This window comes from Scleropages formosus, chromosome 5 (genome assembly GCF_900964775.1).
Source record: "Scleropages formosus chromosome 5, fSclFor1.1, whole genome shotgun sequence".
Taxonomy (NCBI): domain Eukaryota; kingdom Metazoa; phylum Chordata; class Actinopteri; order Osteoglossiformes; family Osteoglossidae; genus Scleropages; species Scleropages formosus.
The window spans coordinates 26,170,641-26,240,620 of NC_041810.1; the positions used below are offsets into that span (position 1 = coordinate 26,170,641).

At 46.9% G+C, this 69,980-nt stretch overlaps 4 protein-coding genes across 13 annotated transcripts; 3 read left to right on the plus strand and 1 right to left on the minus strand.

Annotated features, from left to right (window-relative positions):
- Positions 1–4,651: 4,651 nt before the first annotated feature.
- Positions 4,652–23,058, minus strand: cpt1ab (carnitine palmitoyltransferase 1Ab (liver)). 5 transcript variants are annotated; one of them, XM_018765562.1, is made up of 20 exons: positions 22,884–23,058; positions 22,371–22,645; positions 18,182–18,340; positions 17,355–17,497; positions 16,410–16,581; positions 15,147–15,248; positions 13,889–14,026; positions 13,238–13,315; positions 12,595–12,702; positions 11,943–12,030; positions 9,429–9,624; positions 8,320–8,508; positions 7,972–8,077; positions 7,531–7,647; positions 6,679–6,843; positions 6,228–6,359; positions 5,988–6,140; positions 5,416–5,529; positions 5,046–5,138; positions 4,652–4,773 (listed from the first exon to the last, which is right to left on the minus strand). In XM_018765562.1, the coding sequence occupies exons 2-20, from the start codon at positions 22,638–22,640 to the stop codon at positions 4,690–4,692; spliced, it is 2,607 nt and encodes an 868-aa protein (XP_018621078.1). In that variant the 5' UTR covers positions 22,641–22,645; positions 22,884–23,058; the 3' UTR covers positions 4,652–4,689. The 5 variants fall into 5 exon arrangements, with proteins under 5 accessions (XP_018621078.1, XP_018621080.1, XP_018621079.1 ...); XM_018765564.1 differs by lacking the exon at positions 22,884–23,058 and having other exon boundaries at positions 22,371–22,488; positions 22,560–22,586; XM_018765563.1 differs by lacking the exon at positions 11,943–12,030 and adding an exon at positions 11,292–11,376 and having other exon boundaries at positions 22,371–23,058.
- An 87-nt stretch (positions 23,059–23,145) lies between these two features.
- cars1 (cysteinyl-tRNA synthetase 1) lies at positions 23,146–34,088 on the plus strand. Of its 3 annotated transcripts, none has more exons than XM_018765557.2 (23): positions 23,146–23,217; positions 24,077–24,322; positions 25,075–25,166; positions 25,281–25,369; positions 25,884–25,980; positions 26,499–26,597; positions 26,724–26,873; positions 27,017–27,157; positions 27,261–27,349; positions 27,443–27,564; positions 27,656–27,768; positions 27,982–28,110; positions 28,224–28,353; positions 28,542–28,645; positions 28,733–28,830; positions 30,028–30,217; positions 30,331–30,399; positions 30,534–30,615; positions 31,427–31,507; positions 31,668–31,735; positions 32,935–32,994; positions 33,291–33,374; positions 33,512–34,088. In XM_018765557.2, the coding sequence occupies exons 1-23, from the start codon at positions 23,184–23,186 to the stop codon at positions 33,638–33,640; spliced, it is 2,496 nt and encodes an 831-aa protein (XP_018621073.1). In that variant the 5' UTR covers positions 23,146–23,183; the 3' UTR covers positions 33,641–34,088. The 3 variants fall into 3 exon arrangements, with proteins under 3 accessions (XP_018621073.1, XP_018621076.1, XP_018621075.1); XM_018765559.2 differs by lacking the exon at positions 23,146–23,217 and adding an exon at positions 23,254–23,640; XM_018765560.2 differs by lacking the exon at positions 24,077–24,322 and having other exon boundaries at positions 23,155–23,217; positions 33,512–34,087.
- A 1,857-nt stretch (positions 34,089–35,945) lies between these two features.
- LOC108942409 (nucleosome assembly protein 1-like 4) lies at positions 35,946–48,670 on the plus strand. Of its 4 annotated transcripts, XM_018765771.2 has the most exons (15): positions 35,952–35,998; positions 36,800–36,854; positions 38,038–38,137; positions 38,327–38,471; positions 39,221–39,307; positions 39,629–39,763; positions 41,413–41,484; positions 41,599–41,738; positions 42,358–42,503; positions 44,803–44,819; positions 45,115–45,234; positions 45,344–45,373; positions 45,452–45,499; positions 45,817–45,846; positions 46,477–46,605. In XM_018765771.2, the coding sequence occupies exons 2-14, from the start codon at positions 36,827–36,829 to the stop codon at positions 45,820–45,822; spliced, it is 1,074 nt and encodes a 357-aa protein (XP_018621287.1). In that variant the 5' UTR covers positions 35,952–35,998; positions 36,800–36,826; the 3' UTR covers positions 45,823–45,846; positions 46,477–46,605. The 4 variants fall into 4 exon arrangements, with proteins under 4 accessions (XP_018621286.1, XP_018621287.1, XP_018621285.1 ...); XM_018765770.2 differs by lacking the exon at positions 45,817–45,846 and having other exon boundaries at positions 35,946–35,998; positions 36,805–36,854; positions 46,477–48,670; XM_018765769.2 differs by lacking the exon at positions 45,817–45,846 and having other exon boundaries at positions 46,477–48,670.
- An 8,032-nt stretch (positions 48,671–56,702) lies between these two features.
- Positions 56,703–58,219, plus strand: phlda2 (pleckstrin homology-like domain, family A, member 2). Its single transcript, XM_018765376.2, has 2 exons — positions 56,703–57,449; positions 57,881–58,219. Exon 1 carries the CDS (start codon positions 56,997–56,999, stop codon positions 57,414–57,416), a length of 420 nt encoding a protein of 139 aa, XP_018620892.2. The 5' UTR covers positions 56,703–56,996; the 3' UTR covers positions 57,417–57,449; positions 57,881–58,219.
- The last annotated feature ends 11,761 nt before the right edge of the window (positions 58,220–69,980 follow it).

Below are 69,980 nucleotides of genomic sequence, written 5' to 3' on the forward strand. Positions count from 1 at the left end.
TCATCTCTTTCAGACTAACTTTTCCCCTGAACTCCTGTGTGCTTGATTAACATGTACTTGTTTAATAATGAAAAAAGCAGATATACAGCTGCCCGTGTAATGTACACTGGTTTATACTGCGGTATGATACAAGTGCACTGTACTCATGAATCACACGTCTGTAAATACACCCTCTACAGCCCCTGCCGTGCCATACACCTTTCTGGTCTACACTGAGGTTTGGAGATGTGCTTTTATTGAATTTAATTTACTCTTTTTTACTTTTCACCATACCAGTTATGGTTATGAGAGGTCTTTTCTGCAAAAATTAGTGACATTGCAGGAAACGATTAAAAAAAAAAAAAAAAAAAAAATTGTACCATGGTGAAAATGAAAACGAGACCAGTGGCCGGTCCAGCGTGTCCATAAACACCCTGATGCTGCCACACACCAGGAAGGGGAGCACATGAGCCGTTCTCACCGGCGCTACTTTTAGAAAGTGCAAGTCGAGGTGTTGGATTTCCACATCGCCGAAGCCCACAGCTTTGCCATCAGCAAATCGGGGACGAGGCGACCGTGTTCACCTGGTATCGACGGCAGCATCTCCACGCTGCTTATCTCTCACCGCCCGACTTCCTGCTCGGGCCCTCACCGATTGCCAGCTTTCCTGCACAGCCTTGCCGGTTTCGCCGAGGACGAGACGACGGGGTGGCTGCCGTGAACGTGTGCGAGAGCGCATCCTATCGGCGTTACCGTTTGTGAGAGCGACACGCAACAAGTCCACTTTTATTATTCCACCACTTTTACGGGACGAGTGTTTTGTCTGAGGAAACAGAGGGTTTCACTCGACACTGAGGGCAGCAGTGTGAAGAGTGTGATCCCGTTCCTCTGTTTCTTCGCATATTTCTTGGATCCAGTTCCTCAAATGCCACACGAGCTCTTTCCCGAACCGAATTTTGGATCATGATTCTTAACCTGGGGGGGTGCGGTGGCGCAGTGGGTTGGCCCACAGTCCTGCTCTCCGGTGGGTCTGGGGTTCGAGTCCCGCTTGGGGTGCCTTGTGACGGACTGGCGTCCCGTCCTGGGTGTGTCCCCTCCCCCTCTGGCCTTGCGCCGTGTTACCGGGTTGGCTCTGGTTCCCCGCAACGCTGTATGGGACAAGCGGTTCTGAAAATGTGTGTGTGTGTGATTCTTAACCTGCTCTAATTGTTTCCTTTTTCCCCCAGAAATGTTTACATTGTCAGACAGCAGGTGGCGTAGTGCTAAGCGTGGCTGCCTTTGAAAGTTGCAGTTGCATCAGAAGTTGTAGGTTTGAATCCCGCCTCCCGCGCTAGAACCCTTCATCAAGGTACTCACCCTGAATCGACACAATAACAATAATCAAGCTGTATAAATAGGTCAATCACTGCAAGTTCCTCACCATTGTAGATCGCTGGAGAGAAGCAGCCGATAAAGAAATACATGCAAATAAACACACACACACACACACACACATCTTCAGAACCGCTTGTCCCATACGGGGTCGCGGGGAGCCGGAGCCTACCCAGCAACACAGGGCGTAAGGCCAGAGAGGGAGGGGACACACCCAGGACAGGGCACCAGTCCATCGCAAGGCACCCCAAGCAGGACTTGAACCCCAGACCCACCGGAAAGCAGGACCGTGGTCCAACCCACTGAGCCACCACACACCCCCTTAAGAATAATAATAATAATAATAATAATAAACAAAGACCTCTAAAATGCACCCCTCACATGCTACTGTAAAGGACCTTGCTGTGCAAACGCATAAAAAGGTAAAACCGCTTTGGACAGAAGTGTTAGCTGATAAACAAATGAAAGGGGAGATGTCCAGAATGTCCACCACTGAAACTCGTGAGTGCTGGTCGTCTGGTCTGAAACAGGCAGTTCCGTCCACGAGTTTATAAATACACCTGGCATCGGTTGTGCATAAATACTAATCCGCAAGCAACCGCATCGAGCGCTCGATGCGCAGGGCCCCCGGGAGGTGAGAAACTATAAGGGGGAAAACAGGAAGCGAGCGACTGAAATATCCTCACTCTGCTCTACGATGGCATCCTCGGGTCCCACCGAGCTCTTGTGCTCCTTTTATTTTCAGTCATTTTTCAAAGAAATTATGAAACGCTTTCTGCTCACCCAAATTTACATTTATTTATTTAGCAGATGCTTTTCTCCAAAGCGACTTCCAATAAACTCTGTGGTGTTATCAGCCCACATACCTTATTCACCGTGGTGACTTACACTGCTAGATACCCACTCATCATGGGTCACTCACCCATATGTAAGTGGAACACACACACTCTCTCTGTCACTCACACACTATGGGTGAACCTGACCAGTATGTCTTCAGACTGTGGGAGGAAACCAGAGCACCCAGAGGAAACCCACACAGACATGGGGAGAACATGCAAACTCCACACGGACCGAGCAGGGATCGAACCCACGTCCTGTCGCACCACCCAGGTGCTGCGAGACAACAGCACTACTCACTGTGCCACCATGCTCCCTACATACAGTATCCTCAGCTTTTGAGCAAGATGATAACATTTACTTGACCTAACTTTCTAATATGTAGCCATCTAGTTTATTACACGCTCAGCAGTTCCATTTGTAATCACACAACTTTTAATTCACTCGTATTTTGAATGTGCACAAGGAGGGCGCCCCCTTGTGTCAGTAGCTTGTCAACACAAGGACCAAGGTCACTGTGACTCTTTCCCAGCTTCTACATCACTTTTTTCTTTTTTTTTTTTTTTTTTTTTTTACACACACATATTGGACTGGGTTCCTATACACAGATAGGGTCAAATCCATAAGAAAAAGTGATCTTCCATTGGGGAAATTACTACTGACAAAATTTATCTGTTAAACTAGCATATAATGTACAAAGAATCTCCGACACATAACACATGTAAGTGATCCTACAAACGTTAAATTTAGGACAACAAAATCAATATATTTAGATAAAATTGTTTAATAAACAGCATTACTTTAATTTAAGGAATTAATACTAAATTAGAATAAGAGTGCTGATGGTGGACATTCACTTTTATTGTGTTAAAATTCTCATTTTGGCATTTCAGCTGTTTTTTTTTTTTTAACATCTTTAAATTATAAGCCAGCATATACAGCTTGAGTATTAAAACAAACCATGCAAAAATAAGACATCTACAGGAGAGGAAAAATGCAATACAAATGCATGAGTGGGAAAAAGTGTAGAATATGATTTCCTTCGAAGTCCAAACACCCTCCTTCTTTTTAAATTACAAAACACAAACGTGTCAGCTTTACTGTTTAATTACAAGAATTTCATTAAGATCAATGTCAACTTTCAGGGGATACCGTCCAGATCACGCTGGGGCACAGTCTTCCAAATGCAGTAGCTGGATCATTTCAACATTATAACACGATAAATGATTAAAATGGGATAATAAATAGGAACAAATCAATGTAATGTTACGCTGCGCAAGACAAGGAAGAGCACAATTCCCTCATTGATGAAAAGGAAAAAGCAATTTAAAAATAGTTATGCTTACCAAAAAAGAATAGTTGGGCACTATGCATATACTGTTAGGCACTATGTTCATCTGCAATTACTCAGGGTTCCTAGGACACACCCCTGACCAATCCCTCTTAGTGGCAATCGGGGGGCTGAAGTAAGAGATCTAAACACACTGGTAACCTTACACTCGTGTCAAAAGGGCAGGAACTCATTTCAACAGCAGTGGGTCAAACCCACAGCACCAGGGACATGGGTCAGTCACGGGGTTATCGGTGTCCTCTGCTGATTTACATTCATTGTAGGCTGCAGGGAGCGGACAGACACAGACACATTTACGATGAGCTGTAACAGCCAAGCCTGTGAACCTGGAGCGCCTAAACAGAGGGATCAGCTGGACATCTGTTCCAAACTCATGCAGCCAAGGTGTTTTAAAAGCCTGAGCGACCCCCCCCCCAAAAAAAAAAAAACCCCCAACAACAACCAGAGCACTTTGAGTCCCAATATTTTGTGTGGGAATGATGCAGAACTCCTGTCGACACACTGCATCCAGGCATTCGGCTGTGAATCCGTCTCTGCCGTCCCGGAGACCACATGGGTCGACCTGAGTGTGGAAATGAACTCGAACCTCTAACCTAAACCTTCTTAATAACACAGCAGCCAAAGAAATAAAACATATAACACAATTTAAAAAAAACTGTACAGACATCAGAGTGGCAATCTGTTGACCACAGACTGAAAATCTGCTCTTCATTTGAACTGGCCTTGGCATCTGGTCCTCCCCATCCCAGCTCTTGCGCTCGTGTTTGTCTGTGCCGACGGTCATTAAGGCACCAGCGTGTTCGACATTGCAGAAAAGCTGTTTCAAGCAGTCAAAAAAACCACTACTCGTCACACCAGGCCTCATCCCGGGACTCCTCCTGCGGTACTCCCTAATCCCATGAAAAACCATTCCGACTACAAACATGTTTATTCATTGCTCTCACTCTCCTCTATTTATTATTTTTCAGACATTTATCCTTTTACCATATTAATTTAAAAAAAAAAAAAAAAAAAAAAAAAAAAAAAAAAAAAAAAAAAAAAACACAATATTGATATAACCCTATGGAAAACTGTGTTCGCTGGCTTTTAACAGCCTGTTTAAAAAAAAAAAAAAAAAAAAAATTAAAAGGTTCCTTTCATATGGAGAGAAATCACTTGTTGGCCTTGTCCAGCTGAAACAGATCCAACATGTCAAGCATGGCCTGTCTGATATTGTTTCCAAAGCGATGGGAGTCCTGAGTGAAAGAAGACACAGAATGTTCACTAAAAAGCACGTTAAGCATAAATATTACAATTTAAAACACAGCCATGCGTACTGTACAAAACCCCAGTATACTTGAGCACCTTACACCTGAGTATTTGTCTGTTAATCTGACACTTTTCTCCACTGAGACTTACCATGGTGACAGCTGGGTCAATTCAAGGTAAGGGCACCACACAGCAGGAAGAGCAAGCGAACAGCTTAAAAATACACAGAATTCGCCCGCTTATTTAGCGGTTTACTTACAGTCTCCGGGCTGGACAGCTTGCTGGAGATGTGGAAGTTGATGAGCTGCTCGCCCAGAATGATGTACGACACTCCGTAACCATCGTCGGCCACCTGTCAGAAAGCAAAACCATGGGCTCACAGCTCTGAATACTGGTACCCGTTGCAGGTAATCGCCTGCTCTACTCTTCCTGCCCAGAGGTCTGTACAACATTCCACTGCAAATAACCCACTGTGACTGTATGGGGTGGCAGAAAATTCCTTCAGACACCACCTTTACTGCATTGTACTTTACGTCCTTGAGGGTCATTTATTTATTAATTTTTTAAAAAATAAATAATAAAAACTTTCCCCAAGAGCACATCGCTTTGAAAGAGTCTCAAAAACGGACCGGGCCGAATCCGCCGCCACTGGAAGCTCGTTCGGGGTGTCTGGCCAGGTCGAAGAGCTCCACCTGTTGAAGGGGAGTCTGGCTGGTGGACAGCCTCCAGGGCTCAGACAGGACCTGCGAGCAGAGACAAGCATAGTTACCATGGTTAGGCTCCATGGAATATGAACTTTTAAACAATTCACGCACACGCACGCACGCACGCGCACACACACACACACACACTCCATCTTCCATGGGATGCTTAAGAAAACAGTCCAGGGAAAAGTGGCTCACAGTGGAATCTCTGCTGCAATGGATAATATGCAGCATGAAAGCAAAATGATTATTACAATGAAGATTATTTTTAACTGAAGAACTGATGGTTTTATCCAAAGTACATTATCGTATTTTACCGGAGCAATTCAGGGCAAGTGCTTCGACCAACACAATTACGTAATGGATCTTGAAGTGATGACCTTCAGGTAACAAGCAGGTGTCACTACCGACTCTGCTGCCTGCTGCCCCCGGGGTTAGTAACGATGATGGGTACCGAAGTCATTTTGAGATGCCGTGACTTAGTCAGCGTCGCTCACCTCCTTCAGGAAGGGAGACTCCACCCCCAGGTATTTTGACACGACGTACAGACAGAAGAGGTGGCGATCGATGCCTTTGCCCGTCATCGCCAGGCGGTACAACTGCTGATGCTTCTCTGCCGCGATTCTCAGAAGCTTCAGTCGCTGCTCCCTCTGCGGGCAGGAAACGAGGACGTGAGGAAGCATGACGGCATCGCGCTCAGGCATATTTTCAGACATCGAGGAGGAGCGGGCCCCCACCGTATCATCCTTCATCATCGAGCGCACAAAATCGCAGCTCTCGTTGGTGCAGGAGCGCACCGTTTCCGTGCGGCCTTCCCTGAAGAGGCGGGTCATGGAGGCCTCGTACGTAAGGCAGAACGTTCCCTTGTCCTGCGCAGGAGAGGCAAGAGCCTTTTAACGCCGGAGTTTCGGCGCAGACCAACATTTAGAGACATTTCCGGCGAATCGTGTACTTTAGGCAAATGGTCTCGTCGCAAACTTTCCAACATATGGACGCATCCCAGTGTATTTAGCCTGTGCGTTCAATTAAATGCAACCAGCGAATAGTTTCAGGTGAAATGGAAAAGCCCTGAAAACACAGCCACCACTTCTAGTTTGCGGAACACAAACGACGCAGGACAACGATGATGCGCTGGAGCTACAGCTATGAAGGAAGGCCGCTCCTGCGCAGAAGGATGGGGGCACTCACCCTGAAGTGAGCAAGCTGCAGAGCAATCTGGATGAAGGCGTCGGGGCTCAGCTTGCATTTCTTGATCAACCCCTTACCAAAGTTGCTGAAGGGGATGATGTGCGAATCCACATCATCAGCCAGGGTCTTCGCTACCACAAACGAACTGGAAATCACATCTTGGCACTACGGAAAAAAAGCAGAAAAAAAAACGTACTTTGTGATGATAATTAAACATATAAGATCAAGCAAAGTCCCACTAAGAAAGAATCGAGATTAATACCGGGGTAAAAGAGTCTTATAAACAAAGAGAAGAGAACAACTGCAGGTTTTTGTAGGACAGGAGATGGGCCGATGGTTAAGGAACTATGTTCTATTAAGCACAGACAGAGAAATACGGGGGGGGGGGAAATCACATCTAAATGACTGTAAATGGCTAACAGAGAATTTTAACTAATTTAAGGAGTAAAATTACAGTCAGTCATTCATAGTACAGATTTTCCCCAACTTAAATCATTAACTGTCACGATAACACTTCTTAAACACCTGTTCTTATCTCAACAAGGAAATGATCCAATGAACACATGATCAAAGGTCTTTACCTGCAATCTTATCTTTTTAATTCTCTACATGATTCCATTTATAATCACATCCTGTGATACTACGTTACTAAGGTAAATAACTGGAAACACGCCTGCGCATAAGCACACACGAGACGAAAAGGAGCCTCGCAGGCCGAGCTGCAGCTCTATAATTATGTACGCGAAAACATTATTTCTACTTTTTGAGGCTTTTTCAGTAATTTCTTCCTTAAACTTGAACCAGCAACCCTCCGGCTACAGTAACAGTAAGCGGGCGACACGGGGGACTTACTGCAAGCGGGATGTCCCACTGCAGCCTCTGGGGTTTCGGGAGGCTGGCATGGATGTCGCCCTTGCAGTGGCCGTCCTCAGTGTATCCCAGCTTTATGGGGTCCAACGAGAGGACGTGCTGCAAGGTGCGAGACCCCACAAAAGATCATTTAGCAGTTCACCTCCGGTGAAGCTGTCTGATGAGGTGGAGAATTTTTCAGATACGTTGAGAAACGGAGAAGTACAGAGCTAGGTGGTTCACTACGTGATCCTTGAATGCAAAGTAAAGCCCTTTTGGACCATTAAACTGATACAACATCCCGTCTCTGTGCATGAAAAACCACACATTAACTTCCATCACGTTATCCACCATCAGTGAGAAGTGCTCAGAGCTCTTGGTGTACGTAGTAAAGCCCGGAAGGAAAACCTCCTCTACCCAGACTGAGCCGAACCTCCATCTTACCTCCCACAGGTGACCTATGACAGGGGCATCTGCCCAGGAGTGCTCGGCGTTCAATCCCATCGTCCCATTCTTGTAGATGATCAGGTTGAACGACTTGTCAAACCACCTAGGAGACACGGAAACGCCGAGTCAAAGAGCGTGTATGTGGCCCACGTGCCTCACCCTCTATGCTTCCAGGACAGGCTCTGGACCACCGTGTCCCTGCATTCGACAAGTGGTTCTGGACAACGGAAGGATGAACAAAGAAACTAAGGCTTCTTAAAAATGTCAGGTTTATAAAGCATCTGTATGTAAAAAAAGTACAAAATGCTTATTTGTTCAGAGTCCCCCTCATCCAGCTTTCCTCACCTGTCATAACACTTTCCGTGCAGCAGAGACTTGGCGTAGCGGTCCAGAGAGCGGACGGGGTTGTCGGCCTCGTACCGCTGCTCCGTGTCATCGAGGGTGGCGAAGAAGGCAGACTTCTCCACCAGATCCAGCGACTGCTTGTTCTTTCCTTTGGAGAAGTAGGTTGAGCGCGCCTTGGCCCACGGAACTCTGGGAGAAGAGAATTCGCAGAGAGAAGAAAATCATCATTAAGTGTTAGGAATGTGGAAACGGCACTAACAGCATCACGCGGCAAGAGAGCTTTGTAAAACATGATGTATGACTGCCGCATTTTAACACCTGCATAAATGATATTGGTCTTATAAACAAGAGAGCTCCACGCTGTTCTGTTTTTACATCTAGCGCAAGTCCCGTTATGAAAAACACATCACAGTGTGCCCATGGACCAGCACCACCAACCAAGACTTCAGTGTGAAGATGTCAGTGGAAAGAGAAACACACAGCCCTACGGGATAGCTGGTAGCATAGTGGTTAGAGCTACCACCTTTGGACCCAAAGGTCACAGGTTTGAGCCTCACCTCTGGCTGTAGTACCCTTGAGCAAGGTACTCACCCCAAATTGCTCCAATAATATTACCCAGCTATATAAATGGGTAAATAATTGTAACCTCAACACTAAGTTGCTTTGGAGAAAAGCATCAGCTAAGTAAGTAAATGTAAACTTACATCCCCTGTAATGGTTAAAAATAAAGTGCAAAAGGCACTGGGAAAGGCTGCAACGCCAAGGAAAGAAAGCAAAAAAAAAAAAAAACAAACACATTATACCCTACAATGGGTCTTACAGCTTATGTTATCAGGCCATCAAGACGGGGGTTAACCGTGATGCATGAAAGAAATTATGACTTTGAAAGTTAAAAATAATAATTTTACAAAAATGAAATGGGCTGGTGCGATCACTGACATGCAGAGAAATACATTTCACGCTGATATTTTAAAGAATTTTAGGCGACTTAGTTGTAGTCGGCGAACAGATAAGAAATTGCAGCTGTGTGCATGACCGACGAAGACGCGGGCACACGACAGCGGCATGCGGCCAGCGCCTCTCTCGGGCAAAGCGGCACTATAGCCCACCTGTCCCCTGCCGTCAGGGCGGCCAGCATCTCCTCTCCGGGCTGCGGCTCCGACGTATCTGCCAAGATCCTCTCCATCTGCTGCTCGATCTCTCTGGGCCGGAGCAGCCGCCCATCATAGTACATGGACACCTTGAAGTAGCGCCCCTTGTGGTACACTATGATGTGCTTGCTGTCATTGACGTGCTGCAGGATGTCTGCGCTCAGAGGGCAAAATAGGCAAACCACAGCCATCATGTCATACTCAGAGACACCCTCCACGCTGGAGCTGCTCGTATCTAACATGTCCTTTGACACACAAAAGGTTTATTGACCGTGTACACGGTTCCCAGTCTCGAGGGGTTATGGGACTGTGGGTCTACTGCATAAAACTTAAATGTCAAACATAAATGATCAGAGTAAGCATCTCATTTTCAAAATGATTTAGCCAGAAACAGAATTCAATAAGCATACAGGCAAAAGGGAAGGCCTAAAAACCGATGTCGGGGAAACAAATGAATGATGAATTTGCGTTTTCGGTGATCGATTTATTTTAAGGTGTTAATTTACCCAAAATTTAAATCACTCAATGAGCTAAATTAGAGACACAGAAGGGTTTGTGAGGAATATAAAAAGCACAGAGAGACATGGGTATGATGATCGGAGTCAAGCCGTTGTTTGGTGTCAAGACCCATTTCTTTTGGTTGCACAGGTCACTGCAGGTCTACAAGAGGTGCTGCTCTCTGACACAAAACAAGGGTTGTCTCCCCCCCCCATGGAAGAAACCCAACCAAGAGGACCTATGTGACACACTTTTCCTCTGAGCTTTGGTCCAGAAACAGCCTCTTCGCACCCGGGCTTCGTCTAAAATGCTGCTCGTTTCGTGCCTTGTGTACCTCCCTCTTTCGAAACAGCTTACTCTCTACACTTCTGTCAATGTTTGACAAAATATTTATGCAAAGGACTACCCACCCACACACACACAAATAAAAACACAAACGTTTTGGGACGTCTGAAGGGATAAGCATGCTGGGCTGCGCTTATTACCGCACATGCAGGATTCGCTTGTTTCCAACATGAATACACCCGGTGCCCGATATTTCCCAGAAGTGCAGTTAAGGGCATCTCCCTGGATTACACACACACACACGTTAGTGCACATGCTGGTATCAAGCCGGTCACAATCACAGGTGAGAAGCGGCGCCCCTTCGGTGCGGTATGAACACCGAGCAGTGTTTGAACGCGGCCGGTGGGTGTGGACCTCCCACTCTGCTGTAATAAAAGCCCTTTGTACTGGACTCTAGACTTCCTTGAGAAAACCCCTCCTGAAAATGGTGTATCCATCACTTCCTTTTAACTTATCGGGTCACATTTTTTACATGGGAAACCAGAAAGGTAGCTTACTTCATTGGAAGATTAACGATAAACACGTGAAAAAAAAAGGTACACTGGCTTTCACCTTACAAAGACAGTCAGGACTGGATATCGGCAAAATAAACAAGTGGGCGAAAAAGCTTCCAAAATTTGGAACTCAACAATTTGTGAAGCGAGGAACCGGTGTACTGGATTTATATTTGCAGCCTGGGATGTTCCGGGACTCAGCAAGCGTCCTTACCGAGGCAGGATACAGCATCCAGCGACATCCCCTTTCACTGCTGGCGTCCGAGACACACGTCAACGTATTGTGCCAATTAACGCAAACAAATTATGGGCTCGGGAAGGGGCTCTGCAGCGAGCAACGCTTGTCAGGTTGTGCTGATAAGCAGGGTGGTTGGCCTCCGCTTAGCGTTTCAAATCGGCAGGTATCGCTCATACGGAGGTCAACGGGATTAACCGGATGGTGCTGGAAAAGTCAGAAAGATGAGAGGCGGCACTAAAACTCTACCTGTGTCTAGCCCTGGGATGCGACTTGTGTTGAACATACGTTCATACTGGGCCGAGCACATTGGAATAGTGTTTTGAAGCATAAGCTGAAAAAGGCAAAAGGAAGGGTCACAACAAAAGAAGTAACCATGGAAACCAAGCTTGACCAAGGCACGAAGACACCTAATGGAGGAACGGAGAAAAATCAGGTAAGGGGACGACGCAAAGTCGGGTGACGGTGGACACGGGACTCCGACGAGATGGGGAGGTTAGGAGGACTCAAAGCGCCTGGAACAGGTCCACAGATGAGGGGAAACTATGGAAACAAATGATGATGAATTTGGCAAACGAAAGAAAGAAAGAATGAAAGAAAGGAAGATCTGGCAGAGGGCTGCATCTGAAAGGATGAGCATTCAGAAACCTGCACACCACCACACCTAGTGTTACCAGCACATCATGTGATCTGCTTCTACCAATCACAAACACCTTCCTGTACATTGGGAGGCTCATCGGGTCTGAACATCACAAATAGTATGAATAGAGAACCTGACAAATGTTGCTACTTATAGCTCATGCACCCCCATTTGCAATGTGCCTGTAACACTAATGGGGCCTGCAGGTTTCCTTTGGCTCCGAGGAAAGTGATGTGGAAGTACCAGAGCCCTTCTCTTACCTGTCTCCAGGCCGGGGATGCGGGAGGTATTAAACATCCGCTCCCACTGAGCCGAGCAGAGCGGAACTGTATTTCCCAGTGCGTAAATCTACACCGGGTGGACAAAAGGGCACATCCGAGAGCAGGGGACAAAACAGAACAATGTTCACCTGTAGGGGTATCTCAGCACCGTGCAAGGAAAGACGGAGGAGAGCACAGAGCAAACGAAAAAAAATGAGTATTTACACTGTAGTGGTCGCTGCTGGTCAGTACACTGAAAGTGAGATTTAGAGAAGACATTTCTGAAAGGAAACAAAAAGCATCCTATCCACCATAAAAATAAAAGCATCATAAATGTTGAAAAGCAAACAAAAGCTTAACCGGTACTCTATTTACCACAGAGGAAGGTAGATAAGAGAACTATTTAATAGCTTTTGAGGTCATCTGTAAGTTAAGTCCTTGTCCTTGTAACTGGAACCTGAGGGACAACAGGTTTCAACGACAATGAGGAACACAGGGAGCAGGAGATCGCTGTCATTCCGCAATCACATAATGAGACGATTGCTATTTCATTGCTTTTATGGAGCTGAATGAGTTAAAGCTCAGCCCACCGCGATTCCATTTCGGTTCGGATTCAACCGCCAACAACACGGCTGGTAGGAGAAAGACTTACAGGTTTGATCTGTGCTCTGTCCAGCTTCCGCCGGTACAACATGAGGGCATGGATGGAATTCCCAGCCCGAGCAGCTTGCAGACTTGTGGGGAAGACATAGAGGAAGTCCTGCATAGGTTGGGGCGGGGAGAGTATAGAGTGTGCGAGAGAATGCAAATGGATACATCAACACAGCCGTTATCAATATCTGCTCGTCCACACACAAAACAGTGTGTCCAAATCAGAGCTACTAATTCGCCCGAAACTCACGCGAGGCACCACTGCTACCCGCTGTGCCATCATGCATCCACGTACATGAGAACTCCTGAAAATAAATAGCCTTTTTCTTCTACAGATGTCTAGTCTACGTTCCTGCAGCTCGGGTTTCGGGCCGAGAAAGACGCCAATATGTTGAAACCAAACGCTGGACCGAAGCGCAGATTTCACTTCCGCTCGACAAAAACCTCCGTTTGTCTCCATTCCACGCAATCTGTGCCACCACAGCTACCCCTGAAGCTCAATGAAGGGAAACTTTCAAACTTGTTTCCACGCTCCGTTAAAAAGAACGAGACAACTTAAACGTTTCACCTTTTCACTTTGGCCGCTAATAACTTTCAACTGCGCGAAGCTGGACGAACACCCGATGAAAGCGGCGCTCTCTTACCATCGCATAGTAGTTGCTGTTCACCATAATCGGTCCACGGCCTCGCAGGTAAATGTACTCTTCCCACCAGTCGCTGACCTAAGGAGATAATCCAAACAGAGGTTACAGTCCAGCGGTGCTCCTAGAATGCATTGCCAGGGCAGGAATTTTAAAACCTCAGTTGGGGATCCACGTTTAATGTCATTTTAAGGCATCGCAGACCATTTTGGCGTGAATCCCAAAGACAGCCGTCACGGCTGAGCAGTGTAAAACACAGTTACAGATGTCTCCCTTCAAAACATCAGTCTGCATCATTTTAAGAAAAATGATCCAAGAATCACTGCCTCTTGTTTTCTGCTGCGGCGTTTGCATGTTGTGCACAGCGAGTGTGTTCTCTGTGTGTGTGCGCGACATTAGCAAAGGGCGCTTTGATATAAAGTTGCACCGAAAGATGGAGCCGTTTGCCCCAAATACCTGCAAACGAAACTATTTCAAAATAGAAGGAGACTTCTTGTTTATGTCATCAACTGCGGATGATCCAACAACGAGGCTGTCGTTTTCGGGAGAAGAACAAGGGAAGGTTGAAGAGCTTGTACCGGGATTGGAAATGCCGTGTCCCGGCGCACAGTCGAACCATCTGAGAAGCGGGAAGCTAAAGACCAGTCAACTTACATAGTTTGAAGCCCACCAAGATTTCAGCTTCAGGTACCACTGGAGTCTTGGCCCAAGGTTCTTTTCGAAGTCTTTCGCCAGTCCTTCCATCCTTTTGTACTGCTCATCATCCATAAGCGGTCGAACGGTTTCAAGATACTGCAAGGAAGGGAAAAACGAAGAACACACTTTGAAGCTTATGAATTAGATGCACTCAAGCAACCACTTAGCAAAATAAAAACGACGCTACATGTTGCGTGAAAGCAGTAGAAGTGCACATATCTGTGGATTGTACAGAATGAAATGTTATTTGCCAAATGGGTTCAGGACATAATTGACTCGTTCAATGCGATTTACTGTGTACGATATACTTTCTGCGTCAAGGTTTTATCATCTCACCTGCACCCACTTAACCCCACTGAGAGTCTTCTGCTGTCACATGCTGTTGGTTTGTTTGCCCCACAATATGACAATGCTAACATACCAAATAGAACGACTATTTGTGTTTTGATATTCCAGCTGCGTGCTCTCAGATTGCTTTTTTACATTAACAACAAAAGTGCACCGGGTCACGGAAACAGAGACGAAATCAGCACAGCGACAACACAAACATACAGAGACACACAGTGCAACACAAGGACCGAAAGGTTAGAGTATTTAGCCAAGCTGGTCATGTTGCACTAAGTAGTTCCAAAAAGGTGATCCAATCCATGACTTATTAGAATTCCAGTTCATCCTTGCATGACCGGAGTAAAAGGGGGGGGGTCCAGACTGACCTGACCGACCAGTCATTCCAGCGAATCAAATACATGAAGTGTTTTATTTTAAAAACAGTTTATTTTAAAAAAATGGTGTTAACTTTGAGCAGAACCGAGCCGAGTCGATTTTATTATCAAATGTGGGATTGCATTTTGAGGTCACATAAGCGAAAGAAAAAAAAAAAAAACCTCCATTGTGTACAAACACATAGTGGGCCTAGTTTATACATGAGCCCCTCAGCCCAGTTCAGCTTAATTTAGGGGCAGTTGCTTCTGGACCCAAAGGTCGCAGGTTAAACTCTCACCGGGTCCAGCTGTAAAAGCCTAGATCAAGGTACCTACCATAAAACTGCTCCAGTAAAATAACACAGCTGCATAAATGGAAAAGTAAATGCAAGTGGCTTAAAATTATAAGTCACTTTGCAGAGAAGCATCCGCTAAATGAACGAATGTGAATTTAAAGAGGGCTGGTGAAGCTGAGAAGTGTACTGGGGGGGAAAGGAAAGCAGGTCATCACTCACCCTTTTCGTGGTGTCCTTCACTGAGGGCAAAGGTAACCGTGGCAGCGAATTCTGGAAGCTGTACAGCATTGGATTGCGTCCTGAGAACAGCTTCACAAATCCCTGGGGGAGGGGGGTCAAGGACATAAAGGGACATATAATTAGCCCTGGCAGTGCATCTCACTTACTGGGCCTACAAGTTATGAATAAAGATCCAACTGAATTGTTTCTTTGCCAGAATTCACATCACTGACTGCCAGTGAACTATCACTAATAATACATTTAAGTTACTACTAAGTCTAAATATATTTTTCTTACTAAATCTACTCATTACGGAGGGCGTGCTGGTGCGGCAGGTTCAGTCAGGGCCCGCTGTGTGCTGGGTCTGGGGTTCGAGCCCTGCTTGGGGGACCTTGCGAGGGACCGACGTCCCGTCCAGGGGGTGCCCCCTCCCCTTCGGCCTTGCACCCTGCGTTGTCGCCGCGACCCCAGTCGGGACAGGCGGTTGTTGACAATGGAACGGACTTTAATGGATTTACTCATTACTTAAATTTGCTGTTCGATTTTATTTCTTTGCAATATTTTTGCAGTTGACTAAAATGACCATGAACATCGGAAAACGTTAAAACAAATAAATATGTCGACGCCACACAATTTCAGATTCGGGATAAAATGAATACTTTAAGTAGTATTTAGTGGAAAATCTTTTCCCGCAAGGTGACTTAAAATGCTACATACACTACAGTGAAACACACACACACTACGGGCAATTTGGAGTAACCAATTCACTTGAAACAAGCGCTTGGACCACGGCAGGAAAAGCCATGCAGACACGAGGAGAACATGCAAACTCCACAGAGACAGAGCAGGGTTAGAACCCACGTGATCTTGCACCACCCAGACGCTGTGAGACCACAGAGTTATCTGCTACACCACTGTGCCGCCCAACATTCATAAGAACATTTATTGATAACATTGATTTAGCTGACACTTTACTCCAAAACAACTTACGTTGTTAAGCTACTTACAATTACTTTGCCCATCTGTATAGAAGGATAATTTTTACTGTATTGATTCAGGGAAACCTTCATCACGCAAATTCCAGAAGGAGGCAGGATTCAAACCTGGGTCTTTCAACTGTACGGCAATAGCTCTTTGCCCCCTGCTAGATTAAGAGTTCTAGATTTGGTAAGACAAGACTGCTACCGGGGTATGTAATGTCCTTGCAGAGGTCTAACCTTTGCCACCAGCTCTGCTACCACCTCCATCGAACTGCCAACTCACCAGCCAGATGCGGGTTTTCAAGGACAGCTTGCCGTAACCAGCAAACATCCAGCCGTGCCAGGACAGCAGGCACTTGAGTGTCGTCCTCATGATGAAGATGATGGTGATCCACAGCCCTGTGCTCACCAGCACGCCTCCCAGTATGCGCTGGCTGTGTTCGGAAGCGTATCGACTGCGGGATGCGGGAAATGCAGAGACGGAGACCGTCACACGGTGACAAGGACATGGGTGCGATTTCGACAGACACGAGGGTCCTATGGCTACGAATGTTGACTCTTTCACGCACGCATTATAATGTGACCTTCATTCTTATCATACCACGGCATAAGTATGACTTGTTAAAACATTCTTACAGTGTTACAGGGCAATAACCTCGGCTCTCAAAAAACATAACCTCTTCCTTGTTAATATTTATTTGTTTTTAATTTAACAACAGAAAAGAAGAGTAGAGCACAAGCTCACAGCAACATGGCACAATGAGTATATGAGGAAATGCAATGCAATGAAAACACAGCTTGTGGTGAGGACCTTTTCACAAATGTCAGCGTTTACTCCATGTGGAACAATCCATGTCGAGTCTTCATGGAATATCAGTAATGAAGAGATCAATGCGGAGTGACCTAAACAAGTGCACTGCACTTTGTTCCTGGAGATGCGCGAACCAAGTCCAACGGTATAGTTTGACAAGTATGTTTGAACAAGCTGTGGTCTTCACCGTTCTGCAGTACCAGAGAAAAAGGTCTGTATGTTGGACTATCAGCCTCTCATGAGTCTGTCCTCCACTGGCAGGAGTAAACAGAAATCTGTTTGCACTAGCGTATCCTACAAACAACCTCTGTCCCACTTAAGTCACTTGATCTGAAAAGCATCATGGCTGCTGCAGCGACAGGCAGCAGACATGCAGAGCAGCTGAGTCAAGCGAGATGACCTAGAACATAACATTACCTGACTGGGAGATAGGTCCCCAACTTGGCCAGCAGCCCCAACGAGGGGTCCAGCTGCGCATATTTGGTTGAGGCCATGTATCCCACTGTTACGACCGCCAGTCCTGTGGGACTGCCTGGGTACACCCCGGTCATGATCCCATTCTGCAGATACACAAAGGGAGAAGAGCCTGTTCCGATTACTAGAAACACAATTTGCCCATATGCAATTATAAATAGACATCTGATGAAGTCACATGGTGGCACAGCAGGTAGCACCAGTGCCTCTCAGCTCCTGGGCAGTGGGTTCAAATCCAGCTCAGTGTGTACGGAGTTTGCAAGGGTTGTCTCCAGGTGCTCTGGTTTCTTCCCAAAGTCCATGTGTTTCAAGTAGAGTCTACATTGCTCTTTGTGTATGTGTGTGTGTGTTACAGTGCTCTATTTTGTGGATGGGAAGTTAAGATTACTGTAGTGCATCTAGTACCAGAAGTCACCTCGGATAAAGGCTCCACATAAATACGAGTTAATAATAATAAGGAAAATACTACAGTTTGGACAAAAGATTCATCATTATTGTATGATTATGAAGTGTTCAGCATCTAAAGCTTAAATATCATCATCATTATTATCATTATAAGGGTAAGTGCCGTTGAGTAGAAGTCACGTGGTTGTCATGGTAAGGAAGGGCATGGAGGTGGTTTACTGACTTTCTCTTCTTCAATGCATGTCTACGATTGCCAACAAAGGTAGAACATGCAAGCTCCACGCATCCTGAGCTCGAGTCGAACCTTCACCCAAATCTGCAGCAAAGGAGCTGTAATATTTCATATTACCACTGGAAATGGGCACCTTGAAACGGATGTATCTCTTTTTCCAGGAGTGAATCCCAGAGAGGTAGATCTGCCGCAAAGCCTCATGGCTGAGCTGCAGGTCGATGCCATCAGGGCTGACCGTGAACTGGAAGGCCACAGCTTGATGAGCTTCTGCCATGGCGGTGACACAGGTTCCCTGCACAGGATGACAATGAAGGGAGGTGTCAAGGTGTTCAAACAAATATGACCCTCCGCTCACTTTTCACCTCAATAGCCTTGGCATGCTAGAATACCTTTGGAATTTGCACTAACTTAAAATTCTGCTTCATAAATTCACAGCTATGGCTTTATCAGGCAACCGTAAGGGCCAGCAGGCAGTGGAGGGTTAGAACCATCGTCTTCACTTGAAAGATGTGGGTTTGAATACCACTCCTGACATAGAGTCAAACATCACGATAATTACCTAGAATTGACAGGGCACTAACCCTAACCCTAAAAATAACCCAACTGCATAAATGGGTGAATCACTGCAAGTACCTTAGTATAACATTACCTAACTTAGCTAACATTCTAAGTTCACCTGGAGAAAGGTAAAAAATCTGACATTCCTTCCATTCCTCACTCAGTTGAGTAAATCTCACTGAAATAAAGGTGTGTCCAAATGCACATTACATTGAATCAAACACTGACCACTGAATCAGTAGGCACAGAGCATTCAAAAGGGAAGCTCTGTTGCCTGATTTACTGCGTCTCCTCCCCAAGTGTTAAAAGGGATATTGAGTTACCCGCTGAAGAGATATGGTGAATTCTGAGACAGCTTCACATAACAATACAAAGAAAACTTTCAAATATGCCGAGGTGAAAAAGATGCGTTCAGTGATATGGTAGAAGATTCTCTTCAAGTTGACTTTCAACTCAGAAGAAACAAAAGCGGATCAACAACATATGAAGAGCTTCAGGATAATCAATGCATAACTTGTTTGTCTGATTCCACCACATTGTGGGTTCACATCCCACAACTATCTGCGTAAGTCAGCAATACGTGAATTGGAAACACATAGATAATCATAGCAGATGGTACTGAAGTCATTTATGTAGTTGTCAGGAGATCTGACAGAAGTAGATCTGATATGGATGGGTTCTGAGAACCATCTTGAGTCATGGGAGAGATACAGTAGCTTGGGGGACTGATGGAGCTCATTCTCCCACATCCAAGCCAAAGCTGAGAAGCCACGAGCTTTTGGTATTAGACCACTTGTGAGTCCATAAGGGGGCCAACTGTTAAGGAGAGCAGCAGGTCTTTTGGAAGTAGACAACTATGAAAAAGATATCATAGACCATGAATTCATAACCCAGAAGACCTCAAATAAGCCACTGGAGACATGCAGTCTCAAATATAGATGCAGTGCATTTACAGAGGCGTAAATGACCCATGTCCGGTGTAAGCCTTGATGATCGTCGATGCTGGACTTTGTTGCTGTCACACTGCAAAACAGGAGCACAACGAACGAGGAAGAATGAGGTCGTATTTCAGTTACGACATACCTTCCATCACCAACTTCTGGGAACAAGCTGGTAGAGGGAAGCAAAGGGGGGAAGGAATGGGGGAGGGGAAAAAAAAAAAAAAAAATCAATAACCATGCACAGAGTGCCCTTTTCTAGGATGGCCCAGGAACATTTAACAAGTGTGATAAAAAATAAGGTGACCCACATAAATACAGACTTCTGGAAAGGGAAAACAGCTTTCAAATTAGATTAAAAGACAAAGTATCATTTACGACCAATTCGTGCCATTTTCAATAAACCTTAACGTACGAACTGTGGGATGAGGAATGAGGCACCTAGAAGCTCTGCGTCTTCGTTATAACACAAAGGCATGGAAACAAAACCTTGAAAGAAAAGCCACACAGCTGCATTTTCAGTGTGCACTTTTGAAAACCAGCACCGAACATCTAGATGGAAGCAGAGGCCTGCAGTTGCCGATAAAGCTATCGTCTTCCTTTGGGTTTCGTCTGAACTTTGTAACCAGTGTAAATGCAGGGCAATTTGACTCCAGATCACCCAATACAGAGTACTCTGCCATACAACAATCACACATCCATCCATTAATTATCAATACCTGATGTTCAATGCCAGCTCATGGTACAAATGAGACATTCCACGCAAGCTTTCTGCTTTGATAAACGTGCTGTTCGTTCATTACAATTTGCTACTGTAATTACTGTATATCAGATGAAACGTGCACAATGTTCTTCTGTCACGTCCAGATTCAGGGTGAAACACGGTACAGCGCTGCCATCTTTAAACGAGTCCCACGACTCAAGACAACTCAACAAGAGAACACTTGCAAGAAGAATGAACGAATGTCTAAACAGTAGATCTGAATATCAAGTTAAAGAGCAAAAAGTAATTCAATATTTAGCTCTTTGCAGTTTAGCACCTTTATGAATCGATTATTTCTTTTTTGTTAGTGAGGAAACTGGTCTGGCACAAAACATTTTCAAGAGCGATGAAGAAAACCGCTCATCCAACACAACAACGTTTAAGAGTCACTCAACGCTTCTCCTTCTGCGTTCCACCAGCATACGGTACACCGCAAGAGTAAAACTGAGCAAAAACTGCGATGTTACTGTAACTTTCTATAATTAGTCACTTCTCTCAGCAATTTTCAGTATAGTTCCTCAACAGGAGGAAAATTCCAGAGGCTGAAGCATAATAATTATGTTCTTAGAACTGTGCTCAAGAGCAAACGCATAAATAAACCAAAATCTGTAAATAACTTATTGAGGGGGAAAAACAAGTGATTTGTGTTTGTGTAGTAAGAAAGATGGGCTTCAGCTCCACTTCGGCCCTTTTTTTTAGTGTGAATCATGTGTACAGTACAGTAGCTCTTGGAAAAGGGTCGCCCCTCCCCTCCCCCCCCCCCGCCGGAGTCACGTGACGCTTCCCGTGCTACAGGGAAACTAGGGGAAAGGTCGCAGCGCCGGAGTCGGGCGCAGCATAAATACATAATAATTGAAAAGCAGCGCAGCGCCTTTATGAAGTCACATACCGCGGATCGACTTCACCGACCCGCCGAGAAATCATATTAATACATTTCGACGTGTTGCGCGTTCTAAAAATAAACAAACGAGCGTGTAAATCCAGCCCAATGTGTGTTATACTTTGCTCATTTGCGTCAACGCGCAGAATTTAGGTGCTTCAGGCGTTTCTCGGTTTATGCATCTTTCGCTTTCAGGGGGGGGAAAAAAAAAAAAAGCATTTTCCGTTGTACTGCCTTAACTGCGGCCATCATCATCTAATATTAAAAGCAGTGACGATCCTTTTTTTAAAAGGCTTCCTCTGAGGAGCCAAAGTGAATACTCAGGTGACATTGTGTGACATTACAGTTATTATGACTGGGTCCGTTTGTGCTCCGTCCGACACGGGTGTGTTCAGTCTTGACCTTCACTCACTCACCGTGTGTTCAAACTTCCTGTAAACCCTGAACTGCAGCTTTCCCCTTGCAGCTCTTCCAGCTCTTTGCCTTAAGTTAAGGGTAAAAACTCGCTACACCACGGCCCTGTGCTGAAACCCACTCGTGTTGTACGCGAAGTGTAAAAATCACAACGCAGACATGTTCGACACACGGTGTCAAGCACACGAATGTCAAGTGGCCGCACGCGGATGTTCAGAAAGCATCTCCGTCTCCGCGTTTCTAACACATCATAATTTCGATTTCCACATCTCCAGCAGCACCTGGCTCAAAATGCGCAGAGAGAGAGAAAAAAAATCCGAAGGTCTCCGCTTTCCACACCACGCCTCGTGTTAACACAGCGTGACACACACACACACACAGGGCTCCGTAATCATCTCACTTAGTTTATTTATTTTATGTTACTTGACTGCGGCGCACATACATAGTTCCTGTCCGAGTCACACACGCAGCTTCTACTCCTGTCCTGGATGATGATCTTGGTCAGTGGACAAAACTGCACATTCAATTGGAGTGAGTGAGTGTGTGTGTGTGTGTGTGTGTGTGTGTGTGTGTGTGTGTGTGTGTGTGTGCGCGCGCGCGCACCAACCCGCCTGGAAACACGCAGTACCCACGGCATGTTTATTTACATATTTATCATGATCATGTTGTGAGAGACTAGTCGCAGCTCTCCAACAGACCCAGGGCCAGAATCATGAGCTCGTCACCACCTCCACCCCTTGGCCTTGGCAGTGCTCGTACCCGCGCTCACCTCGATGCGCTCTGTCTGTCCGTGCTCTCCACCGGGGCGATGCAGCTCCCTCCTTGTCTGCGCTGCGTCTACTGCTCGCTCTCCCGACCGACGGGTTGCCCTTCCCGCACCCTCGGCCCTGCGGTGCAATATGAATGAGAGACGGGACCGCACGCAAACTCCGCCCAGCGCGGCAACGTCAAACCGTACCGTCCTTTTGCGGCAACAAACGACGTCACCTCCGCCTCTCAGCGCGAGCGCTTTGATAGTTTGATAGCGTGCGGCTTGCATCGGGTCTGGAAGAAGAGTACAATAAATCTCAAACAGACCTAGAAGAATAACTCTGGGAAAAGCATAAACAATCAGTGAGCTCCCTCTGAGGCAGCAACAGGTGTTGTGTGATATTCGGCTCACTGATTGAACACAAACTCAAATTTCATTTCATCATTCTTCTCGCTTTCTTTCTAGAATGTACAAATCAAAAGTCATCAAAATAATACTATGCAAAGCTCGTTACTCGGTACGGTAACGTACGTCTTAGTAAGCCCTAACCGGCGTTTACCCCTTTCACAGAGTGTACTTTCTACAGTATGCTAAGTATACATCTGCTAAGCTCATCTTATTTAAAACGTCACACGTTTATTGACACAAGGAGGAGAAATGACAGCGGCTCAGCTTGTTTTCAAGGCGCCGCTCGTCGCGTGCAGCCTCGGTGACGAAAGCGCTGCGAAACATTGTAACGAAGCTGCGGAGAGCGCGTGCAGCGCACGCACGGCTCCGCCCCGCCCCCGCCTCTCCAGCGCTGCTGGCTGTTGCATCAGAATCCGGAGGAACATGATGGCGGCGCCGGGGGACCAGGGAGAACTCGGTAAAACGGGCCTTTCCTGACCGTAACGCGAACGCGTGTACTACGGTGTAGCTTAACGTACAAGGCAAGGCAAGGCAAGGCAAGGGGGATCGAGGGTGTAGATCATGTAATTGTTCATAAATGGAATGGCCGCGTTTCCTGCGTTCTCTCTCTCTCTCTCTCTCGCTCCGAGTTTGGAGTCCACGCACGCACACCGGACACACGCGTCTCTCTGCAGCACAGGGAGGGAGCTCTGATGGAGAGCTAGCCGGCGCCGCTGTGTGTTGCAGTGTAATCATGTGCTGTGCTGTGTTAATCGGTGTGTCGCGTATCGAGGGGCGGTCCGGTCCGGTCCGGTCCGTCTCGTCTCGATCCTCATTCATTCATTTCATTGTCAGTAGTGCGGACCTCGAGTCGAGACTAGTCGGCTCTAGGAACAATATGGTAAGCATCATACGTCACTCCCTCCGCCCGGGCCGAGGCTGTTCGTTACCGGAGCTGTGCACCTCCGCGAGGCTCCTGCGTGCTGTAGAACCGGGGGAAACGTGCATATGGATATACCGGTGAACCTGGGCCAGAAGGGGTTCAGATCCTGCTTTCTCTCAATCGATGCAGTAAAATTACCCATCATGATCAGTAAAATGGGTAAATCAGTGTAAAAGTGATTGTCTACCATTGATGAGAATAAATGCCAGTAACAGATCATCCTAAGATGAGGGTCATCGTGAGTCGTTCCAGTTTGGTGGCTGCGCTGTTTTAAAGTGTAAACTTTAACATGCGAACTGTTTCCTGGCGGCCTTCCGCCCCACTCGGTCCCAGGTGTGAACACACTCGCGCTGCATCCTGCTGGCCTGTGAATGTGTGCCCCTTGTCTTCACAGCCTTTGATTATGGCTTTTTACTGAGGGTAATGGAGGAGACCCCCTGGCTGGGGGCGCTGAACGAATACCTGAGCCGCCGCAGTTACCTGGCTGGGTTCAGCCTGACGCAGGCAGACGTCGAGGTCTTCTCGCGGCTACGCGGTCCGCCTCCCTGCCAATACCCCCACGCGCTTCGCTGGTACAGACACGTAGCGACCCTACGGCAGGAGCTCCAGGCCACCGTCGAAACCGCTACTGAAGGCAGCAGTGAGTAGAGCTCCAGGACAGAGCAGCCCGGCGCTTGCGGCGCATGAGCCCACACCGTCTAGCAGAGCATCGGCCCTGATCTTGGAGAACTTTCGGAAGTTCATTCATCTCTAAGTACTGATGCATTTGACATCATCCTGCCAGGTGTCTGAAAAAACTAAAGTCAAGTGTTTGTTTAGAATATGCACCACAATATGTGTTATTGTACTTAATGTCTGATCCTGTCTTGGAAAAGTAATACATATGTTTAATGCAGTAAATAAAATGGAACGAAAATGCGTATAACCAATAAGTCTCCGGGGCCAGGGTTGAACGCAGGATAGCTTATGGCTGTGCTCCAGTACCACATTAAATTACAAATCATCAAAGTACTGACATGGTTGCATGTCTTTAAAAATGCATTGATTTAGTCCCGTGTGGGTTTTAAAAAAAAAAAACACGCTGGTCCACTACGGTCACTGCATTCAAAAACAACAGGAATATTTATAGTGTCATAACTGCTGATTGTGTTGAATTTGTGTCTGGTGTCAGTATTCTTGGCGGTGATGTCACATCATGGTGTGTGTGTGTATGAGAGAGCTCCAGACGTTATGGGAAACTGTCCTATCCCACTAGGCGTAAGAAGGAGTAGTAGGATTGGAATGCAGTGGTCAAAATATTACATGAGTTTCCAGGCTGTGATGTCATATAAAGTTGAGAATTATTTTAACAGGGCTGAGTACCAGCTAGTTGATGTCACTTCCTTTTTCCAGCAAAGGGAAAGAGGGTCCAACCCCCTTGGTCTCCCCCACCACGTACAGAGGTACCCAAGCTGTACCTCTACAACAGCCTCACGCGAACCAAGGTAAGAAACTGCTATCTCCGCCAACACAGGTGACTTAGGAGTGCCGGTGTGAGGTGGGTGATGTTCCTCCTCGACAAACGATGTTTAAACATCCCCGTTGTGCCTCGTCGATAGGAGGAGTTCATCCCACAGAACGGGAGGAAGGTGTTGTGGTACTGCTGCGGTCCTACAGTGTATGACGCTTCCCATATGGGCCATGCCAGGTAACCACGTGGGAAACGGAGCGCGAGCCCATGTACCGCACTCCACAACTTAGTCGTACACGATATACACTTAGTGTTGCGCTGTACGTTGCAGCAGGCTGTAACAAGGGTGCGAAACTAACAGCAGCTGTCTGTCGTACGTGAGTGAACCTAAAGATAGGAGCCACGTTGGACTGGAGTTTGACCAGAGGACATTAACAGATGTGTCCAGCTGGTTTTTGCAGAGTTTCAGAAATCCCATTTCCAGAACCTCAGCTACCATGAATACATTTTTATTTTTTTTTTTTTTATTAAATCTCCTCAGGGCATGAAACGCATCATTTTCATGTCTTCCTGATGCAATATTATTACATCAAGGAGCGGAAATTGTTCCAATGAAAGAAATCATGGAATTAAGATGAAAAATGGAGGAACCATAAGTAAAAAAAAATCTGAGCATTAATTTAGTTAATTTCTTACCATGTGTTTTAAATGCACACTTTTTGCTGAATATAAAATTGTTTTTCATTTTTAGATCCTACATATCATTTGACATCCTTCGAAGAATTCTGAAGAACTATTTCAAATACGATGTCCTGTACTGTATGAACATTACAGATATTGATGACAAAGTAAGGACGACCAAAACGAAAAGTTTACGTGCATTTTAGAGACCCCCTCTCAAATTTCATTTCAGCTATTACACATTATATCTGTGGTTCATTGTGTGCAAATATTGGAGATTGTGTGTGTTAGTAAACTGCTGTAGGTACCTTAACATTGTAAGCTAATTTGGCGAAGAACATGAGCTAAATAAATGAATAATAATAAATAATTTACTTTTACTCTTTTAGTAGATACTTTTCACTAAATCAGTGTAAATTAGTCCAATTTAATGTACAGATTTTTTCCACATGACAAATATCACTGGGTTCCATGCTTCTTTTGGAGGTGATGCTCCTCTCTTTCTGCTGCCCATCAGCAAATGGGTCTTTTGCAGCCCATAAAGTGGGAGGTTATGAAGAAAGGATGAAGGGTTCCACTTGGGTGTTACGGTCAAGCACGACAGACTGAAACTGGAGTAAGAAGAATGTCTAACCTTGTCAGACTTGAATAGTGAAGCTATGTGGCATTTTGTTCTGGTCCACAGATCATCAAGCGAGCCAGACAGAACTACCTGCTGGAACAGTACAAAGAGAAGAAACCGTCACCTACCCAGATTCTGCAGGATGTGCTGACAGCCAGGAAGGTAAAACAGCAAGTGATCCTTAGACCCTGAAACCAATCGTAGATTTATCAGTGGTGCAGAATCAACTTTTCAGACACCTGTAAATTTGATTGGCGCATAATTTCAGCTGTTTTCGCCCTTCCTCAGCCCTTCCTTGCCAAGCTGGCTGAAACAACAGACCCTGACAAGAAGCAGATGCTGGAGAGGCTGCATGTGGCCGTGAGCACCGCCCTGGAGCCCTTGCAGGGGGCAGTGCAAGGCGACGCTGAGGGAGCAGTCCTAGAAGGCCACGCGCAGGTAGGAAGAAACTTCTGTTTGCATTGGAAAACCAATATTGACATTGATCATTGATTCTAATATAGTTTAGTTTTTCAACAGTCCTTCCTCTTAAATTTACAGTCCAGATTTTATTAAATTTACATTTACATTCTTTGCTGAAGCTGTTGGTGGAGGAATCGAAAGACCTGCTGTCCGATTGGTTGGACTCCCAGTTCGGCAGCCAGGTGACCGAGAACTCCATCTTTTCCACGCTGCCGAAGTACTGGGAAGGAGAGTACCACAAGGACATGGCTGCCTTAAATGTAAGAAAAAAGCTAATTATACACCAACCTTCCCAGTTCCGTCTCAGTGGGGGGGATGTAAAGAACTGTTTTAATCTCCATCGGCTCCCATGTTTACCCCAAGGTTCTCCCCCCTGATGTGCTCACACGGGTCAGCGAGTACGTCCCTGAGATTGTCGACTTCGTGAAGAAAATTGTGGAGAACGGCTACGGGTGAGTGAAATAGACCTGGACTTTCTTTGCACCTTTTGACCTCATTGACCTTGAAAGTAACCAGACTGCCCATTTCTCATCTCCGTTCCACAGTTACGTGTCAAACGGTTCCGTGTACTTCGACACAGCCAAGTTTGACGCCGGCGACAAGCACTCGTACGCTAAGCTGGTGCCCGAGGCAGTAGGAGACCAGAAGGCCCTGCATGAAGGAGAAGGTAGGGCCACGACATAGATGGCATCCTGTGTTTGGTACAAATGTGTAACAACTCTGGAGCTGGAAACATCGTTCATTACCTGTGTTTGCAGGAGACTTGAGCATCTCCGCAGACAGGCTGAGTGAGAAGAGGTCTCCCATTGACTTTGCCTTGTGGAAGGCTTCAAAGCCTGGGGAGCCATCCTGGGACTCCCCATGGGGGAAGGTAATTATGCTTACACTTGAAGCACCAAATCCATGCACCCATTATCAGTAGCCACTTGTCTACTTCAGGGTCACGGTGGTCCAGAGCCTCTCCCAGAAACACAAGGTGTAACTCAGGGTACGCCATGGATGGGACACCAGTCCATCACAGGGCAGTCAAACATCTGGATTAGTCACTGGCTCACAGGCATGTTTTTGAATTTGTATTTTCAAGGGGCGGCCGGGGTGGCATATTGAGTGTTCTGCTATGGCCGGTTCCATTTTGGGAGAATCCATGGACATCCATGGAGGCGGATTTGACCTACGGTTCCCACACCATGACAATGAGTTGGCGCAGTCTGAAGTAAGAGTCATCCAATTAGCTCACGGCGTTCATTGAGTAAGCTGATCGGGTCAGCTTAAGGATGGGATGAGGCAGACTATTGCCCCTTACGTGATGTGCTTGCCCGAAACCAGGCCCACTTTGAAAATGACCACTGGGTTCGCTACTTCCTGCATACGGGTCACCTGACCATCGCTGGCTGCAAGATGTCCAAGTCTCTGAAGAACTTCATCACCATCAAAGATGCCCTCGCCAAGCACACAGGTACCCGCATGCAGGACAGCACCATCATATGCATGGAAGGGTTCTAGACGGCCAGAATCCAGCATTCTTGGCCAGCACGCTGAATCTGAGGTTACGTTACGCTTCCTAGTGTAGTACATGTGCTCAGATCTTCCCATCAATGGAACATTATGTCGGGATCTAACTCATGGTTTTGTTGTGGTCTTCAGCTAGGCAGCTGCGCCTGGCCTTCCTCATGCATTCGTGGAAGGACACCCTGGACTACTCCAGCAACACCATGGAGTCGGCCATCCAGTATGAGAAGTTCCTAAACGTGAGTGGCCACTACCCCTGCTGGTGTCGTCCATCAAGGCACATCAGTACCTGTCAACACGTTCCGTTGTTTTTCTGCTCTTCGCAGGAGTTCTTCCTCAATGTCAAAGACATCCTCAGAGCTCCAACTGACATCACAGGCCAGTTTGAAAGGTGGGAAGAGGCAGAAATGGAACTGAACCGCAGGTGAGCAAGAACACCTGTGTCACTCTAAGGAGTCCTCGGGAATCTTGTTGTCTATGGTGTAATGGGGCGGCTCTGTAAAGAACCCAGGACCTAATTCAGACCTCGTGTGTGTATGTATGTATGTATGTGTATATATATTATACGTGTGTGTGTGTGTGTGTGTGTGTGTGTGTGTGTGTGTGTGTGTGTGTGTGTGTGTGTACAGTCATCCCTTGCAAAATGTCCTAGATATGTTCTGAGAAATAGGACGCTGTACGATTTGGACGTTGTTCGAACAACCCTTTTGTTGTATGGGAACGGTAAGTTCAGTCAATACCTGTACAACTTTATATTACTGTACAGTACCGTAATTAAGCATAGTAATAGAGGTTAAAAAGGATAAAAAGACACCATCTAATAACAGCATAATGTAGTAAAATTATATACATTACAGTACAGTGTACAGTATACTGCAATAATACAAACAAAATACCTTTTTTAAGCTTTTTGTTTTTATTTCACTTAATCAGATTTTTAATTTGTTTCACTTGAAATTTTTAAACAAAACATTGTCACGTCCACGCCCGCACCGCAGTCGACAGCACCTGATGACAATTAGAACACCCGGCTTTAAAAGGCCCTCCTCGGCTCCTTCACACTCGCGGAGTCTCAGTGAGACAACCGTCCTCCTTAGCGCTCATGTCCCGATCACCTTCATTCCCAGGCCATGTTCTTTGTCCGCCAGCTTCTGACTATTTGCTTCGTCTCCTGACTACGTCCATGGATCTTCGCTCCCACTCTGACCGCCATTCGGCCAACTCTTCGCCCATCCCTGATAACGAAAACTCACCTGACCCCTCAGTTTCTGACAAACTATCCTGCGTTTGGGTCCAGCCGTTCCCACGTCCTCGGTTCCGCATGACAGACATAAAACACTTACATTAAATCTAAATCTTTAAAACAAACTTCTTGGGACCATGAACGTATAAGCGAACGGACGCAGTTTGATAGGACATTATGTGGGGTATGACTGTATATACAGCATGTGTAATGGTATATATGTATATAATACTGTGCATTATATGTCGTGTTCTAAATCACAGATTCTATAAAATCACAAACTGCCTTATTCTCATTAAACAAGTTCTGGACAGTAGCATGCAGCTTCTTCGGGAGGCTTGCCCTACGTTGACTGACACTTTATGGCCTCGTCTCTAGTTTCTACAATCAGAAGGCCGCGGTTCACGCAGCGCTGCGTGACAACATCGACACAAGGACGGCTCTGGAGGAGCTAAGGGTGCTGGTCAGCCAGAGCAATGCCTATATCGCTGGCAGGAAGAACGCCAAACTGGCACCGAACCGCATGCTCCTGCAGAGCATTGCACTCTATCTCACGGATCTGCTGAAGGTGAGAGGGGCCGGTTGACGTTGCTCCTTTTAGAACTTGACCACAGACCAGGCCCCAGTAGCTGAAATGTCCTTAACGTCAGTCCCTGAAGTGTTATGTCTTTTCCCTTGCAGACTTTCGGAGCAATTGAGGGGGCCGAACCCATTGGATTTCCAGTAGGAACAAATGGGCAAAATGTGGATGTAAGTTGGAAAAATCCACTGTGGGACAGAGTGGGGTCTATGAGGAGTAATCTCTGAGACTGGTGCTGTGTAGGAAATCTTATGCCAGTGTGGTGGTTCTTGCATATCACTGGGGCTTTTCCTTTCACACTCAGCTGGAGAGCACTGTGATGCCCTACCTAAAAGTGTTGTCAGACTTCAGGGAAGGAGTCCGTAAGATTGCCAGGGAACAGAAAGGTGAGATCCACTTCCGCTCTCACTTGTGGCTCTGTCCTGTCGGGTAATAAATTTTCTGGGTGAACCACAAGATGGCACTGTAGCCTTGAGGTCAAACATGAGGGACAGGAACACTGAAACGACATAACTACACTGGTAAATGTCTACCAGATGTATTGCTTGTCTTAAACATGATTATACTTTATATTTTACTGGACCCATGTCAATCTGACATTCAGCCTTGAGGAACTGGAACTACAGGTGGTGTAGTGATTAGAGCTGTTGCAATAAAGGGACTCAGGGTTGAATCCTCACTTCAGCCAACACACACACACATACACACACACACATTGTATGAAAATGCTTGTCCCAATTGGGGTCGTGGAGAACCACAGCCTAACCCGGTAACATAGGGAACAAGGCTGGAGCGGGGGGGGCAGCCAGGATGGGACGCCACTCCGTCACAAGGCACCCCAAGCGGGACTTGAACCCCACGCCCATCAGAAAGCAGGACCCGGCCAAACCCGCCGTGTCACCGTACCCCCTCCTCACTTCCACTTATCCTGAATTGACACACAAAAAAATAGCCAGGTGTGTACATGGGTAATTAATTGTAACTAGGTTACAATTACTATTAAAATCACTAGTGAGCTAGCCTAACTAACGTCGGTAAGTTGCTTTAGAGAAAAGTGTCAAAAATAAGCAAAGGTCCACCTTCACGATGCACAAAAAGGAGGTCTGGTGTATATGACAGAGCTTATAGGTGTGATACATTTCAGCTGTTGGGATATAATGTGAGTTTGAATGGACTCTTCTGATTGTGTCTGAACAGTGACTGAAGTGCTGTCCCTCTGCGACATGGTGCGTGATGAGACGCTTCCCGAGCTGGGGGTCCGTCTAGAGGACCATGAAGGTACAGTAACGGCAATCTAAACCGCCATCCTCTTGTCCACGCAACCCTCTGGATTCCGCAACCGTTGGACCCTACACCAGTGTATCTGCAGTCTATCTCGCTCCGCTCTAACTTGTTTGAGTGGTTCCTGAAGACCAGCCATTGTCCCTTGTCTCTGCAGGCCTCCCCACTGTAGTCAAACTGGTGGACAGAGAGACCCTGCTGAAGGAGAAGGAAGAGAAGAAGAAGGTAAGAGCAGATTCTTCATACATTTGCCAAGATAGATCTGCCAGCAGCTGGCACCTTGTTGCTGTTTGTGTGGCGTGGCTAGGCGAGTCCTCGGTGTAAAAACAGTTTTCTGATGCTCAAAGGAAACTGCAAACACGTTAAATCTCATCTCTTTGCGAGGGGGGGAAAAAAATTACAGGTGTCCAAGAAATGTGCTGTCCTGTGCAGAGTGGGTGGCGGGTCGACAAGCCTGGGTGCAGCACGCATGGGCCCTCTTTTGACAAATTCAGCTGTTGGCCAGAAAATGCGATTGCAGACTCTTGCAGTTGTACTACTACCACACTGCCAAGTAACACCCAAAGTCCAATTTTATGTTTAGGAGTATTATTTTTTCAGTTCACATGTTATTACATAAAGTCTAAATAGTTAAGTATTGTTCAATTTTTACTAGTGTTACAGATTCCAGATAATGGAAATGATGGGTGGTGATGATGATCATACCGGTGGCTTTCTGTTTTTGAAGATTTACTTTTGAGCACTTTCCTGTCAGCGATGGTTTTCCCACAAATAGAGTAGGAATCTTTACAGCAAGTAAGCAGTTGATGACCTATGAATCACCCACGGGCTGGTTGCAGGAATAATTATTACTGTGCCGGATAAAGGGAATGGAGATGTGTCCCAAATTTGTCTGTGAACCGTGCCAAAGGTTGTGCCCCGGAGTGAGTCACACATACTATTGAATCTGTGGTTCTTGTTTCCTTCTCCAGTGGCGTAAGTGTATTGACCGAAAGGTCAGAGTTGGAGGGAATAGTACAGAGTGTGCACCCTCTCTAAGTGTCATTTTAATCTACACCTGACAGTGTAACAACCTCAGAAGATGAAACCTTGATGTTGTCTAATATTGTAATAATATGGGGACAGCTTGTGCTGCAGTGGTTAGCGCTTCTGCCTTTGGGCCCAGAGGTTTCAGGTGTAAACCTGGCTGTATAAATGGGCAAATAATTTCAAGTAGCTTAACAATGCAAGTTGCTTTGGAGAAGAGTGTCACCTAAATGAATAAACGTTAACGTAACTGATTTTGTTCCACATCCCCTAGATATGTGTTTCACAACAAAAAAATACCAGGATGTTAAAAATTTGCCTGAACAGCATATCTACATTTTGTGCAAGATCTCTACCGTAGACTGAAATATCTAATGCTTTTTTTCCATGTACATCAGCTGGAAGAAGAGAAGAAAAGGAAGAAAGAAGAATCAGCACGAAAGAAACAGGAGCAGGAAGTGGGTAGACATGCTAGTGGAGGTCAACTTAACCAAATGATTGTAGATGCTGAAATTTCCAGCGCAGGCATAATGTAAACTTGGTGTACCTACACCTCCACTCCTTTCAAACTTCATTTTAAATACAGAAGAATCCATGCAGCTTTTCACTTGTTAGAGGTAATGATATCACTGTTTCTGTTGGCTGCAGTAAAAGTCATGCCTGTTTGAAACCAGCAAGAGTCTACATTCATTTCCAGGTAATATAATGATGTGAATGGACAGGTGTCATCTTAATCCTTTTCCTTTCTCCACAGATGGCTAAACTGGCCAAGATGAAAATTCCTCCCAGTGAGATGTTCCGATCTGAAACGGACAAGTACTCCACCTTTGATGAAACGGTAAAGAGCCATCATTAAACTGTAATGTTTTACATTTGTACAGGTACACAGGACATTCTGAAACGAATAACTTTGACTCATCTGTGACAAAAAAATGCAAAGGGCCATCCTGTTTTATTCTTTGCTCACCCTTGTAGGGTTTCCCTACCCACGATGCAGACGGAAAAGAGATTAGCAAGGGACAGACCAAGAAGCTCCGCAAACTCTATGAAGCCCAGGAGAAGCTGTACAAGGAGTATCTGGACTCAATGCAGAATGGAAGCTGAGCATTCTTAAAAATATGAGGTTCTTCAGACCAGCCCTGCCCAGCCGAGATCTCTCTCCGGAGTCTGGCGTCTTCTGCCAAGTCGTCCATGCCAAAACTGAGGGGACTTTATAACTTGGGGAACTTGAAATTAATATGCCATCTACTGCCGGAGGGACTGATTTGTAAAAAAGAATCCTTTTTCGCTGATTAATGTTTCATAATGGAGTGCTGTGAGTATATTAATGACTGTCAGTGTGCCCAATCCTTTCTTCCTGGATATAAATAAGTTCAAGTTTCACAAACATGCTTCCTGTAGTCAATAGGTAAAGTCCGTTTCAGTACACGTGGGCACATGACATCAGGGAGGATTTTATTTTGCTGGGATGGTGTAATGATAATGTGAAAATAAACTGATTCTGACCTTTTCCTGTGTAGACCAAATAATTCCATGATTCAGTAATAAAATAAATGCTTTTTGTGAAGCTCATTTGCTCATTATTTCATTAATGCTTAAATCATATTAATGTCACACTAACAGCCTTAAAGTAGTCCTAGTTTACTTTTTTCTTCCAAAATGCAAGTTCAGTGATAGATGTTGGACTGTGTGCTATGAATCAGAGAAGTCGAGTTGTAAACTGTTCATCAAAATGAAAATGTGTGAGGAAAAATTTTGATGTCACTGGTGCTTGGGAGTACGGAAAGATTTCACATGGGCAACAGCCCATCCTGTCTCTTAGATTCCTGGGACACGGTAGCTTCCTGATCACAATCCATCAGTCCTGTCAGAATGTACTGAATCTAAAAATGCTGAAAAATAGCAGCTCAGAGACTGTTCTAACAGCCTTGAGTTTTTGTCATTACAAAGGGGAAGACATCAATCAAGTCAAAAAACCAGGACCAGTGATTCCTTTCCTCAGAAACTGTTGCTAGTTGCTGTCAATTTTGATGTCAACGTTCGGTGACACTACTTCTAAAATGTTCTGTCCACCGTTTGCCCTTAGGGTGAAAATTGATCTGTCTGTTGTCAGTTATTGAGTCCATCCATCTGGCTGGTGGTTGCCCTCTTTTTTTCCTCCCGACTTTTCCAAGAATCTTTTTTTTTTTTCCTTCTCTAAAGAATCCAAACTTAACGATGTGTCCGAAGCGTGATACTTTCGGAGTCATTGTGTATCAAATGAGAGCTCTGGTGTGATTTGAGCCAGTGTCCATCTGTCATCCAAGGTTATCCTTAGAGGTCTCCTCCAGCATAACAGCTCAGAGGATTCCATGTTTTTTGTATCCTGCTTCTTCACTGTAGAAGTAATGTCTTCTCCACATATGTCGGAGAGCAGCGATGTAAGGTGGTTTTAAAAAGCAGTGGACGATCACTTTAACTGACAATGGCAAAATCATGAAACGACGGAAAAATGCAACAGTATAACACAGTACAACTTTTTTGTGCTCCACTGAGAAACAACGCAAACAAGAAAACCTCATAAATTACCTATATATTTAAATTGCTCCTGTTCTCCAATAAACATTGTCCTCACCGCCAGAGTCACAATGCATCAAACAAGCCATACGAGCAAACATTTTCCAGTAGTTTTGCTTATTTTTTTTTCCTTGTAGGATTTCATACAATGTTTTCGCATTGTTTGCTTGTAATAACACCGTCTGTTGAAGTAGGGCTGTTCACTATGTTTTAGTTTTTTTTTTTTTTTTTTTACTTTAAGCGAGACATTTTTTCACATTTGGAGGCAGTATGTTGAGAGGTCAGCGTCTATTCGAGTTAAAGTAGGTCATTTGAAATAAGATAATTGTCATTTGCCAGCCTTGCTAAGGAAACGAATGATCTCCAATGTTCGGTTCTCCGGCGGTACCAGTTTTGTCATTTTGGCGGGCTCTATCTATGCCTAATCGACACGTCGTCATGATTGAACCCAATAACTTTTTCTCCACAGCAGACTAATGTCATGATAATAATCACACGTCAAAACATGAATTCCCGAAGAATAATGCAGAAACAACCCAAAAACCACTAATTAATCGCTTTGCCGTTTAACTGCGTGAGAGGCAAATTCTTAGTTACTTCACTCCGACAAAAATTCCCGCCTGTCCTCTGCAGCCCCACAAATACCGGCCAGTGATATGCGGGTTTATTAGATGTGCTCTTATTCTGAGTGGATGACCACGAATCCTCTCTGCCCAATGAGAGGCGGTGAGTCTTCGACGTGCTACTGTCCCGACTCTGCTCTGTCCGATGACAGATGTGTGCATTGTCACGTGCGACTACGGCGACTCGTCTTGTCCAATGAGCGGCGGCGATACTCCGACGTGCCGTTGTCGCTGCGGTTGTGGGAGGCGTGGTGAAAACGCGAGCAGCAAAACAGCTCTTCAGGTACGACGGAGAACGAAAACACTTATTAACGTAGTTAGGCGTTGTTAAAATTCATGACGGGCATTCAGAAGGGTCGCGGAAGCTCTAAAAGCGGGCCCCAGTGCGTGGTTGTTAGTGACGAAGCGTGCGCTGCGGTGATCTGACAGCCCAGTCAGTCAGTGACGGTGTGCGTGTGTATACTAGTCTAGTCTATAGTATAGATGCGGGGCAGCGTTATCACGATTCACTCAGTCATGTCACCGCCCAGGCTCGTACCTCCGCTCACATACACCGACGACGGCACGGATGAGTGCGCGTTTTCTTTCTCTCGCTTTTCTGCGCGGCTGTTTGCGCGCTTACCGGTTTTGTGGCCCCGCTGAAGACGCGCTTTTTGACTGAGTGGCCGCCTAGAAACTTAAGTGCGCCACTCTGGGTATCAGGCTGAAAGTGTTTTTTCGGCCCTTTTTGCAGATGGTTTAAGTCACTGGAGGCGACTCTCAGTTCCTGGCACCTCCACGCACGATTCGCGAGCGCTTACGGTACGCGTATTTTAAAGGCGCTGCGTGCACGTGGCGGAGCGGCTGGACCACACACGAGGATGTGCGGCGCACGGCACGCCCACAAATTCCGTTTTATACAGATTGAATTTCCAGCGCATTTTCTGTCTGATGATGATGTGATCTCCGGCGCGTGACACCCAGCTGGAGAAACGCGTCCCCGCAAGATCGTCCAGGAGGGCGGCGGTTCGATGGTAAATTCGATGTGAAGTGCTGCATGTTACCGTTTTGTGCCTAATTGTTACGCATCTTCTCTTCTGCGCAGCACAGATCCTGAGCTGTAATTGTATAAATGGAGAAAAGCCAGAATGAGGACGCAGGTGAGGTGCACTTTTGTCCCTTTGATCTTGCATTGTATGCGCCTTGTTAGTGACACTTTAAAATGCTCTATAGCTGCAGGTGGGTTACCTGGCCTTGCTTTGCCTTTCATTTGTTCCTTTTTTATTTCTTAATTGGTTTGACGATTAAGATGAACACACGTCATTTATCATTACACCTCTTGGTCACACTACCGGGCATCAAACGAAACGGGGGAGACAATCCTGCAGAGAATGATGCTCACCGTAGAAGCGCAAAATGTGGATTATTGTCACCTTTCTGCTTTTTTCTGAATGAGTGAAAGATCAAAAACTTCCTACTAAACAAAGTTTTTCTCTCTAGAAGGCTTTCTAGATTGCCTTCCTTCCAGAACTCACGATTTCGAACCCCACTCCAGTCCAGCGTCCATCGGCAAACTTTGTAATGATATATTTGTACTTGTATTATAAAGAAAGCATTATTGTACTTGATGTACTCCGGTGAACTTTAAACACATAATTTAAGCAAATTTGTAAATGTCCTAGGGATTTGAGCATACCTTGATGTCCCAGTGCAGTTAGAAATAATGCCAAATGTTTGTATAAATTGATAGTAGCCGTTACATTCTTGTCTTTTTCTTACTTCCATGCTGTCTTCAAGCAGAAGACAGTAAGTGGAAGCAACATAATTTTGCAGACAAAAGTGTTACAAATGTCGATCAAACTGCTCGGTTATGGGTCACGCCTTTGAGTCTCTTAATGGTTCTCAATCACATTGACAACCCAACTAACTGTTTTTTCTCTTCCTTCTGCGTGCTGAATATAATTAGTTCTACGTACAGAACAGGATGAGTCGGCAGAGTACCTTTAGACTCTACTCAACTTATATATGATATGGAACTGTATATAATTCAGATATATAGAATTCTGTATGGAAATTTGATTGATTCTTCTCCTTTTCAAGCAGAGAAGGTTGAGCTTTCAGGGATGAGCTCAATTTAAGTGAAATTTCTTTAATATTTCATTCTTTAATATTTCCTCAAACCCTGTTTTAGTTGTAAAAATTAAATGATACCTCCACAGATAAGCAAAGTGCATTTTGTCATGAACTGATTTGAGTGGCATTGTCTGATGCAGTGCTCTGATGCCTTGTTTGCTACGTGGATGTTATCAGTGTGACACGGTTGTTGTCTGGTTGATCTTGCAGCTAAGGCGGGAGACGAGGGTACGCAGAACCCTCAGGCGCTGGCAGCACTACAGGATGGACTTGACAGCATCACGCATAATCCGCCCATCGATGTGGAAAGGTGAGGAACAAGTTGGAAAGCCCCAAGGGAACGTGTTGTGTGTGCTCCATTACCGGTGTAAAGGTGTGCCTTTGTACTTCTTTAGAGGCTGCGTCTGCTCATATGAGTGGGAGACTGAACCCGATGTGCGTTGCTGGAAAGATGAAGTAATTTATTTACTCTGTGTCTCTCTGCCGTATGTCTGCTTAGCCTCCTTCCCAAGCTGGTCAAGAGGAGAGTCAATGCCTTGAAGCAGCTGCAGGTTCAGGGGACGCACCTGGAGGCCAAGTTCTATAAGGAGGTCCATGAGTTGGAAAGGAAGTACTCTGCACTCTACCAGCCTATTTTTGACAAGGTATGAAGCTGAAGGATGTTCGCCATAAAGAGCAGGGTGACAAAACCTTGGTCTCCGTAGTCCTGGGAGTCACCTTTTGCTGTGACTCTCACAACAACAACCAAGCGAGGTGTGGAGTTGCTCTGTCAATATCAGCTGCACTGTCTAGTGACAGGGGAGCCTCTTCGCTCCTCTGCCCTATTCAGTGAGTCCTGACCCGAGGGGCTACTGTTCACGTGCTACGTTCTACCCACCAAAACGAGTGGCCAGCTGCTTTATAACAAGCTTTCCATTTCCAGTGCTGGGGACAAACTGATTGATACTGTGACCAACATGATCTGTGCATTTCTCTCTGTGTGCCCATCCTTTATATGGTATTGCATCACCAGGAGATGGTTTTTACAAAAGGGAGAATGGTGCCCCCTCTCTTGTATTTTATACCTTTTATATCAGGTTAGTATAGGTCAGTTACTTAATTCTTATTTCACCGTGTGAACCCACAGCTATTCAGGAAGAAGAAATATAGGCACACATCTACAAAGTTCATGCTGTGAGCATCCTGCCTTTTTTCAGTCTGGTGGCTGCAGGCTTCATGTGGCAGTGTAATGCCCTTGGAGGAGAGAGCTCTTATATCGATTCCACCCATGTACAGGCAGGTGCTCGAACCTGTGTCCCTGTTCTTTTCTGACACTCCATTGGGAGATTCATTAGCGTTTTGTTTTTGGCTGTGTTGATCCCTTGCTAATTACACCCCCCGGTGTTGCACCCAGAGGCGGGACATAGTGACAGGAGCTGTTGAACCCACAGATGAGGAGTGCGCATGGCACAGCGACCAAGAGGACGAAGAGGGCTTGGCTGTGAGTAACTGGGGTGCCTTGCCCGTGTCTTTCCATCTCGCTAAATAATTTAAACTCCTTCTGCTAGGGTGCAGAGATTGAGGGAGGTAGTGGGTTTTTTTTTTTTTTTTTTTTTTTTAAAAAACACCCTTCCACAATCAGACTTTTTGTGCAAAAAACAAAGGAAAAGTCAATTTCGCCAATCCTAAATTTTATCTCCAGGTTTATGAGGGTTATTAAGCTAATGGGGATATTTAATAATTTCATACCTTGGAAGTTCCATTTTCTTGTGTTAGGCTAGTCTCCTCAGAGCATTCACATAAATTGTTGTTTCATGGATAGGAGGATCTAAATAAGAAGGTCACTGTTGAAGAGGATAAGAAGGAGGAAACTGCTACAGAGGAGGACCCCAAGGGCATCCCGGAGTTCTGGCTCACCATTTTTAGGCGTGTGGACATGCTGAGTGACATGCTACAGGTGAGACCCAGCTGTCGCAGCACACCAGGGCACCACTGATTGTGTGTTCGTGATACAGAAGGCAGACTTAAGTGTGTACTGTACTCCAATCCACCCAAGATCTGTAAGGTCTTTTCAGAAATGCAGCTTAACCCAAAGTAATCCTTCTCTTTCAAAGAATTTGACATTGAGAGGATAAGGAGGAACTGGGTGTGAGTAACTTGTGCTCAGCAGTAGCACCTTTGAGCTGAAGCGGTCAGTTATGGTAAAGAATATCAGTATGATCTGGCACAGGCATTGACGCTGACATAGCAAGGTTCATAAAATATAAGAAAATGAGGAAATGGCATGGTGGCACAGCGAGTAGCACTGCTGTCTCACAGCGCCTGGGTGGTGTGAGAGAGCGTGGGTTTGATCCCCGCTCAGTTTGCGTGGAGTTTGCGTATTCTCCCCCTGTCTGCATGGGTTTCCTCCCACAGTTCAAAGACATGTTCAGGTTCCGCCATAGTGTGCGAGTGGCAGAGAGAGTGTGTTCCACTGATGTATGGATGAGTGACCCATTGTATCTGGCAGTGTAAAGCACTGTGGTGAATAAGATGTGTGGGCTAGTAACACTACATAGTATCCATTGTAAGTGGCTTTGGAGAAAAAGTGGTAATTAGTTGCGTATTTGGTGCAGATCAACTTTTTAGGATAGTAGTGACCCCTGGGTACGCTGGCCTGCCACCTCCAGCTCCCAGAATGCTGAGCACACCGTTGCTCTGTTCCCAGGCCCCTTGCCAGTGCTTTGAGATTTAGCTGTGTCTCAATCTTCCCCTTATATATTTTTAACACCTGGAAAATTAGGTATTTTTCAGGTAGCCCTGAAAACCATGTATACTACCATACTACTTTTGAAATTCCTGTATTTCCAAGAGGAAAACTAGTGGTCATGGGTCTGATTTTACTACTTATGGCGCAGTGGGTTGGACCACAGTCTTGCTCTCCGGTGGGTCTGGGGTTCGAGTCCTGCTTGGGGTGCCTTGCGACGGACTGGCGTCCCCTCCCCCTCCGGCCTTACGCCGTGTTGCCGGGTTGGCTCCGGTTCCCCGTGAATCCGTATGGGACAAGCGGTTCTGAAAGTGTGTGTGTGTGTGTGTGTGTGTGTGTGTGTGTGTGTGTGTGTGTGTGTATTAACTGTACCAGTCTGTGCTGCTTTCATAGAGCAGCAATAGAGATGGGCAGATGCTTATGTACCGTATACAATGCATGATCAAAAGTACATTAATAGTTATTTTCAAGAACAGTGTACATACATCATTTAATGAACTGTTCCATACAGAGTAATCTTCCCCGGCTATGCATTTGCCTTCAAATGATGGATGTTCAGGACTATCAAATTCTCCTTCGTTACAGCTTTATTTCGAGTTTTCTTTTTTTTTAACATAAGTTTTTTCTACACCAACATATTGCTGTCAGTATAAAAATTTTTGATGGAGGGGGAAGAAATGTCAGGACTGCCACATTTCAGTGATTTGTGATATAATTACTCCTACAGTGTGTAGTATTAGTAGCTGCTGTTGGTGAATTTTTGACATTCAGAGTAATTGTTTTAATAATGAGCTATTTTTCGGGACTGACTTCATAGCTGTACACCTGACGGAGTTTTTTTCCCCTCACCTCTGTTTTAGGAACACGATGAGCCAATCCTGAAACACTTAAAGGACATTAAAGTGAAATTTTCAGAACCTGATGAGCCTATGGTTAGTAGCTGAATAGTGTTTTTTTTTTTTTTTTTTGTATGGGTGGTTTTAACATTTAAATTAAGTGCATAGTAGATATGCATCTGTCTCTATGTAGTGTTCTTTTTTTTGCAGAGTTTTACTTTGGAGTTCCACTTTGAGCCCAACAATTACTTCAAAAACGAGGTCCTCACTAAGGCGTACAGAATGAAATCGGAGCCAGACACTGATGACCCATTCTCCTTTGAGGGGCCAGAGATTGTGGATTGTGAGGGGTGAGAGCTGACATATCTGCTCCTGTTCACCCTGAAATCTAAGAAAATGAATGTGGCTGCTTTTCATAAGGTCTCATTTTTTTCTAGGGTTACAGATGTGGTCCGCTAAATCAGTGTAGTTCAATAGTTAGTACAGCTGTTTTTTATGGCTGATATTGGGAGTTTTTCCCATTAAGTGCTGTCTTAGATACCAGTTAATACTTACACACTGCGACATTCTTTTTTCAAGGGTAAAATCCATGCTTGAGCCCCCCCGTTGTTTTTTTTTTTTTTAAAAAAAAAAAAAAAAAAAAAAAGGTGTATACTGGCCCAGGCCTCAGGGAGTTGACTCTTTCACAGTACTGGTAACATTCCATAATGAAGCTGTCTTCTGTAGGATTTTACCAGTAGTCTGTAGTTCTGTTTATTTTGTGTGTGTGTGTGTATATATATATATATACACATACATACATACATACATACATACATATATATATATATATATATATATATATATATATATATATATATATATATATATATATATATATACACACACACACACACACACACACAGAGTATATGTATAAATCTGTTATGGTAGGGCCTACACCAAATGTCCTTTTTGTACTGATTGCAGCTGTCAGATCGACTGGCACAAAGGCAAGGATGTAACGGTGAAAACCATCAAGAAGAAGCAGAAACACAAAGGGCGCGGGACAGTGAGGACTGTCACCAAGCAGGTGCCCAATGACTCCTTCTTCAACTTCTTCAACCCTGTCAAAGGTATGAGTGCTTCAGTTATTTGGCTTCAGCAGTACAGCACTTTGGATGTTTCATCTCACTCGCTTCCTCATGCTTGTAAAGATATATTCAGCCGTTTGCCTTGACTGACTTCAGTCAAATACACAGCAGTATATAGGGGTCACGTAGTGTAAAGGTTCCTTTAGATGAAAGTGTCAAATAAGCATTTAGTAATAATAGGATACATAGGGTAAGTGTTTTTCAGTTTGACTCAGTGATTCCCCAGCATAGTTTACATGGTAACGGAGGGTACGGAACTGCTATTCCACCATCTCCTTCACTGAATGTCTATGGATTGCAAACATAGAACATGCAAACCCTGCACCCCTTGAGTCAGATTTAAACTGGTGCCAAAACACACATCTCAGGAGCAATGAGGTACCAGCATTACCTGCTCTTTCATCATGTTAAATAATGTGGACACCTTTCCCCAGCAGTACCGCGAATACACCCGATCAGCACACATGCTTACCTTTCTTTGGAAGACTTCCTGTTGTCCGTGGTAGGGAGCAGGTGTTTCCAGGAGGACCTACAGGTGGCAGCATTTCCTGTTGCAAATCAGTGCCTCTCAGGATTTTGCTGTGCTTGGGGTCATCTTCCTCTGCTCTGCGGATCTAGAGAAACCAAACTATTTATGACGGAGGTAAAAATTAAGAAGTGTTGAACTTCAGAGCATTCACTTGTACCACCTTTGTTCCCAGTGGCCAATGTAGTTTCACATAGGAAGTTCACTTGATTTACTGAAAAGAACTTAATCTTGGCTAAATTTGGAATACATTCCATAAGCGGTGACAGGTTTTGAAAGCTTTTGCAGTCTCTTAATATTTGAGAGATTTAAGAACAGTTGTAATGTGGAGGTAATTATGCGCAGCTTGAATGCAGAACATTTTTTCTCCACCCCTTGCAGTAAAGGACTATTCTACAGAAGTACAGGAACAAGGGTTCTAATGAGACTGTGTGGAAATTAAACCCAAGGACCTGCTGTCTGTGGCCATTTGTCAGGGCGCAGAAGCAATGTTGTTGAATATTGTAAAGAACAAATTGAAGGCTTTAAAGGCTAAAGAAAGATGAATGGAGGGTGTATAAGGAAGGATGAATAACCCTTCAGCAGGGTGGCGTATGAGGGAAATACTAGTTTAGTTGACTTCACGTAATGATTGCGGTCTTTGCAGCATGACGACATTGCAGAAGGTTCAGGATCTGGAGCGGAGACATAAAACTGACTTAAGGAATTCATTCTGTTGTCTTCCTTTTCAGCTTGTCTCGCAGATCCTCCCTTTCAGACCAAAAGCACCCTTTCTAAAAACTTCAATTATGTTCTTTCAAGGGGACAAACTTAAAATTTATGGTATGACAAGCTTGCTTTTAAAAAAATTCATTTTCCTCTTTAAGTGATTGAATGTACTGCTGGCATGCAGTGTCTGAGCAGACTTAGGGGTGGTGTGCCATATTTCAACTCTATGTCATCATGCATTTTTTTTGTCTCTGGTATTCAGATCCCTGACGCTCCTGTTGGTTGAGTATGGGGGGTGGGGGACCACACTGCTAGACCATGTGACAGATGCAGGGCTCACTATTGGGTGCCCCGAATAGAGCGATAAGACGTTCAGGTGCGAGGTCACTGCGAAAGGACCTTGCTTGTAGTGTCACACCCTTGTGTATAAGGCCACTCTTTACTGACGGGAAATCAGGTGGCGTGTGAGAGAAAGAGAGCCTTTGTCAACCCTAAAGGACCATGGGTCAGTCGAACTGAACTCATCCATTCGATGTCGCTGTGAGCAACCTGTATCCAGTTTAATCTGAATGTTCCTTGATCTTTTTTCTAATGATCTAGTGCAATCATTTCACCTTCTTTGTTGTTATCTCGACTGTCATTCACAAAATGGCTGGTATTTTAAGCACGGAACAGCCACGCTACCAGCCAAAGCATTTTGAGTCGTTTGTGAAGTTCTTTCCTAGGAAGGCCTTCGAGGAATGTAGTCCTGCCACCTCCCTGGGCTGTGGGAAAGGCGTGAGAACGAGGCACCACCCCCGCCTTTGACTCTAAAATCATTCATGGAGCTGGATGTGTCAAGTCCCCGTGGCACCCTGCTCTGCCAAAGCCATCTTGCAGCCAGCTGTGGCCTGCCCATCTTATCAAATCATAAGAGCGTTTCTGTAGCAGGAATTTGAACCAGCAACGCAGTTTGTCTTCCACTTCGTACAGCCGCTTGTTTTGTCTACTTGTGATGTTACATTTAAGTTCTCCATATTAAACTAACATTTTGTTTTTATCTTTCAGTTTCAGATGGAGAGATGGTAAGTTATCATAATTATAAAAATGAGGAATGTTACTGTATTCAGTATTGACTTTAGTGATAAGACTGAAATAAATACAAATTGTGTACCCCTATCAAAAACATATGCAAGGCTGTGTTTCTGGTAAAATAGTGTTGTATAAACGGGTAAGTAATTGTAAGTCACTTTGGACAAAAATTAGCCAACTTAATAAATGGAGATATTACTGTTCTCTACACAAATAAGTTTCTCTCTCGCATCTGATCGGCCTCAACGTGCCACTGTCTGTTCCTTTGTGCGTCACACTCATTTCCAGGACGAGGACTCAGAGTTCACCTTAGCGACTGATTTTGAGATCGGCCACTTTTTCCGCGAGCGAATAGTCCCACGTGCCGTGCTCTACTTCACCGGGGAGGCTATGGAAGATGACGAGAGTGTAGGCCTCTCCTGCCCTGTTCTAGAACCTGTCACCCTTTGCTATTGGCCTCCTGGGTAATGCTGGGAACACTCACACTGCTCTCTCTTTTGCACATGTCCCTCACTAGTTTGAAGAGGAGGAACTCGAGGAAGAGGAGGTGAGTTTGTGTTGCATCTGAAGATTTCAAAGCCATTTTGGAGGGGAAAAGCAATGTGTTTACAATGTTGTGTAACAGGACCATGACGAGGATGGTGAAGAAGATGAGGGAGAAGATGACTCCAAGGTTTGTGTTCTAACACAAAAAAAAATATCCGAGACTAACTCAGACGAAATTGGGGACTGTCTAGAGCGTCAACTGTCTTTCACATGTCAAGTTGTGGAAGATCAGATGCCATCATCTGCTCATTGACATTCCTCCCCATAATGTTTTCATTACCCCAGTACGCTAATAACTAATATCAAACCACTTGATGCTATGGACAAAAATGAGCACATGATCAATTAAATATGGAGTCAGATTTACATTTGAATATAGCATGTTAATGAATATAGAAGTTAACTTTTTTTCCCCCCCCCCCACCTTCTAACCCCCCGCTGCAGGCATAATTAATTCACTCCATTCATTTATAGGTAAGGCAGAAACAAGGTGGCTTAACTTCTACGTGCCTTGGCCTTACCCTACCTGTCCTCTCCTTCTGGGTGCTTCTAGGAGTTCCTGCTCCCATAGGCACTGGCTAAGGAACTAGCAGCAGATTTATTTTATTCTGGGTTCTTTATACTAACACATGGGGTTTTTTCTTTTTTGTTTTCTTGCATGTTAAGAGCCAGCAGTGTGGTCTCTAGTTGTGCCGTTTTACCTTTCTCATGTCACGAGTCCAGTGCTGCTATTGCAGTCAGGTATAAAATAAAGCACTTACGCCTTTCCTTGAGTTCCAAGGCTGCCTTATGCAGGATTCGTTCTTGCAATTGAGCTCACATCAATGAAACTGCACAACAACTGAGGAGTAGTTTCTCCCCCCTAGATTGCAAATTCCTCATGATCTCCTTTTGACTTTGCTTTTCACTGGTATGTTAGGCATTCATTTTGCATTCGGTTACTGTCTGTAGTGTTATGATGTTTATCTTTATCCATGATGGAATGCACCCCCCCCCCGCTTATTTAACACCTCCTCCACCTCCGGTTCACCTACCTTGGCAACAGCTCATTTCCTACTTGAGGGAGACTGACTGACTGACTTCCTCCCTCTCCATTGTGTGCAGAAAGTGGAACAGCAGCCGGAGGAGTGCAAGCAGCAGTAGGGCAGAGGGCATCAAGGTACCTTGTCACCCCCCTGGGCTCCTCCACAGAGATCAGGAGCCACATTGTCCCTCTAGCAAAGGCAAAGGACAGTGTAAAAAAAAAAAAAAAAAAACTGCATGAATCCACTCCATTTTCTCCTCCTCATTCAGAAATACTAATATAGAACTACATAGTTTCAAATGTGTAAAATGAAGCAAATTTGCAACCTCCGTCTAGTGAACAGCTTTTCGGAGCAAGCGAACAGCTCCTGAATAGCTTGGCACCTGTGACTGTAAAACCAGGGTACTGCAATCTAATACAGCAGTCACTGATATCATGGGTTACTCAGGGTTTTTTTATGCCAAGACGACAGTAAGCGTCACATACTAAACTATTGATATGGACTTAAATTGGGGTGGCCTACTTTCTTTTGTCTGTTTAATGAAAGCCTTTTTAAAACAATGTATTTATTAGGCTTTTTGTTCTGGAGTAATGTATGCTGGTTCCTCACAGCTAGACAGATTGTACAGTATTTTACACATGGAACAGAACCCCTTCGGTTTCCTCCACACATGTCGTTTGCTTACTCAGTTGCTTATCGATAAACTAAGTGTATATTGCAAAATGTATTTTTGTGGCTGAACATTATCTTGAGTACTTTGTATGTATGTTTTGACTTCTTGTTTGCTGACATGGTAATGTAGGTGAAAAGGGGCAGGAACTGTGGGATGTGTAGTTTTCTGCTTTTGTCCCTCACTGCAGCTTGCACCAATCCTCAGGGCATTGGTTGTGTAGTTAGCAAGTTGTCAGGCTGCCTGGTTGTAGGTCCACAGAGGGGGATTTGGGGACTCGGGTTCATATAAGCCAATGCGTTGAGAGCTTGCATGAGTTTCAAAACCAGAACACGAGTTTATATTTTTACATGTTTCTCTGTGTCCTGATGGTCCAGAAGCATTCAAAACATTGGTTTGAAGAAATTGAGCACATTTGTCCCTTAATGCGAACCTTGCTTCCAAAAACCAGTAGGACAGAGCTGCAAAGTGCCAGTTAAGCTGTGGGTTCCAATTCTTTACAATTTGTTACTTGGTATGTTTTGAAATTGTACAGAATAGTTAGAATATTCTATTAAAAGTTGTGCAAAATTACCCATCTTGTTTAGCTGACAAATCTTATTACTCTTAACAATGGGGAGATGTACAAAAAGGAACAAATGTTCATTATTGCATGTGTGCCATTGTGAAAGCTCAAATTATTACTGTACTTTTTGCCAGATTAATTTTTGGTCAACTAAAATTTGTGGATTTCATTGCTATTTGACTTGGCTATTCTCAACCAGGGCAACAAGAAAAGTCTCAGCTCTGTCATACAGTGTGCTTTTTCTTTTAAATTAAATGTCAGCTATGCAGCAGCTCCCAAAACATGAACTTTTGACGCCTGCAGGCTGATGGAGCTGCCAGAGGAGGAATGTGCTTTGAAATGGTCAAGGCACACACGAACCATGTTTCGAGATGGTTTGCATTCTCAGCTGCACTAAGGCTGGAGCTGTAGTCTGCGTGCGCATTGCCTGGCTTATCTTCACATCCATATTCGTAAGTGATATGGGTAAACAACCTCTAAAAATTTGGCTTACCTAATGGGGAAGGGTGGGTTTAGGAGAATAGCCAAGCAGAAGGTTAATGGGAAAAGGCACGATACTGTTGCCTGGTTCCGGTCAGTCTTGATGAGGCACTCTTGACAGATTTGCTCCAACAATGGGCCAAAGTAGATGTTCTGCTGAAATGAACTGAACAGGGAATTCTATTCCCATCAAATTCTGTGGATCTCTGCTTTACTGCATCTTGTGCTGCAGTTAGCCAACAGAAGGGTGCCTTTTACATACTGGATGCCTTGTGGGGGATTATCATTAAAGAGGCCAGAAACAAAACAACGCATTGTGGTGCAAGAGTGAATGAAGCACATTTAGCTGCAGTGCTCAACTCCAGAGTCTGAGTTAGTCTCCACAATCTTCTGGTTGAAAAGTTGGTATTTGTTTTTAGAAAATAAGTTTCTTCTTCCCTGCTATGATTCAATCTTTCACCTTAAGGACCTAAAAATACAAAACAAAGCTCATTCTTCCTCTGTGATAACAGCTTTTGGGAATCCTCTAACTTAGGTGTTAGGCTGCTTTTTGGAAAAGGTGCAGTTCGAATTTGGATCATTAAAAGAAAGAATCAATTCATCCATGGAAGTTGCAGCTGCTCATTTGCCAGCAAAGCATCGGTAACCACATTCTGCAGAACAAGAGACTACTGTTCGCCGTGGGTTTTTTCTGCCCCTTTTGAGAGACTTATGACGATATCCTTTGATGACTCAACGGGTCCTGTGTCAAATGCTTGAGTGTTCTGGGTTTGGGTCAGTACCATTAAGGGTTAGCAACAGTGGTGGTCCCTTAAGGGAAGGCCCAGCCTGTGTGCAGACCACCACCACATCCCTAGATCAAACACCTGCTCCTCAATACCTTAGCTTGTGGACACATCCCAGCTGGCCTCCTTCCCTGCCTTCTTTTTGGAAAAACAGGATGTCTGCAACCAGCTGGCCAGACTTAGCCTAAAAACCTTCATTCTTGGCAGCAGGGGGTGTTTGACAGCACCTCACCAGGCTCCAGTTCCTCTCAATGATGCCCTTTAATGTTTAATCCTGCAAGTCTCCAGGATCGGAAGTCATTATCCAGGGCTGGAGCACAAATCTTGTCAAAGAAAAGAGAGGGAGGGCAGTGAGCCATTATCTTGCCGATGAGCTTTTAAATGGGCTGACTGTAGATAATGGCCTCGTTCCCATGAAGATCTGATGAAGCAGTGATGCCCCACATGGGTGTAAATTATTCATTATTTGAGTGAGTTGCACTGTATAGGGAACCAACCTCTAAGTACACACTAATTTAGCAGGAGGTTCATTAAAAGGCCCCAACAGTCAGAATATCAGACACTTGGGTGTGGCCAATTTTTATGAGCTCTATACACAGCTGGATGGGTGAATAGATTGATTCCAAAGATATTGCACAAGGCTATAGTACCATATATAAAGAGCAGTCACAGAATCTGGAATAACCACAAATAGTACAGAGTGCAGAAAGTAAAAAGTCATGAGAGCTGAATACCACTCTGATAAGAGATCACTACCACCCCAACCAGGAGAGGACTCATAGAACCCAAAGACTGTTGGTGGGAATGACATTAGGTGTTAGCAAAGGGCTGGTGCAGTTATGCTAGTCTTGTCAAAAACAGCTATTCTTTATGGGTTAAGGATCAAGCAACTAAACCATTTTAAAGTATTTGCTGCACTGGGGTGTAGTTGCAGAATACAAATTCACAGCCCCTTCCATCGCCATGCGTATCCAGACTAGAAAGTATGACCTTTCGTATGACCACGGGCCACCTGACATCATCTCTTCCTGCAGCTGTCTTATCAAAGACTTATTTGCATTTCTACTGATCCTCCCCGGATACAACGGTCCCACCCCAGAATTAGTCAGACGTTCATTAGGTTGACACACTGTTTTCCTAAGGAGGTCAACCTGTTTTTTTTTTCCTTCCTAAGTATGTGAATCGGACTTGGTTCCCATTGCTACTTCTGTACCACACGACTGTCGAGTACATGTGATGCGTCCCCTAATGGCAGAAGCTTGGTCTTGCGGTGTCATGCCCCTTCGCTTATTAATGCTCTGTTGGCCAAAGAATCATCTGTGAATCCCTTCTACGCATCCTTCTCTCCACAAACTGGATACCTTCATATGCCGAGGCCTGCATGGCTGACCGACTTGGTGTTGGATAAAATGAAGTAAGGTCACATCTTTTACTGAACAGGACTTGCAAGGGTGTGGCAATTGTGATTGCAATTTCCCAACATCCTAGTGTGTGTGAAACCCACACCAGTGTAGGAGGTGCCAGGGAAAGCTGCAGTGGTTCCACAAGATTAACAAGGCTTGGGCAATATTCTGATGCACCTCAAGGCCACAGTGTTGCAGAATTTCACCACCTTTAAACAATGTAATAGTAATAGTTACAACTGGTATTCACCAGAAGCAGCAGGAAGGGATTGGAGAGGCTGTACAAGTTCTGCCTCAGTGGCAGCCTCCATAATCAGTGACCACAGAGGAAAGATTCAGGCTATGTCACCTGATATCTCATAATGAATCTGCATTTTTACACTCACATGAACAGACTGCAGACCATCATCAGATCGATGTCTGTGGCATGAGCATGACCCGGTTGAATGTTAGAATAGCTATCGCAGTTACAAAAGAATCCATTTCTCAATCATAACCACACCTGCAACAATCCTGTTCCTCCTTGGGAACCATACAACAAGGAACAAAGTGACAAGGAGGAAAGCTAGATGATCCCTTTCAAAACCCAGGGAGAGATGTAGAAGAGAAAGAAACGCAAGAGAAATACACGCCGGTCGTCATCACAGCACCATTTCAGTTGCTCTGACTCAAAGCTGAGGTATGACTGTACAAGAAATGGCAGAAAATCCGAACACGCAGGATATTGTGCACCAGTTAAACCCCAACGTGCAAAAGGAGTATGAAGCATGTAGGATCAAGATGCCACCACTGTCTTCTGGACCCAGAGACTCCTGCTGAAGCCTTACTGTTTGTTCCTCTTTATTAACATTGTTGAATAATTCAATCATCAGCATAATTAAAGTCTTGAACTTGACCCCATCAAAAATAATCTGCCCATGCTGGTAGGCCTTCTACTGTGCCACACCTTGAGCTCTCTAAGCAAAGGCAGCTTATTGACAAAATTTCCAAAGGAAAAATGACAGTCTTCCAAGGTTTGCATTTGAGAAGCGTCAGTCTTTCGAGGAGCGATTTCTCTTATTGGAGCAATAATTTATGACTTGGAACTTAGGCAGGTCCGTCACGTTGCTCCCTACCAGCATTGCGAACGTGCCTGAGAGAAGCGGAGGTATGCGGATGCATAGCTGGAGGTTTTCAGTTGGCACAAAAGGGTTATGAAGTGTGCGTGACATCACATAGCATCGATTATATGGACATTCCATGCAGAGTCGCAGCTGCAGAACTACGACTTGGGTCGTTTGCTTTACCGTCATTATTAACAATACGACTTTTTGCAGGTTTGCACCCATCTCAAACAATTCTTTTTTGCATGACCGTAATTTAGCCCGCTCTTCCCGGAAGGGTGAAGGAGCAGCAGCTCGTACCCGACACGACGGTACTGAAGTAAACGGAGGATGTCTCGGCAGACGGGCCACGGCGCAGTGTTTAGAGAGGCATTTACATCATCAGACCCGAAGAATGCAACACAAGCCCACACGTGTCTCGAACCTCCAGAGAAGGGGACAAACTTCCTGTCTGGGGGGCGCCAGCTGTTCCGCGCATAGTTCCTCTGCCTTGTTTTCACTCGGTACCACGCACACAGCTCACATCTGACCTCAGCGGCAAAGTGCAGTGCGGCGTGGTATTCCTGTAGGGTTTACCGCGCTTTACCTCAGGTTCGTATTTATTCAGTGTCATTATGTGACGCTTTTCTCTAAGGTGACTCACGGCGTCAGGTTTGTCCAGTGTAAGTCGCTTGGCAATTTAACCATTTATGCAGCGGGGTCACTTTTACTGCGTCAATTCAGGGTAAGTATCTTGCTCAAGGGTATTGCAGCAGCAGACGGGATTCAAACCCAAGTCCTTTGAGTGAAGGCAGCAGTTCTCACCACAACATTACCAGTTCCTTACCCATTGTTGCTGTACAAAATCATGACTCTGCCTCTATGTTACACTAAATTATCCTTACTTTATATGGGAACGTCAACCGCCTGCCTCTCACCCAAAAGCACCTTTCTTGCCTCGACACTTGTAGCGGAGTAGATCATGTACCCCCCACCCAAGTCATAGCAAGACGCAGTTCAGAGCCGATCCAGCGCGACGGACACCTCCGCGAGAGCGATGGCACAGGTGAGGCTAAGGTAGGAAAGGACAACGGTGCGACGAGGGGGCGCCGTCCTCGTCCTCGTGGACACAAGGGGTCTGCCCTTAGGCACACCATTTGCCTTTTTTCCCACGCTCACTCCTGCCAACACAACATAGCTGTGGCTTATCGGAACAATGCCTTGCATAGCTACTGCAGCTTGTCACGAGGGCATTGTGGGTAATGGCTGCCTCCGAATGCGGACAAAATAAGGGCCGCGGTCAGGAACCCAGATATAGACTCTGGACAAAGGGACGGGTGCAGAGGGAGGTCTCGACGTAACGGGTCGCCGACAGGAAGCGGAGCCTGGAGGAGAGACGTCAAGCGACAGCTGCACTGGAGGGATCCTTTCCTGCTGCCGTTCCCACCTGCGCACGCAGGAGGCGGCGGCGGCAGCACCGGAACCCGGGACCCAAACCCAGCAGCGAGCCTTTTCTCAGAATGCAAACTGATGGGGGTGGCAGAAAAACGATGCACGCGAAAGGTTGTCCTGCATGCTTCTACAGGCGCTGCTCCAGTATCGTTCTCAGAAACTCTGCATGGCAGCGGTTCCTATAGCGATGGGCCAAGATGTCCTTCCCGTGGTACAGTGATGCTTTTTGTTCCAGCCTACCACACAACGTCGTCCTGGGTGCGTCCCCTCCCCCTCCAGCTTTACACCCCGTGTTGCCGGGTTAGTCTCCGGCTCGCCGCGACCCCTCTTGAGACGAGCAGTTTCAGACAACGTGTGCGCGCTCCCGCCCGCACGACAATGGTCCGTTTTCAAATCGGCGCGAGTGTTCTGCTGAAAGTATGGTCTTGCAGTTCACCAGAGCCGTGACATGTGCATGTAGACATCGCTATGGAAACGCCGAGTCTAACGACACTTTGTTCTGCGTGACTTTGCTCGTTTTTCACAGTAATTTGAACGCTGAGATGAAGTAATGCGACACAGGAAACGCCCCCCCCCCAAAGAAACATGTCAATTTCCACATCTGTTCCCAGGAATGTTTTATACTTAAAGCACTATCCCAGATATTAGCCACCACCTTTTGGGTTTATACTATACTGCACTTGTTAATACTGTATTAGTACTATGGCAGGGGCTGGCACATGGTTAGTGCTGATACCTTTGACGCAATGGACCCGGGTTTGAATACCATATCCTGTTATAGTGCCCTTGATCAAGGAACTTACCCTAAACTGATAAAGTAAACGTTACCGTGCTGTGTAGAAGTAAACCAGGGTAAGATATGGAGAGAAGCATCTCATAATATAACGCACGTGCGTAATCGATTCGCTGTGAACTGTTGGACGTATCAGAACCTGGATCATTCATTGATCAAAGCGGTTGGCCTTTAATTCCCACAGTGCCCTGGGAACAGTCTCACCTTTGTTGAGAAATACCGTGTTTTCCCTCACCCTGTCAGTGCCGTTTCAGCAGTTCAGGACCAAGGTAAGTGAAAACTTAGTCCTGGGAAAACAGGAGCAGTTTCCCATTCGGAGCGATTCCCCGAACCCGGGTTTGGAGCATGACTGAGGGGAACTCCAATAGCAAAGTCCAAAGCACCCCGCCCCCCCCAAGCCGCACCCCACCTGAGCCGTGCGGCTGACTCAACGCAGCGACACACCCCCTCACTCCACATTCCCTTGGAGACGACCTGCCCCACCCTCTTCCAGCCAGGTAACCAAGTAACTCAGCGGCAGGTGAGGCGGTTAAGGGCCTCCTTCCAAGGTCAGAGAAACAGGCTGTCAGTCTTCACACAGGTGTTTTAGAGGAAAAGAGAGGCCACATTCATGGACTCACATCAGCACTAGCAGCTTTTTCATTCAAAAGGAATCAAACACCCCAGAGTCAGTTTTTCCAAATCATCAGGAAACAGCTTTCTGTTGACAGAATTTCATCTGCTTCCTGGACATGTCCCCCTGCAGAAGCAGGTCTCTCATGGGCAGGTTACAGTAAAAAAAAATGGTGAACCTGCACAGCTCAGTGTGGTTTTACTTCGGTCTCCCACCCCTAGATCTGGAACCCTGTCTGCATGGGTCAGGACTCCCAAGTGGGTGTTGGGGACACATCCCGCCTCCTGAGGTGTGATCTGTCCGTCTCTCGGACACTCGGCACCAGCTCTTGGCCTTCTGCCCCGATACTCCCACCCTTTCGCTTTCCCGGGAAGGGTGGTTACAGAGAGAGAGGAGGAAAGCTGCGGGTTCGGGCACATGGAGAAGAGTGACAGAGCTTGTGCACCATCCAGGAGATGGTGTCCTGTACAACCCCTTTGCATCCACCGCGCTCAGCTCGACACCTCTGCACGTTCTCCTCGATAAGACAAAGCAGGAGAACGTTCCGGAAACATAGCTGTTATCGTTTCTCTTCATTTAACTGACATTTCTCTCCTCTGTGGCTTTCCACGTTAAGCGACTTGCACCAATTCGTACAGCAGGGTCTTTTTTTTTTTTTACTCTATCGGTCAGCGGGATACCAGAGCGGGAGCGGGGATCTGAGGGCAGGCCCTTCTGGCTCTAAGGCAGCGGCTCTAACTGCTACACCACCTGCTGGGCCACGAACGGGAAGCATAAGCAAAGTCGAGGTTTATCACACACAAAAGTCAGCAGGTGTTTCCAGTACGTTTCAGCAGGGTTGCGGAGGACTTTGACAAAATGGTGGCGGGAGGCAGTGGACGGAACGGAGAGAGCCGCCGAAACGCGGTGAAAACGGCAGCGATTCCTGGAAGGCGAGCGAAACCCTCCACCGCAGATGCGCCCTGACTCAGGACACACGGGAAACGGCGAGCGACCGGGTACGTTCTCCCGCTGCTCGCCCACCGGCGCCCCCCGCACCCCCTTGTCCGGTGACTCACCGCGGTAAACATCCTTCCGAAGGCAGTTCGCTACGTCCATCCATCAGGAAGGGTTTGGCACAGACAAAACAACATTTTCATCAGCATTTACCGTGTTTAGTCTGTCGGGTACATGAACTCACTCATCTTTCTCAAACACTCTTCTCTCAAGTAGCTGCAGTACTTGGAAACAAAGCCCAAAACATCCACTCATTTATTATTCTGTGACCAAACTGGCACTTTCTGGCAATGTGACAAAAGGAGTAAATGTGTCTCACACTTTTCTCTAAAACAACTTGCAGAGTTAAGCCGTTTATTCCCGTTTTACAACTTTATAGAACAGGGTTATTTCTATCGTCTCAGTTCAGCGTCAGTACCATGATCAAGGGTACTACGGCATGAGTGGGGATTCAAACCTGCAACCTCTGACTCCAAGGACAGCAGCTCTAATGACTATGGTATTATTATTATTAATAAATATTATTATTATTATTATTATTATTATTAACAGACACCTTTCTCCTCTCTTCATTTGAACTGGGAGCATTCAGGTCGCAAGGCAGCAGCCTTCACATCCCATTGCGATATCAATTTATAGAGCACGATTTCTCCACCAGCAGCCCTGGTAAAGTACCATGCTTAAAGGTAGTTGTAAGACTTGCAGCGGTGACCTCCAGCTCATGCGGCTCTTTAAATTACTGCACCATTATTACCCATCATTCCGCTCCAAATAATGGCAGCTACTGTAGGGGAATCGCTTTTGCTGCACCGTACAGAGACATGGAATATGGTACATCGTGGCCTTTGGATGATGTTTCAGCTGGAGCTGGTGGGTGGGGGGGGTAAGGACAGCTGCTGCTCCACCTCCCTATCAGTTGACTGCAGCAACAAGAGCAACTCGAACAAGAAACTGAATAAAATGTGGAGTGTTGGTGCACCCAACTCCACCACCAGGGGGCAGAGTTTCAGAAGCCGCAGTAAAGGGGCGCACGCTTCAGAGCACGGTACGAACATGCCTGTACATGCCTGTGCAGACACTTTTGAGACACATACCAAAAAAGGGACAGCTACAGTATCATGAGAACAGAGTCCTTATAATAACCCATGATACCTCCGTTGGGACCCACACGACATTTACTGCTGAGAAAAATGAAAGTAGACGGTATTTATGGCATTTACCACGTTAGATGTTCGTATTGCAGGGAGCTCACTTTAAAATGGTCATGCTTTGTGCTCTTTCAAACTCAAGAGGTGTGATCTGAGGAAGTTCTCAGGTTAACGGAGCGAAGCCACTCCTCCAAGAAGCCCAGAAGCTGCTCAGCTCGTGGGCGGGTGACGCACCGCATTCCACGGTGATGTCAGGGAGGGGGGTGCGAGAGGCGGCTCTCTATAAAGAGCTTGTCTGTGAGCAGCCCATTCATTCCAGTGCCGGATAATCCCTCAGCTCCCCGCCAAGAGAAGAAGGGGCTCCTTCCATCCCAGGGATCTTCAAAGGAACTAAGAGCAGGGATATAAACCTCGTTGAGGGAATCGACCGCAGGGATCCAAAACAATTCAAAAGATCCAACAACAGGGTTCCCAACAAGTCCAAGGAACCCAGCAGGAAACATCTCAGCAAAAGAGATCTCAACCAATCTGGGGCCCAAGCGCAGGGATCTCAGCCAAACACCCAAGGACCCGGGAGCCGCTGTTTCCGAGAGCTGCCCGCACAGCGGAGCCATGAAGATGCCTCTGGCCACAGTCTCCCAGGTGCTCAAGGAAGGTGAGCTGGAGAAGAGGAGCGACAACCTGCTGCAGTTCTGGAAGAGGAAGACCTGCGTGCTGACGGCCGACAGCCTCAACCTCTACCCGGATGCGCAGAAGAGGTCCAAGGGCAAGGAGCTCAAGCTGCAGAGCATCAAGAAGGTGGACTGCGTGGAGCGCACGGGCAAGTTCGTCTACTTCACCATCGTCACCACGGACAACAAAGAGATCGACTTCCGGTGCTCGGCCGAGGACGCGTGCTGGAACGCGGTCATCACCATGGCGCTCATCGACTTCCAGAACCGCAGGGCCATTGAGAACTTCAGGACGCGCCAGGAGGAAGAGCGAGCGGCACCCGAGCACGAGCCGCCCAAGCGGCTGGTACGCGCACCCTGAGACGGACCCCTCCAACAACAAAACCAACACTTGGTGGGTTCTCTGCTCCGCATCACACATACTTACATACATAGAACGTATGGTCACAATACACGGAGAAAAAGTCCATTATTAGCCTCTTTTTAAACAAATTGCCCTTAAACAGCAGCCTCAAATTTCACTGTTGAGCTTTGGCAGCTTTCTTCTATAGTTTCCTCCCTCAAAATAACTTGAGATCAACATTAATGTTTAACACCTCTAGCCCCTTTCCCATATATACAATATTCCAATAAGAGGGTACCTGCAGAAAAATTTCTTCCAAATGCTCTTTTTCAAATTTCTGCGTTAACCACCGGTGAGAAGTCCCTCGTGACTTTGAGTTGTGCTTCTTTCATGGCGTAAAACGCGAAAGCCAAAACTTGTGAATTAATAAAACAGCACGTTTGATTCACTTGGAGTAAACGCTCTTCTCCATGTCCGCGCAGATTCGCGGCTGCACCGCCGACACTTGGACCAAAGGGAGACGGTGAGGACGGGTCCGAAGATGAAGGATTGTCCGGGACCAGGCGCGTCCCACAGCCCCCCCGCCACCCTGGGGGGTCTTTGACAGACTGAAAGACCGAGGTGCTGAAAAGGCCAAAGACTGACTTCCCACCCTGAACTCATGATTTCAACCTGCGCTTCCGCAAAGGCAGCAGCACCGACACCCGTGTTTATTTATTTGTGGACGAAAAGTGTTCCTTCTCCCTTGTACACAAGTATTCCTTAACTTATTTTGTACTTCCATGTGTATTTATTTGAATAAATAATATTTTATAAAAGTTCACACAAGTCTGGATCCACCTGTGCTGTTATTCCTTGAATTCTTCAGCCGTTCTCTACAAACGAGTTCTCATAATGAAATGAGTCCTTCATTCTGGGTGAATTTTTTTTTTTTTTTTTTTAAATTTTGTCACCTCTCTATCTTCAGTCAAACTTATGGTTAAGTAGATGATGGTTCTACCAACTCGGAGGCTTTTTTTAAATTTAAAAAAAAAAGTGTCTAAACTTGCCTATTTAGCATTGAAGGAATTCGAATCAAATTCAAGTTTATTTCCCTAAAGGTAGATGTAGGGGGGTGGGAGGGGTTCTAATAGGGCAGCAAGGACAGTAGTTTAAAGGCATGTAAGGGGCACGGTTACTTTTTCCCGTAACATCTCCCCATGTCATGGGAGGGAAAAGGAAAGAAAAGGAAACTTGGTGAATGACACTCATACTGGACTAGTGACTCCAGACTCTGACGTTCTTATCGGTTGTTCCTCATTCAATCGAGGAGCCACTTCCCTTCGCCTCTGTTCTCATTCATACCTTCGGCGTGACTCATCTGTCACAAAGCGGCCTGCGAGATAAGTGCCGTCGTTTCAGCAGCTTTAATCGCGCTTTACGCCTTCGCGGGGCGTTTTTTATGGCCTGGGTAGGGCTGGGCACCCGCTGACGACTCTCCCTGGATTGCTTACCGAAAGGGTGACAGTGAACACACAGTTATGGCAGAAGGCGTATGGTGTGTTCCAGAGGTAGTGACACACACACACACACACACACACACACACACACACACACACACACACACACACACTTTGTGCCATTTGGATCAAGGTGAAGGAAAAAGGGTCGGGCGCCGACCTTTGAAACTCGATCCAGCTACAAACGTGATCAAACGGCCCTCCAGGCAATCCAAGCCCCCACCCCACCCGGGTTCCACCGCAGCTCAAAACCCATCTTAATGCCTCACGGCTTCAGTAACCTGTGAGGAAGGTAACCGGAGACGAAACGGGGTAATGCTGGAATGCCTGTGATCATGGTTGGGCCTCGAAGCTCCGGGACTCCGAAGAGATGCCACCAGCAGCGGCTCCCCTGTAATCAGGGCTTTGAGTTTGAAGGAGGACACAAAGGAAGCAGAAAACAGAGTAGATAGGTTGGTATAAGACATGCAGGTATTTACAACCCCAACTGTGGATGTGTGTTAGACATGGGAAGCCATATAGAAGACTGGAAACTAGATTATATCGCCCACAGTAATACGAGTCTGGTGGCGGAGAAGATTTTGAAGGACACCGTGGACAACTAAGACAAACAGGTGGATGTCGGCTCAAATCAAACCAAATCTCCCTGGAAGAGTAAATTATGATGCTGAAGTTACAGTACTTTGGCTTTGCTAAATAGGAATGTTCGCATTCGGCAGGCTGGTCACCATTCTCACAGTAAATTCTCCAGTTCCTTGGACAGATTAACTTCACCTCATCTTCTCTAGATGAAGATGCAGAAACTGGATTCTCTCAGGAAGACCACCTTCTTCTCCCACCTGAAGAACCATCACTCAGCCCACGACCCCTCGTCCAACATGAGTTCCATCCAGAGACCTCGTGTAAATGGTGTCCATGTATACAAGGGTCAGAAAAGGTCTGATGTCACAAACCCCATCTTTGATCCCCTAAGCATGGTCAACATCCTACGAGTTAGAGTTGAGCAAACAGACGCGCCTTTCTACCAGTCAGCTTCGCAACGCACATCGCTTGATGACGTCTGAACGGCTGTTTCCTGCATTCCTATCACTTCCGGCCATTTACGCCTCCCTCTGCCGCACCATTTTGGTTTGGATCTTCTGCAGTGACCATCATGCTCCCAGAGAGGTTTCTGCGCCATAAACCAGATCAGACTTGACGTCGGCCTTCCTGCCGCATACTGATTTGCTGAGGCCAACCTCTTGCCCGGCAAAGCATTTCTGGACTTGGACACTTGTGTTGAGCTTTGAGGACGCACGTCCAAGTCCATGCTGTTTACAGAAGCCCATTCCAGACATGCGAGTGACGCCTCAGCTGGAATGTTTGTTGGTAAACATCCACAGACAGCGTCAAAGCAGCTCGGGAATCGCACAAAACGCAACGGCTTTGACTAAACTGATGCGCTTAGACATACAAACCACAGAAAGCTACAAACGTTGGGGTTTTGCTTACTGCGACACTCTTGTTTATTGAGCGCTTGAGTTGGCGCTTGCATCACAGCTATCAGGAAGAACGTGGAAGAGCTTCCTTTGGAAGAAAAGCAATGTCAGCAAAGGGACTCCGACAGAGTGATGCTAAGGAAGTGGTTCAGAGATTATCAAAAAACAACATTTGTTGGGAGAAGGGCTCATCCCCAGCCCATTTATACTTTGTTTTTATACTTTGGGCCGGATGTTGAAGTTGCACAGATGCGATCATGATTGCAGCCCCGATTCCCAGCTGTTAGATCTTGAAGACCATAGCAGAGACTCTGTAAACCCCCGAAATGGACCCTTGATAGCCGCAACAGCCAAGGTGGCCGCCTGCCTTGTCCGGCAACGCTGCCCTGGGGCCCGGAGGGCCGTCGGAGTGGGTGTGTGAAGAGACTAAGCACTTGGTTTCCACTCCTTCCCACAAGCTTAAGCAACAAGACAAAGCACTTTAACGAGCACAAAAATGTGATGATCTCAAAGGAGACCTTTTGAGATCCACCCAGCTCAACGAAACAATGGAACTTGCAGAGATCAGCCTGCATTGAGCTCAGACAGGAAGCACATCATGGAGAAACACCGGGACCCCTGCTTATGGGCCAGATGGTCTTTACGACTCCCTGGATTTCAGCATTTTATTCAGTATTTCGTGTGAAAGGTTGAAAAGCCAAGAGAAGTCACCAGAACATCAATCAAAGGCGGCGTCACCGAGAACGTTCATTGCGTCTACAAGGGATCTAGAGAAAATGAGCGAGAGGGAGACTTGAGTGATTCCCTAGGTGGAGCTATGAGGCTCGAAGACGCCACAGGAACCAAATGCAAATCGCAGCCCTGCTCAATCAAGCGACGGGGCAAGATCTTCATCTAGAGCGGCTATCCAGGCGCATGCGTTCATGGGCTTCTACAAGTGCATGCTGGTCCCTCCAGTCAACTCAACAGCTGGTTTAAAACATTAAAAGCAGGCAGCATAACCAATGCCAGGCTTACTAGAAGTACGAATCCGTTACTCCGTTTGGGAAGTTCTAGAACCACAAAAGTGGTCCAGGTTATGAAAATGGACACGTTAAGAACCAAAACGCAAAATAAGCCCAAAGACTTTGCCGGACTGGATGAAGATGCAGAAACACGGTACGAGGCGGAGCCCACTCATCAAGAGAGCTGGACTCCAGGCACGTGGTAAAGCGTTGCCAACTAGCGTACACACACACACACACACACACACACACACACACACACACACACACACACACCACTGCAAATATGAATCAGTCTCAGTAAACACAGACCGGGTTCAATGGAACTACAGTCCTTCACACCTACTGTACCATGATTCCTTCAAACACATGGAAAGGCAATTTTTTATGAAGACCTGCTGAATAATTGTGCACATATGTCTCAGTGCTGGCATTCCGGATGATTCTCGCTTTAAACTTGATCATCTGGGTCCATGCGGCCGGTACTGGCACCGCCGTAGGGCCCCGCTGAGCCACGTGACTCTGCTTTCCTACAACAAGCACCTCCTTGTTCCACTCACTCCGAGGCTTGAGCAGCGTATGGATCCTCTCACGTCAATAGAAGGAATTCGCTGTGTTTATATACAGGGTCCCTGACTGCTCCAACTTTCCTTCCCTGCTCAAGAAAATAGTCTCTTATGAAGTTAATCATACAGGGAGTTCTCTTCCAGCTGTCAGAGCGAAACTGATGTTTATGAGGTCAAGGGACATGAAATAAAGTTGAGGGCATAGATTCCTTTGGGTGCCAGTTTGCTGTGGATGGAGGACTCGCTGTTCCTTTGGGTTTTACTACAGCGATGTGGTAAACCTGTGTGTGGTGAAACACAAGGACACCCGAAACCTTTCGTACCAGGACTTAAACCCACGACGTGGGGATTTGGGGGGGAAGGACCGTTTCTGCGGCATTAGTGCTAATATTCCATACAAAGTCGCAGCTTTAAAATCAGACACAATCTTTGAGGAAGCAGAGTCCTGAGAAAAAGGCTTCGATTTAAGTCACACTTTTCGCTTGTAACTCTCTGCCTCGTCGGCGGCAGCGGAAGGAGCGAAAAACCACATCCTCGCCGAGGAAGAGCCGACGCTTCAGGAATTTCCTGTTAGTCACGGCTCAAAGGTCCCTTCTGTGGGACCGGGTGGTCGGGGGAGGGGGGAAACGGGGGAGGCCCGGAACTGAGAGTTCTTACACTTAGGAGCGGGCGGGGGACTCGACCGACAAAGGCTCGTCCATGGAATCTCGTGCACGGAGAACCGCGGTAAGGAAAGGAACACGACACCCCTTTTACACACACAGTCCCTTCGCACTTCCGGTGAATCACTTCCACCCAGGTGTTCGGCGCAAGGACAAAGGCTGGCGAGCGATGAACAGCTGCTCGTACCATTTCAACACTTTAACTCACAGTCACACTTACAGCCCAACCCTGGACACAGCGACCGTGGTTTTTTTTTAAAAAAAAAAAAAAAAAAAATCAGGCTGCTAACAATTAACAACAGAGCCAGATTCAGACATGAGAGGCAAACAAACACACGCAAGAATAAGGTGGGTGTGTAAACTTTAGATGCACACAATAGAAAACACACGCACACTTTCTGAACCGCTTGTCCCATATGGGGTCGCGGGGAACCGGAGCCTAACCCGGCAACTCAGGGCGTAAGGCCGGAGGGGGAAGGGACACACCCAGGACGGGACGCCAGTCCATCGCAAGGCACCCCAAGCGGGACTCGAACCCCAGACCCACCGGAGAGCAGGACCCGGTCCAACCCACTGCGCCACCGCACCCCCACGATAGAAAACACTCACATTTAAAACCAGAAGGCAACCATGAAAAATACAAAGCAGGGGGTGGGTCATTATATAAAACCATGCATATTAATAAAAACACACACTTATTTGTCATTGTGTGGTTCTTCCTCTTTCTATCCCAGTCTATGTTCCACTAAGAAGCATCGCTGCAGCTGTTTCCTTCTCTACGGGCTGCCATTTAGGGGTAATTAACCGGGTAATTAACTGGGTAAGTAGTTTGGTAATTAATTGTGTAAGTAATTGGTCATCAGGCAGACCCATTTAACAATTGGACGGTTGTGTGTGTGTGTAAAAGTCCTTTAATCAGTGATGATGATATTTTGGCTGTAAATGTATAATGCGTTTCACCAAACACAGATCATTAAAAAAATCGCAGACGCGCGCACGCACACTGTCCCAACTGGGGTCGCGGCGAGCCGGAGCCTAGCCCGGCAGCATAGGGTGCAAGGCTGGAGGCGGAGGGGACACACCCAGGACGGGACGCCAGTCCATTGCAAGGCACCCCAAGCGGGACTCGAACCCCAGACCCACAAGAGAGCAGGCACAGGCCGAACCCGCTGCACCACCGCACCCCCCCCCATAAAAAAAATCCCGTTCGCAATTTACCACAACGGCCGGAACGCCGCGGCTGCCAAGAACGTGATCGTTATGGCTCAAAGAATACCGTGGTAAACGCAGGTGGGAACTGTGAGCGAACGTCTGTCTCGATCTCAGGTTTCACCGATATGTTTTCTTTTAACTGATGAGAAAGTTTTCTACCCAGGAAAAATCCCCAAACACCAGAGTGACCCCATGGTATGTGCGTGGTATTTACTGTCTCTTTACTCCATGCGAGGAAGGCGCTGGAGCCCGACGCTCTTACTGCACCTCTACACTAACCCTATTTCATATTTACTGTATATTTACCTTCCTGCCCTCACGCTCATTTCTTTTGTCTTTTTTCTCTTCCCTTTGGGTTTACTTTCGTCTGTTACTCTGTTATGATCCGGTGTCTCAGGATACAATTTATATCCAGACGCCTCCGCTAATAAAAGAAAGAGCAGTAAAATATGGTAAAAGTTCTCAGACTTACTCATGGGGCTGGGCTCAGTTGCTGGGATGTTGTGTGTGTGTGTGTGTGTGTGTGTGTCTACGGCCTTAGGCACACAGGATGACTCATTCCCCGAATGGAAAGACATCTCACTCCAATAAGGGGTGAAAAGGGCTTCTTTACATCATAACAGCGGTAAAAATAATGGTAAAATATGAGCGACCATCCCGGCTGTACTTGTCGCCACAACGCGCCCCCTTATTCCCTGCAGCGGCTCACGGCGACGACACACACTCTTTGGCCCTTCCTGTCTGTAGCCCGTATTCACACTGCAGGGGTTTAATACAGTAAAATGAGCTCAACATGCGGTAAATCTACTATGTCATATGGTAACGTTACACTTTAACGGTGCCTGATGCTCAGTGAAAGTAAACACTTGTGTTCCCTTCATGAATGCGGCCTCAGCTGTACATCTGTGCATGAATCCTGCTCCACGGTGCCTTCACACCACACACACACACACACACACACACACACACAGAGCAGCCTTTCATAGTCGAAGGTTTGCCTGTGACCGGAGCTGAAGGAGGAGCTGAGGCGCGGAACAGAATCGCGTTCTTGGACGCGGAGGCTGTGGGTCGAGAACCAGCGTCGGGGGTGGGGGGGACATGCCGAATAGATGAGTCACCAGAACCGCCTTCAAGTGCAGCCTGCAGCGGCCCAGTGGAATCCTGGGTCGGGGCAGATTGTATGGGCATGCTGAACTGGGCCGGGACCTCGGACTGCCCCCGTGTACCGTACAGCTCAGTGTGCGAGTGTGTGTGTGGGTGGATCTGGGTCCTCTAGCAACTGTAGGAAAGCACACTGTTCTTGGGATGGTTGCCATCCTGATACCTACAGGACCTGATCAAGCCCTACAGCCCAGGAAGAGCGCTGAGCTCCTCCACTCTGTCCACCTGGTGGTCCCACTCACAAGGGTCCAAAATCAAGAGTGTGACCGTTCTGTTTTGGCCCTCATATAATGGAATGGGCTCCCTGTGTCCCTCAGAGCTGCTGAATCCCTCCCAAGTTCAAGAAGGATCTCAAACCCCCCCATCCGTGCACTCGCATCACACCATCTGTCAGTATCGTCTCGGTATGTCCTATCAGTTCTACACGCAGCTCCTCCGTACCATGGTACTGAACACCCTGATCGCTGTACTTGGACGGAATTGACACTCTGCTGTCAAAATGTGTTTCTGGTTCAGTCATTATTCTGTCCCTGCAGCAGTTTTTTTGTTTTTTCTCCCTCTCTGTCATTGTGTGGAATCCTCTTTTGTCAGCCCACTGTTCAGGTACATGGGGAGAACACACACGGTGAGAGGCGTGAGGATGAGACCCACCGCCGTCCATCGCTCAAAGCCACGGGAGGAGAGGACGTCCGGTGGATCAGCTGGGTCGCAGGGGCCGCGGCCAGATGCGAGCAGGAACAAAGAGATCTTTGAGCCCCTGTGGACGTCCCTCAGGGCCACGGAAGTCCTGCCTGGAGATGGAGCTTCAGAAGACAGACGCTTCCTGCAGGTCCTGACCAAGGACATGTCCCCTGAACAAAAACAAGAGCGCAGCTCCAGACCAGCGTGTTACGGCCCTGCAGGCACCCGGAACCCGAGAAAACTCCAGGGTGTGAAGAACACAGATACTTACGCTGATTTACCCATTTGTCCAGCAGGGTAATTGTACCGTTTCAATTCAGGGTAAGTACTTTGGTCCAGGGTACTGCAGCAGGAGGTGGGTTTTCAACGTAGTTCCTTTGAGCGGAAGGCAGCGGCTCTAACCACTGCGCCCCCTGCTGGACTTTGAGGAACTCTGCCATACAGGTGCACACATTGCATGTGATTGTCGCATTTTTTTCGGACCGCATCTGTTTGAGTTTGAGCTCCGGTGGTTCGCAGGGGCAGGAGCGGCCTTCCGCACGCACGGGTCCCACACCCAACACATAGCAACGATATTCGTCTTCACCGAGCGCGATCGCGGGCCGAACGTATTCCTGGGCGGCGCTGGTTTCCGTGGCAACTGATCTGGAGGGATCACCAGAAGAGACTCTGTGGTGGAGCGATGGATCGAGGCCCTTCCCCTGTCTCGACGAGGCCAAGGGGCGCAGCCGAGCGGTACCGGGAGGCCGGAACCCGAGGCCGGATCTGGGCCCACGGAGCCGCTGTCCGCCCGCTCGAGGAGCTCTTAACCTCCAGCGACCCCACCCACCCAGACGGCGCACCGGCATCGCTATAACACAGACACATAGAGCTGAGGGCGTCAGCTGCGCTCCCATACCACGGTAATTACCACGGCACTCACAGAGCTCCGGAGCAGCTGTTGCCGGCGGCAACTGTGAAGTGGGAGGAGAGGAGGCGTCTGAGGAAGGGAGCAGCCACATGGCAGCAGGAAGCTAAAGGCAGCTGCGGCGGTCGGCCAGCAGGCCGAGACGGGTCCCTCCGTGGGAGGAAACCGAAACCAAGACCATGCTGAATAAGGGCGCCTGGCATGAAATGGCTCTTGTGAGACTGCAGGGCGGGGAAGGGGGGTTGGGAAGGGGTAAAAGGAGGTAAAATTAGAGCAGGAGCAAGCGCAGACAGGTAAATCGTCACATGCGCTGTCGGTGGGGGGCACCGACCGTGACTCGACCCGTGACTCAGCAACTGAAGGTCCGTGATTCAGGTGTCAGGGTCACACCTGGAATCGGGAGACAGATGTGCTTCATCTGACCTGGAGGCAGGAGTGCGTCCTGGGTTCAAATCCCACCTCCTGCTGTAATACTCTTGATCGAGGCTCTTGGCTTGAAGTGATGCGGTAAAAATTACCCAGCTGTATAAATAGATAAATCAGCGTAAGTCACTGTGGAGAGTCAAGATAAACATGAAAAGATATGACTGAGTTTGGCTTCAATCAGCAGGACGAAGTATTATTATTATCACACACACACTTTCTGAACCACTTGTCCCATACGGGGTCGCGGTGAACCGGAGCCTAACCCGGCAACTCAGGGCATAAGGCCGGAGAGGGAGGGGACACACCCAGGACGGGACGCCAGTCCATCACAAGGAACCCCAAGCGGGACTCGAACCCCAGACCCACTGGAGAGCAGGACCCGGTCCAACCCACTGCGCTACCACGCCCCCCTATTATTATTATTATTAAAGACTCACTCCATGGTCATGTGGCCCCACTCAACCTTCCTGTCCACCTCTTCTACCACTTGGCCAGATCATGTCATCTTCCCAAGAGTGAAAGCGGAGGAGTCTTGAGTTGGGGCGAGCGAGAAGGTGAGCGAGAGGGCAGATGCTCTCATCTCAATGGGCAGGAAAAAGAGACCCATCAGGCGGTCAGTTTAAATGGCAAGAACCGACAAGCATTTTCAAGCGCAGCTCCTATCAAATCAGGACAGATCCCCTTCATGCACGCACGCACGCACGCACACACCAAGCTCTGCCCAGAAGCCCCAGTTCTGGCTCTTACCACCCATGAAGTGAGAGTTAGGGTTAGTGTTGTTGGGGGTTAGAAATTCTGTTCCAAGGACTAATAATAGTAATAATAATAATAATAATAATAATAATAAGCCCCCACAGTTATTTACGCCCTGATCAGCATCCTCTTTGGATGAGAGTCACAGGGAGACCCTGCAAATTTTCCTCCTTCCTCTGAAGATCTGCTGGGGTCACATTCGGGTGAGCTGCTCCCCCCCAGCCACAACCCCAACCCCAACCCCAACCCCCTGCCGAGGACGCGTTATTGAGTTTGACTGATCCCGAAAAAAAGGGTGTCTGCTGCCGTCCTGCCGCACCCAGGTCCGCCGATCCGCTTGCTTCCGTGCGTCAGCTGGGTGCGTGGGATCCAGGCGGCGCCGCTCCGCCGACACGGAGCCACGGCGGGTCTGCATTCGCCCGGAACGGGAGGGGGTTGGGGGCGGAGGAGGTCGCCAGCCGCCAAAGGTCACGCCTGGCACTCGAATAGCTAACGACGGCGTTGCCTAACTGCTCGTGTCACGCCGTGCTTCCGGGGCCTCCGGGTCCGTGCCACGCGCTGTCTGTTGGGTCTCGACTCGCGACCCGGTCTAAACCATGTGACCGCAGCCGTCGCTGCAGCAGGTGGTGTCACGCCTGCAGTCCCAGGTGTGAACTAGTGATCGGTTGCGCAGAATTTTACCCTTAACTGTGGGCACCAGAGAGCCCGGCAGGTCCACGCCGTCCAGGTGTCCTGGGGGGCTCCGCACCGCCGGTCCTGCAACGGAAAGTGACCCGACGCCCGGCAAAGGCCTCGCAGCGCAAACGGTCCTGGTTCCAGACGCAGTGCCAGCGGTGCCCGCTTGGAGACACAGCACACGGTGCAGCCGGAGGGAAAGTGAAGCGAACAAAGTCACCGGTGCGGATTCCTGGCAGCGCTTGTCACACACTGCGGCCGAAATCCCCGCCACGCGCGAATCGTTCTAATTTCTCCGCTTGTACGTCAGCATGAATCCAACACCTCACCGGTAAATTTGCACAACTACTCTGACGTTTCTGTCCACAGCTGATCAGCTCATTTTTTTGGCGATTCTTACTTTTTGATACATTGTCGCATCCAGCAGCGGACACATCAAATGCTCGAAAAATGGCCGAGGATCCAGAGGCGTCCAGAAACGCGCCTGTGTATTCTGGTGCCGGGAACCATGCCAAGAGATCAGTGTAAACGGTGTAAAATCAGAGCAGTGCGTGGTAAATATGACAGCTATGCGAGATCTCCAAGGAGCCCCTCCAAGGAACTTATCCTCCTGTTGCCCCATCAAATGGAATTAGAAGCTCCAGGAAGCAGCAGCGCAGAAACATGCCGCAGTCACAAGAGCACCTGTATAAAATAACCGCCATTCCCACGAATAAATTAATAAATAATTGTTTATACAATAGGGGAGGGCATGGTGGCGCAGTGGGTTGGACCGGGTCCTGCTCTCCAGTGGGTCTGGGGTTCGAGTCCCGCTTGGGGTGCCTTGCGACGGACTGGCGTCCCGTCCTGGGTGTGTTCCCTCCCCCTCCGGCCTTACGCCCTGTGTTACCGGGTAGGTTCCGGTTCCCCGCGACCCCATCTGGGACAAGCAGTTCTGAAAATGTGTGTGTGTTTATACAATCAAATAAATACAGACACGTACTAAATATTTATCATGCTTTGAGGTTTAAACTGGTAGATGTTTCCACCTGCAATGCACCCAGAATATACACATACACGGTCTGAAACCACTAGTCCCAAGAGGGGTTGTGGCGAGCCGGAACCTAGCCTTGCAACACGGAGGACAAGGCTGGAGGGGGATGGGATACACCGAGGACGGGACACCAGCCTGTTGCAAGGCACTCCAAGCGGGACTTGAACCCCAGAGCTGCCAGAGAGCAGGACCCGGCCAAACCCACTGCGCCACTGGGGTTCGAGTCCCTCAACCCTAATGATGCTTTCCGGACGACTGGTACCCAAGTGGGCCGCGGGGGGTCTTGCAGCATCCTGAAAATGTCCCCACCATGGGGGGCTGTGTGACCAGCTGTTCACGGTATCGTTCTTAGCGAAGTACTTTACCCAACAACTCCTGGCTGCCAAATGTGATGCATGTCCGGCTCACTGGCTCGATACCCAGAATGCATTGCTGACACGAGAGCTGACTGTAACAGCTCCAGTAGAATCGCTCTTAAACGCGAACGTCGGGCAACAGCACGTTCCCTAAAGGAGACCTGGACTC

Bases quoted from the DNA above. Each gene is read 5' to 3' on its own strand.
- cars1 (XM_018765557.2), top strand. From the start codon at position 23,184: ATGATGGCGGCGCCGGGGGACCAGGGAGAACTCG. The intron at 25,370-25,883 runs GTAACCACGTGG...TTTCATTTTTAG, and splicing joins TCCCATATGGGCCATGCCAG to ATCCTACATATCATTTGACA. The intron at 31,736-32,934 runs GTAAGAGCAGAT...CATGTACATCAG, and splicing joins AGAAGGAAGAGAAGAAGAAG to CTGGAAGAAGAGAAGAAAAG.
- phlda2 (XM_018765376.2), top strand. From the start codon at position 56,997: ATGAAGATGCCTCTGGCCACAGTCTCCCAGGTGCTCAAGGAAGGTGAG.
- cpt1ab (XM_018765562.1), bottom strand. From the start codon at position 22,640: ATGCAAGCCGCACGCTATCAAACTATCAAAGCGCTCGCGCTGAGAGGC. The intron at 18,341-22,370 runs GTGAGCGCGGGT...CATCCTGTGCAG, and splicing joins GACAGACAGAGCGCATCGAG to GGAACCTGTGTCACCGCCAT. The intron at 8,509-9,428 runs GTGGGCTATAGT...CTCTTCTCCCAG, and splicing joins GCCCTGACGGCAGGGGACAG to AGTTCCGTGGGCCAAGGCGC.
- LOC108942409 (XM_018765770.2), top strand. From the start codon at position 36,827: ATGGAGAAAAGCCAGAATGAGGACGCAG. The intron at 39,764-41,412 runs GTGAGACCCAGC...CCTCTGTTTTAG, and splicing joins TGCTGAGTGACATGCTACAG to GAACACGATGAGCCAATCCT. The intron at 45,374-45,451 runs GTGAGTTTGTGT...GTTGTGTAACAG, and splicing joins AGGAACTCGAGGAAGAGGAG to GACCATGACGAGGATGGTGA.